Genomic DNA, 70039 nt, shown 5'->3' with positions numbered 1-70039 from the left:
TGGTTGCACTTAGCAATTGCTAACTGGCACCTCTGGGGTGGAGCCCCCAGGAGACAAGCAAAAGACCTTTGGCCACGACCACTATTAAGGTCCCTTCCTCTGCTGCCTCCAAGCCAGAGGAGGAACATAAACCCTGAGACTGCCCCAGAGCTGTGGTGGGCAGCCCAAGGGTGCCAAGCTGCAATTTATAGCCAGCATTCAAGTGGGAGAGAAACCTGCACTTTCAGAACATCAAGAGAAGCGTGACTGCAACTGTCAGAAAATATAGGGGAGCCACATGACCAAGCAAGAGCCTACCAACTAACCAGTATGCCTAAGTACCACCTACTGGATCACATCCCAAAGTTCCAACACCAAAAACACCTTGCTATCATTCCCCTCTGTGAGACCAAAGACAAGTCAGCTACAAATGAAGACGCTGCACAAAGCCTCGGCTCTGTGAAAACATCGAGAAAAAAGGTGTACTCACTGTACTCAATCTACACTGCAGTTACAGGAACACCCACGTGCAGAGATGAGAAAGAACCATTGAAAGAACTCCAGTAACTCAAATGGCCAGAGTGTTATATGTCCTCCAAATGACCACACCAGTTTTTCAACAGGGGTTCTTACTCAGGCTGAGCTAGCTGGAATGACAGAAATGGAATTCAGAATATGGATAGAAATGAAGATCATCAACATTCAGGAGAATGCAAAACCCAATCCAAAAAAACTAAGAATTGCAGAAGCTGAAAGACAAGATAACTGATATAAAAAAGAATCTAATCATTCTGACCGAGCAGAAAAACACACTACAAGAATTTCATAATGCAATCACAAGTATTAACAGCAGAAGAGACCAAGTGGAGGAAAGACTCTCAGAACGTGAAGACTGGCTCTCTGAAATAAGACAGACAAAAATTAAAAAGAATAAAAAATGAACAAAACATCTGAGAGATACGGTATTTTGTAAAGTGGCCAAATCTATGAATTATTGGCATCCCAGAAAGGGATGGAAAGAAAGCAAACAAGTTGGAAAACGTTTTAGTATATCATCCACGAAAACTTCCCCAACCTTGGTAGAGAGGCCAACAGTCACATTCAGGGAAACCAGAGAACCCCTGTAAGATTCTATACAAGAAAATCATCTCCAGGACACATAATAATCAGATTTTCCATGGTCAAAATGAAAGAAAGACTATTAAAGGCAGCTAGACAGGGCAGGTCACCTACAAAGGTCACCCCATCAGGCTAACAGCAGACCTCTCAGCTGAAACCGTACAAGCCAGAAAAGACTGGGGGCCTATATTCAACATTCTTTTTTTTTTTTTTGAGACAGAGTCTCACTTTGTCTCCCAGGCTGGAGTGCAGTGGCACGATCTCAGCTCACTGCAAGCTCCACCTCCCGGGTTCATGCCATTCTCCTGCCTCAGCCTCCTGAGTAGCTGGGACTACAGGCGCCTGCCACCACGCCTGGCTAATTTATTTGTATTTTTAGTAGAGACAGGGTTTCACCATGTTAGCCAGGATGGTCTCAATCTCTTGACCTCGTGATCCAACCACCTCGGCCTCCCAAAGTGCTGGGATTACAGGCGTGAGCCACCATGCCCGGCCTCAACATTCTTAAAGAAAAAACTCTTCAACCAAGAATTTCATACCCAGCCAAACTAAGCTTCCTAAGTGAAGGAGAAATAAGATCCTTTTCAGACAAGCAAATGCTGAGGGAGTTCATTACCACCAGACCTGCCTTACGAGAGATCTTGAAAGGAGCCCTAAATATAGAAAGAAAAGTCTGCTACCAGCCAATACAAAAACACACTTAAATACACAGATCAGTGACACTATAAAGAAACCACACAAACAAGCCAGCATAATAACTACCTAACAACATGACAGGATCAAATCCACACATATCAGTACTAACCTTGAATGTAAACAGGCTACATGCCCCACTTGAAAGGCACACAATGGCAAGCTGCATAAGAAAGCAAGACCTGATGGTATGTTGTCTTCAAGAGACCCATGCAGTGACCTACGCTCACAATAAAGGGATGGAGAAAAATCAACCAAGCAAATGGAAAACAGAAAAGCAGGGGTTACAATCCTAGTTTCTGACAGAATAGATTTAAACCAACAAAGATTTAAACTGACAAGGGTATTACATAGTGGTGTGAACCATGAAAACTTGAGATGAGTCACAGTTAATTTAGAAAGTTTATTTTGCCAAGGTGAGGACACTCATCCATGACACAGCCTCAGGAGGTCCTGACAACATGTGCCCAAGGTGATCAGAGCACAGCTTGGTTTTATACATTTTAGGGAGACATGAGACATCAATTAACATATGTAAGATGAACATTGGTTCAGTCCAGAAAGGCAGGACAACTCGAAGGGAGGGAGCTTCCAGGTCATAGGTAGGTAAGAGACAAGTGGTTGCATTATTTTGAGTATCGGACTAGCCTCTCCAAAAGGAGGCAATCAGATATGCATTTATCTCAGTGAGCAGAGGGGTAACTTTGAATAGAACGGAAGGCAGGTTTGCCCTAAGCAGTGCCCAGCTTGACACTTCCTGTTATTTCTTACTGTCAATCATGTTCACACTCAGCCTTAAACAATTTGCCAATTACACTTTTCAGTTTTCCTGCAGATGTACTGGTTCATGAAGATGTTGTGCTCATGAGTTTCTACTCTAGTAAGTTTTGGGTCTATGTGTGTACCTTTCTTTCTCTGCACTCTTGGGGCAAGGATTTGCCATATGATTGATCGGAGAATTGTTCATTTTAAATTAGAACAGAATTTTTATTCTTTCTTTTATTCTAAAAAACAAAAACAGGATACATGTATAGAACATGTGGGTTTGTTACATGAGTATACGTGTGCCTTGGTGGTTTGCTGCACCTATTGACCTGTCCTCTAAGTTACCTCCCCTCATCCCCCAACCTCCAACAGCCCCTGGTGTGTGTTGTTCCCCCTCTGTGTCCATGTGTTCTCAATGTTCAGCTCTCACTTATGAGTGAGAACATGCGGTGTTTGGTTTTCTGTTCCTGTGTTTGCTGAGGATGATGACTTCCAGTTTCATCCATGTCCCTGCAAAGGACATGATCTCATTCCTTTTTATGTCTACATAGTGTTCTATATATGTCTACATAGTGTTTTATATATGTGTGTGTGTATATATATGTGTGTATATGTGTGTGTGTGTGTGTGTGTGTGTGTGTGTATATATCACATTTTCTTTATCCACTCTATCATTGATGGGCATTTGGGTTGGTTCTACATCTTTGCTGTTGTAAGTAGTGTTGCCATAAACACACGTGTGCATGTGTCTTTATAGTAAAATGATTTATATTCCCTTGGGTATATATGCAATAATGGGATTGCTGGGTCAAATGGTATTTCTGGTTCTAGATCCTTGAAGAATCGCCACACTGTCTTACACAATGGTTGAACTAATTTACATTCCCACCAACAATGTAAAAGTGTTCCTATTTCCCCACATCCTCACCAGCATCTATTGTTTCCTGACTTTTTAATAATCGCCATTCTGACTGGCATGAGATGATATCTCATTGTTTTGATTTGCATTTCTCTGATGATCAGTGATGAATTTTTGTTCATGTGTTTGTTAGATGCATAAATGTCTTCTTTTGAGAAGTGTCTATTCATATCCCTTGCCCACTTTTTGATGAGTTATTTGTTTTTTCTTGTAAATATATTTAAGTTCCTTATAAATTCTGGATATTAGACCTTTGTCAGATGGATAGATTCCAAAAATTTTCTCCCATTCTGTAGGTTGCCTGTTCACTCTGAGGACAGTTTCTTTTGCTGTGCATAAGCTCTTTAGTTTAATTAGATCCCATTTGTCACTTTTTGCTTTTGTTGCAATTGCTGTTGGCATTTTTGCCCTAAAGTTGTTGCCCACGCCTATGTCCTGAGTGATATTCCCTAGGTTTTCTTTTTCTTTTTTCTTTCTTTTTTTTTTTTTTTTTATTTTTAGTAGAGACAGGGTTTCACTATGTTGGCCAGGCTGATCTCGAATGCCTGACCTCGTGATCCACCCACCTTGACCTCCCAGACTGCTGGGATTACAGGCACGAGCCACCATGCCCAGCCTCCCTAGGTTTTCTTCTAGAGTTTTTATGGTTTTGGATTTTACATTTAAATCTTCAACCCATCTTGAGTTAATTTTGGTATAAGGTGTAAGGAAGGGGTCCAGTTTCAGTTTTCTGCATATGGCTGGCTAGTTTTCCTAGCACCATTTACTGAATCAGAGATCCTTTCTTCATTGCTTGTTTTTGTCAGGTTTGTCGAGGATCAGATGTTTTTAGATATGTGGTGGTATTTCTGAGGTCTCTGTTCTGCTCCACTGGTCTATATGTCTGTTTTGGTACGAGTACCATGCTATTTTGGCTGCTGTAGCCTTGTAGTATAGTTTGAAGTCAGGCAGCATGATGCCTCCAGCTTTGTTCTTTTTGCTTGGGATTGTCTTGGCTATATGGGGTCTTCTTTGATTCCATATACTTCTTTTTTTTTTTTTTTTTTTTTGAGATGGGTCTGACTCTGTTGCCCAGGCTGGAGTGTGGTGGCATGATCTCGGCTCACTGCAACTTCCACCTCCTGGGAGCAAGCAATTCTCTTGCCTCAGCCTCCCCAGTAGCAAGGATTACAGGTACACGCCACCATGCTTGGCTAATTTTTGTATTTTTAGTAGAGATGGGGTTTCACCATGTTGGCCTGGCTGGTCTCAAACTCCTAACCTCAAGTGATCTACCCGCCTTGGCCTCCAAAAGTGCTGGGATTACAAGCATGAGCCAGTGTGCCTGGCCAATTCCACATGAAATTTTAAATAGTTTTTGCTAATTCTGTGAAGAATGTCAATGGTAGTTTGATGGGAATAGCACTGAATCTATAAATTACTTTGGGCAGTGTAGACATTTTCGTGATACTGATTCTTCCTGTCCATGAGGATGGAATGTTTTTCCATTTGTTTGTGTCCTGTCTTATTTCCTTGAGTAGTGGTTTGTAGTTCTCCTTGAAGAGGTCCTTCACATCCCTTGTTAGCTGTATTCCTAGGTATTTTATTCTCTTTGTAGTGATTGTGAATGGGAGTTCATTCATGATTTGACTCTCTGCTTGCCTATTGTTGGTGTAACAGAATGCTTGTGATTTTTGCACAGTGATTTTGTATCCTGAGACTTTGCTGAAGTTGCTTATCAGCTCAAAACGTTTTTGGGCTGAGTTGATGGGATTTTCTAAATATAAAATTATGTCATCTGCAAACAGACTTCCTCTCTTCCTATTTGAATACGCTTTATTTCTTTCTCTTGCCTGATTGTCCTGGCAAGAACTTTCAATACTATATTTTGTTGTTTTTTTGTTTTTTTGTTTTTAATCATTATACTTTAAGTTCTAGGGTACATGTGCACAATGTGCAGGTTTGTTACATATGTATAAATGTGCCATGTTGGTGTGCTGCGCCCATTAACTCGTTATTTACATTAGGTATATCTCCTAATGCTATCCCTCCCCCATCCCCCCACCCCATGACAGGCCCCGGTATGTGATGTTCCCCTTCCTGTATCCAAGTGTTCTCATTGTTCAGTTTCCACCTATGAGTGAGAACATGCAGTGTTTGGTTTTCCTTCCTTGTGATAGTTTGCTCAGAATGATGGTTTCCAGCTTCATCCATGTCCCTACAAAGGACATGAACTCATCTTTTTTTGTGGCTGCATAGTATTCCAAGGTGTATATGTGCCACATTTTCTTAATCCAGTCTATCATTGGTGGACATTTGGGTTGGTTCCAAGTCCTTGCTATTGTGAATAGTGCCACAATAAACATACGTGTGCACATGTCTTTATAGCAACATGATTTATAATCCTTTGGGTATATGTCCAGTATTGGGATGGCTGGGTCAAATGGTATTTCTAGTTCTAGATCCTTGAGGAATCGCCACACTGTCTTCCACAATGGTTGAACTAGTTTACAGTCCCACCAACAGTGTAAAAGTGTTCCTGTTTCTCCATATCCTCTCCAGCACCTGTTGTTTCCTGACTTTTTAATGATCACCATTCTAACTGGTGTGAGATGGTATCTCATTGTGGTTTTGATTTGCATTTCTCTGATGGCCAGTGATGATGAGCATTTTTTCATGTGTCTGCTGGCTGCATAAATGTCTTCTTTTGTGAAGTATCTGTTCATATCCTTTGCCCAGTTTTTGATGGGGTTGTTTGATTCTTTCTTGTAAATTTGTTTAAGTTCTTTGTAGATTCTAGATATTAGCCCTTTGTCAGATGGGTAGATTATAGAAATTTTCTCCCATTCTGTAGGTTGCCAGTTCACTCTGATGGTAGTTTCTTTTGCTGTGCAGAAGCTCTTTAGTTTAATTAGATCTCATTTGTCAATTTTGGCTTTTGTTGCCATTGCTTGTTGTGTTTTAGTCATGAAGTCCTTGCCCATGCCTGTGTCTTGAATGGTATTGCCTAGGTTTTCTTCTAGGGTTTTTATGGTTTTAGGTCTAACATTTAAGTCTTTAATCCATCTTGAATTAATTTTTGTATAAGGTGTAAGGAAGGGATCCAGTATGTCTAGCCAGTTTTCCCAGCACCATTTATTAAATAGAGAATCCTTTCCCTATTTCTTGTTTTTGTCAGGTTTGTCAAAGATCAGATGGTTGTAGATGTGTGGTATTATTTATGGGGGCTCTGTTCTGTTCCATTGGTCTATATCTCTGTTTTGGTACCAGTACCATGCTGTTTTGGTTACTGTAGCCTTGTAGTGTAGTTTGAAGTCAGGTAACGTGATGCCTCCAGCTTTGTTCTTTTGGCTTAGGATTGTCTTGGCAATGCAGGCTCTTTTTTGGTTCCATATGAACTTTAAAGTAGTTTTTTCCAATTCTGTGAAGAAAGTCATTGGTAGCTTCATGAGGATGGCATTGAATCTATAAATTACCTTGGGCAGTATGGCCATTTTCTCAATATTGATTCTTCCTATCCATGAGCATGGAATGTTCTTCCATTTGTTTGTGTCCTCTTTTATTTCATTGAGCAGTGGTTTGTAGTTCTCCTTGAAGATGTCCTTCACATTCCTTGTAAGTTGGATTCCTAGGTATTTTATTCTCTTTGAAGCAATTGTGAATGGGAGTTCACTCATGATTTGTCTGTCTGTCTGTTATTGGTGTATAGGAATGCTTGTGATTTTTGCATATTGATTTTATATCCTGAGACTTTGCTGAAGTTGCTTATCAGCTTAAGGAGATTTTGGGCTGAGACAATAGGGTTTTCTAAATATACAATCATGTCATCTGCAAACAGGGACAATTTGACTTCCTCTTTTTCTAATTGAATACCCTTTATTTCTTTCTCTGGACAGAAGTTCTCTGACCAGAACTTCCCACACTATGTTGAATAAGAGTGGTGAGAGAGGGCATCCCCGTCTTGTGCCAGTTTTCAAAGGGAATGCTTCCAGTTTTTGCCCATTCAATATGATATTGACTGTGGGTTTGTCATAAATAGCTCTTATTATTTTGAGATATGTCCCATCAATACCTAGTTTATTGAGAGTTTTTAGCATGAAGGACTGTTGAATTTTGTCGAAGGTCTTTTCTGCATCTATTGAGATTATCATGTGGTTTTTGTCTTTGGTTCTGTTTATATGATGGATTACATTATTGATTTACATATGTTGAACCAGCCTTGCATCCCAGGGATGAAGCCAACTTGATCATGGTGGATAAGCTTTTTGATGTGCTGCTGGATTCGGTTTGCCAGTATTTTATTGAGGATTTTTGCATTGATGTTCATTAGGGATATTGGTCTAAAATTCTCTTTTTTTGTTGTGTCTCTGCCAGGCTTTGGTATCAGGATGATGTTGGCCTCATAAAATGAGTTAGGGAGGATTCTCTCTTTTTCTATTGAGTGGAATAGTTTCAGAAGGAATGGTACCACCTCCTCCTTGTACCTCTGGTAGAATTCGGCTGTGAACCTCTCTCATCCTGGACTTTTTTTGGTTAGTAGGCTATTAATTATTGCCTCAATTTCAGAACCTGTTATTGGTCTATTCAGGGATTCAACTTCTTCCTAGCTTAGTCTTGGGAGGGTGTATGCGTCCAGGAATTTATCCATTTCTTCTAGATTTTCTAGTTTATTTGCTTAGAGGTGTTTATAATATCCTCTGATGGTAGTCTGTATTTCTGTGGGATCAGTAGTGATATCCCCTTTATCATTTTTTATTGCATCTATTTGATTCTTCTCTCTTTTCTTCTTTATTAGTCTTGCTAGTGGTCTACCAATTTTGTTGATCTTTTCGAAACACCAGCTGCTGGATTCATTGATTTTTTGAAGGGTTTTTCGTGTCTCTATCTCCTTCAGTTCTGCTCTGGTCTTAGTTATTTCTTGCCTCCTGCTAGCTTTTGAATGTGCTTACTCTTGCTTCTCTAGTTCTTTTAATTGTGATGTTAGGGTGTCAATTGTAGATCTTTCCTGCTTTTTCTTGTGGGCATTTAGTGCTATATATTTCCCTCTACACACTGCTTTAAATGTGTCCCCGAGATTCTGGTATGCTGTGTCTTTGTTCTCATTGATTTCAAAGAACATCTTTATTTCTGCCTTCATTTCGTTATGTACCCAGTAGTCATTCAGGAGCAGGTTGTTCAGTTTCCATGTAGTTGAGCGGTTTTGAGTGAGTTTCTTAATCCTGAGTTCTAGTTTGATTGCACTGTGGTCTGAGAGACAGTTTGTTATAGTTTCTGTTCTTTGACATTTGCTAAGCAGTGCTTTACTTCCAACTATGTGGTCAATTTTGGAATAAGTGTGATGTGGTGCTGAGAAGAATGTATATTCTGTTGATTTGGGGTGGAGAGTTCTGTAGATATCTATTAGGTCCACTTGGTGCAGAGCTGAGTTCAATTCCTGGATATCCTTGTTAGCTTGCTGTCTCGTTGATCTGTCTAATGTTGACAGTGGGGTGTTAAAGTCTCCCATTATTATTGTGTGGGAGTCTAAGTCTCTTTGTAGGTCTCTAAGGACTTGCTTTATGAATCTGGGTGCTCCTGTGTTAGGTGCATGTATATTTAGGACAGTTAGCTCTTCTTGTTGAATTGATCCCTTTACCATTATGTAATGGCCTTCTTTGTTTCTTTTGACCTTTGTTGGTTTAAAGTCTGTTTTATCAGAGACTAGGATTGCAACCCCTGCTTTTTTGTTGTTTTCCATTTGCTTGGTAGATCTCTCTCCATCCCTTTATTTTGAGTCTATGTGTGTCAATAGGAGTGGTCAGAGAGGTCATCCTTGCCTTATACCAGTTTCCAAAGGGAATGCTTCCAACTTTTGCCCATTCAATATGACATTGGCTGTGGGGTTGTCATAAATAGCTCTTACTTTTTTGAGATATGTTCCATCAATACCTCATTGATCGAGAGTTTTTAACATGAAGGGATGTTGAATTTTATTGAAGGCCTTTACTTCATCTATTGAGTCATGTGGTTTTTGTCTTTGGTTCTCTTTATGTGATGGATTATATTTATTGATTTACGTGTTAAACCAGCCATGCGTCCCAGTAATGAAGCTAACTTGATCGTGGTGAATAAGTTTTTTGATGTGCTGCTGGATTCAGTTTGCCAGCATTTTCTTGAGGATTTTTGCATTGATGTTCTTCAGGGATATTGGCCTGAAGTTTTCTTTTTTTGTTGTGTCTCTGCCAGGTTTTGGTATCAGGATGATGCTAGCCTTATAAAATGAGTTAGGGAGGAGTCCTTCTTTTTCAATTGTTTGGAATAGTCTCAGAAGGAACGGTATCAGCTCCTCTTTGTATTCTGATAAAATTATTTGAATCCATCTGGTCCTGGGCTTGTTTTGGTTGGTGGGCTATTAATTACTGCCTCATTTTCAGAGCTTGTTATTGGTCTATTCAGGGATTTGACTTCCTCTTGGTTTAGTCTTGGTAGGAGTCCAGGAATGATCCTTTTCTTCTAGATTTTCTAGTTTATTTGGATTGAGGTGTTTGTAGTATTCTCTGATGGTAGTTTTTATTTCTGTGGGGTCAGTGGTGATACCCCCTTTATCATTTTTTATTGTGTCTTTTTGATTCTTCTCTCTCTTATTAGTCTAGCTAGTGGTCTCTTTTGTTAATTATTTCAAATAACCAGCTCCTGGGTTTGTTGAATTTTTTTGAAGGGTTTTTTGTGTCTGTGTCTTCTTCAATTCTTATCTCATCTTAGTACTTTCTTGTCTTCTGTTAGCTTTTGGATTAGTTTGCTTTTGCCTCTAGCTTTCTAATGTAGGCATTTAGTACTATAATTTTTCCTCTTAACATTGCTTTAGCTGTGTCCCAGAGATTCTGGTACATTGTCTCTTTGTTCTCATTGGTTTCAAAAAACTTCTTGATTTCTGCTTTAATTTTATTATTTACCTAGCAGTCATTCAGGAGTAGGTTTTTTGATTTCCATGAAATTGTGTGGTTTGGAGTGAGTTTCTTAATCCTGAGTTCTAACTTGATTGCACTGTGGTCTGAGGGACTATTATGATTTCAGTTCATCTGCATTTGCTAAGAATTGTTTTATTTCCAATTGTGTCATTGATTTGAGAATAAGTGCTATGTGGCACCGGAGAAGAATGTATATTCTGTTGATTTGTGGTAGAGAATTCTGTAGACATCTACTAGGTCACTTGATCCAGAGCTGAGTTCAAGTCCTGGATATCCTTGCTAATTTTCTGTCTCATTGATCTAATACTGACAGTGGGGTGTTAAAATCTCATACTGTTATTACATGGGAGTCTAATTCCTTTTGTAGGTCTGTAAGAACTTGTTTTATGAATCTGGGTGCTACTGTATTGGGTGCATATATATTTAGAATAGTTAGCTCTTCCTGTTGAATAGTTCCCTTTACCATTATGCAGTGCTCTTTTTTGTCTTTTTTGATCTTTGTTGGTTTAAAATCTGTTTTGTTAGAGACTAGGATTGCAGTCCCTGCTTTTTTTTTTACTTTACATTTGCTTGGTAAATATTCCTTCATCCCTTTGTATTGAACCTGTGTGTGTCTTTGCACATAAGACGGGTCTCCTGAATACAGCACACTGATGGGTCTTGACTCGTTATCCAGTTTGCCAGTCTGGGTCTTTTAATTGGGGCTTTTAGCCCATTTACATTTAAGGTTATTGTTATTATGTGTGAATTTGATCCTGTCATCATGATGCTGTTTTGTTATTTTGCCCGTTAGTTGATGCAGTTTCTTCTTAGTGTCATTGGTCTTTATATTTTGATGTGTTTTTGCAGTGGCTGGTACCAGTTTTTTCTTTCTGTATTTAGTGCTTCTTTCAGGAGCTCTTGCAGGGCAGGCCTGTTAGTAACGAAATCCCTCAGCATTTGTCTGGAAAGGATTTTATTTCTCCTTCACTTATTAAACTTAGTTTGGCTGGATATGAAATTCTGGGTTGAAAATTCTTTTCTTTAAGAATGTTGAGGCTGGGCACGGTGGCTCATGCCTGTAATCTCAGCACTTTGGGAGACCGAGGCAGATGGATCACCTGAGATCAGGAGCTCAAGACCAGCCTGATCAACATGACGAAACCCCATCTCTACTAAATACAAAAAATTTGCCAGGTGTAGTGGCCATGCCTGTAATCCCTGGTAATCAGGAGGCTGAGGCGGGAGAATCACTTGAACCTGGGAGTCGGAGGTTGCAGTGAGCTGAGATCACATCACTGCACTCCAGCCTGGGTGACAGAGTGAGACTCCATCTTAAAAAAAAAAAAAAAAAATATTGAATATTGGCTCCCTATCTCTTCTGGCTTGTAGTTTCTGCTGAGCTATCTGCTGTTAGTCTAATGGGCTTCCCTTCGTAGGTGACCTGGCCATTCTATCTGGCTGCCCTTAACAGTATTTCCTTCATTTTGACCTTGGAGAATTTGATGATTATGTGTCTTGGGGTTGTTCTTCTTGTGGATTATCTTAATGGTGTTCTCTGTATTTCCTGAATTTGCATGTTGGCCTGTCTTGCTAGGTTGGGGAAGTTCTCCTGGCTAATATCCTGAAGTGTGTTTTCCAGCTTGTTTCCATTCTCCCTGTTCTCCTGGTACTCCAATCAGTCCTTGAGTTTGGTCTTTTTACGAAGTCCCATATTCTTGGAGGCTTTGTTAATTATTTTTCATTCTCTTTTCTCTCTTCTTGTCTGCATGTCTTATTCAGTAAGGTGGTTTTCACACTGTGATATCCTTTCTTCTACTTGGTCAATTCAGCTGTTGATACTTGTGTGTGCTTCACGAAGTTCTCATGCTATGTTTTTCAGCTCCACCAGGTCATTTATGTTCTTCTCTAAACTGGTTCTTTTTTTTTTTTTTTTTTTTTTGAGATAGAGTCTCGCACTGTCGCCTGGGCTGGAGTGCAGTGGCACAATCTTGGCTCACTGCAACCTCCACCTTCCAGGTTCAAGTGATTCTCCTGCCTCAACCTCCCAAGTATCTAGGATTACAGGCACCCACCACCACACTCGGCTAATTTTTTGTATTTTTAGTAGAGACGGGGTTTCACTATGTTGGTCTCGAATGCCTGACCTCATGATCCACCTGCCTCAGCCTCCCAAAGTGTTGGGATTACAGGCGTAAACCACCGCTCCCGGCCTTAAACTGGTTATTCTAGTTAACAATTCTTCTTGTAGCAGGAGGGGCTGCAGACAAAACTCCTCAGACATCGGGTTAAAGAAGGAAGGAGCTTTATTCAGCCAGGAACTTCAGCAGACTTGTGTCTCAAAAGCCGAGCTCCCCAAGTGAGCAATTCCTGTCCTTTTTAAGGGCTCACAACTCTAAAGGGGTCCGCATGAGAGGGTCATGATCCATTGAGCAAGCAGGGGGTACGTGACTGGGGGCTGCATGCACCGGTAATCAGAACGCAACAGAAAAGGACAGAGATTTTCACAACACTTGTCCATACAATGTCTGGAATCTGTAGATAACATAACCGGTTAGGTCAGGGGTCGATCTTTAACCAGGCCCAGGGTGCAGCACCCGGGCTGTCTGCCTGTGGATTTCATTTCTGCTTTTTAATTTTTACTTCTTCTTTCTTTGGAGGCAGAAATTGGGCATAAGACAATATGAGGGGTGGTCTTATTGTCTTATGCCCAATAAGAGGTGGTCCTCCCTTATTCTAACCTTTTATCAAGGTTCTTAGCTTCTTTGCATTGGGTTAGAACATGTTCCTTTAGCTCATTGTAGTGTTTATTACCCATCTTCTGAAGCCTACTTCTGTCAGTTCGTCCTACTGATCCTCCATCCAGTTCTGTGGCCTTGATGGAGAGATGCTGTGATCGTTTGGAGGAGAAGAGGCACTCTGGCCTTTTGGGTTTTTAGCATTTTTTCATTGATTCTTTCTCTTCTTCGTGAGTTTGTCTAGCTTCGGTTTTGAGGCTGCTGGCTCTTGGATGGGGTTTTTGTGTAGGCCTTTGTTGTTGACACTGTCAGTTTCTGCGTGTTTGTTTTTCTTTAAGTAGTCAGGTCCCTCCTCTGTAGGGCTGCCTCAGTTTGCTGGGGGTTCACTTCAGGCCATACTCATCTGATTCACTCCCATGCCTGGAGATGCCACTCAAGGAGGCTGGAGAAGAGCAAAGATGGGCGCCTGCTCCTTCTTCTGGGACGTCTTACCTCAAGGGACACCAACCAGACGCCAGTGGGATCGCTCCTGAATGGGGTGCCTGACAACCCCCGTTGGAGGAAACAGGGAGAAGGACCCGTTTAACGAAGCACTTTGTTCCTTGGTGGAGAGGGTGTGCTTCGCTGGGGGGAAACCCACCCATCAGGGCTGCTGAGATTCCTCAGAACTACCAGGAGGAGGGGCTAAGTCGGCTCCTCCTCAGAGACTGCGGCCACCCCTCCCCTAGGGGCTCGGGCCTAGGGAGATCCAAATTCTGTCCCTGAGCCTCTGGCTGGAGTTATTGGAGACCCTCCAGGGAAGCCCCGCCTAGTGAGGAAGGATGGGTCAGGGTGAGGCCTGAAGAGGCACTCGCTGCAGGCTGCCACAGCCGCCTATTGGGCTGTAGGGACAGGTCTTGGGACCGAGCTGCCCCGCCTCCCTGGCTGAAGCAGGGGAAAGTGCAGCCTGGAGCTTTAGAAATGAGTGCCACCCTTCTCCCGCCCAGGGAGCTTCGCACCTTAGGCAGTTGCAGTCCCTGTGCTGGCTGCTGCCCCTCCCCCAAGGAGCTCAAATGGCTTGGACAGCAGGCAGGCTCCAGTGCTGGTTGCCCCTCCGCCTGGGAGGTGGGTGGGCTTAAGTAGATTCCAGCTGAATGGCTGTAAGAATCCGGGCATTCCAGGGTTGGGCCGCTGGGCCTCCGTGGCATAGGTTTGCGAGTGGGATCTTCCCACCGTGGGTGGCACAGCTCCATGGAAATAGCACAGTTTCCCTGGTTGGGTTGCGCAGTCACTCACCGCCTCCCTCGGCTGGGGTAGGAGGTGCCCCTTGCCCGCATGCTCTCAGATGGGCCCCGGGCACCACACTGTTCTTCCTGCTGTCCGTGGGGCACGCCATGCTTCTAGGCAATTTTGATGAGAGAACCTGAATACTTTGGTTGCTGGTGAAGGATTCACATGCTTATTATGTTTTTTGTTTGTTTTGTTTTGTTTTCAGACGGAGTCTCACCCTGTCGCCCAGACTGAGGTGCAATGGCGTGATCTCGGCTCACTGCAACCTCCACCTCCTGGGTTCAAGCGATTCTCCTGCCTCAGCCTCCCGAGTAGCTGGGATTACAGGCATGCGCCACCAGCCTGGCTAATTTTTTTTATCTTTAGTAGAGATGGGGTTTCACCATGTTGGTCTGGCTGGTCTCGAACTCCTGACCTCATGATCCGCCCGCCTTGGCCTCCCAAAGTGTTGGGATTACAGGCATGAGCCACCACGCCTGGCCTATTTTGCATTTTCTAGAATTTTAGATGAATACAATTGTACAATATTTACTTTTCCCCAGTTAAAATAGCTTTTATTCAAATGTCCTTAGCCTTATCTGGATTATTTTACTTGGACTAGTTAATCTGAGATCCATCCACATTGCTGCATGTGGTTTAAATAGGTAAATCGTATGCTGTTTGAATCCTCTCTCAATAAAGGTGTTACCAAAAACTCCCGTGAGATACCACTGCATTCCCAGTAGAATGACTAAAATGAAATATATAGACAGCTGGGTGCAGTGGCTCAGGCCTGTAATCCCAGCACTTTGGGAGGCCGAGGCAGGCGGATCATGAGATCGGGAGTTCCAGACCAGTCTGGTCAATATGGTGAAACCCCATCACTACTAAAAATACAAAAATTAGCCGGGTGTGGTGGCAGACACCTGTAATCCCAGCTACTCAGGAGGCTGAGGCAGGAGAATCACTTGAAACCAGAAGGCGGAAGTTGCAGTGAGTGGAGATGGTGCCATTGCACTCCAGCCTGGGCGAAAGAGCGAAACTCCATCTCAAAAAAAAAAAAAAAACAGACGAAAACAGGTGTCAGTGAAGATAAGGAGAAATTGGAACCCTCACACCCTGCTGGTGGGATTGCATAACGGTGCAGCCACTCTGGAAAACAATCTGGTCTATCCTTGCAATGGAACCTTATTCACCCATAAGAAGGAATAAAGGGGTGCTGTGGCTGACGCCTGTAATCCCAGCACTTTGGGAGGCCTAGGCAGGTGGATCACTTGAGCTCAGGAGTTGCCAGCCTAGGAAACATGATGAGAGCTCATCTGTACTAAAAATGCAAAAAAAAAAAAAAAAAAAAAGCTGGGCATGGCAGTGTGTGCCTGTAGTCCCAGCTACTTGGGAGGCTGAGGTGGGAAGATCACCTGAGCCTGGGGAGGTCAAGGATGCAGTGAGCCATGATCACACCACTGGACTGCAGCCTGGGTGACAGTGAGACCCTGTCTCTAAAACAAAACAAAAGGAATGAAATGCTGATACATACTACAACATGAATGAACCTTGAAAGTATTTGGCTAAGCGAAAGAAGTCACATACACACACACACACGAACCCCACATATTGCATGATTTTATTTTTATATGAAATGTCCAGAATTGGCAAATAGAGACAGAAAGTAGATTAGTGGTTGCATAGGCTGGGGTAAGGGTGGCTGGGGGAAAAGGAGTTGGCTGCTACAGGATGCAGAATTTCTTTGTGGGGTGATCATCTCAAATTGACTGTGATAGTGGTTGCACAACTCTGTGGATATACTAAAAGCCACAGAATCAGGGCCGGGCGCGGTGGCTCACGCCTGTAATCCCAGCACTTTGGGAGGCCGAGGTGGGCGGATCACAAGGTCAGGAGTTTAAGACCATCCTGGCCAACATGGTGAAACACCACCTCTACTAAAAACACAAAATTAGCCAGGTGTGGTGGCGTGCACCTATCATCCCAGCTACTCAGGAGACTTAGAGGTAGGAGAATCGCTTGAACCTGGGAGGCGGAGGTTGCAGTGAGCCGAGATCACACCATTGCACTCTAGCCTGGGCTGTAACAGAGCGAGACTCTCTCTCAAAAAAAAAAAAAAAAAAAAAGTCACAAAATCATTCTTTTTTTTTTTTTTTTTTTTTTTTCTTGAGATGGAATTTCGCTCTTGTTGCCCAGGCTGGAGTGCAATGGCGGGATCTCGGCTCACCGCAACCTCCACCTCCCAGATTCAAGCAGTTCTCCTGCCTCAGCCTCTGGAGTAGCTGGGATTACAAGCATGCGCCACCACGCCTGGCTCGTTTTTATTTTTGATAGAGACGAGGTTTCTCCATGTTGGTCAGGCTGGTCTCGGTCTCCTGACCTTAGGTGATGTGTCCGCCTCGGCCTCCCAAATTGCTGGAATTACAGGCGTGAGCCACCGCACGCGGCCCAGTAATTCATTTTAAATGGCTAAATTTTATGTGTGTGAATTATAAATGGCTCAGGTACTGAGTTCCTTGCATTGTGTGAATACACCACAGTTTGTCCATGCATTCATTTGTTGATTGGCCATTGGATTGGTTCCGGCTCTCGCCCATTAAAAATCCCAGCACTTTGAGAGGCCAAGGTGGGCCATCCTAGGCAACATAGCAAGACCCCCTGTCTCTACAAAGAAATTCAAAAATTAGCCAGGCCTGGAGGCTTGTGCTTGTGGTCCCAGCTACACAGGAGACTGAGGCGGCGAGATCATTTGAGCCCAGGAGTTTGAAGCTGCAGTAAACCATGATCATGCCACGGTACTCCAGCCTGGACAACCGAGTGACACCCTGCCTCTAAATAAATAAATAAACTGTAAGCCAGGTGGGGTAGCACGTGCCTGTAGTCCCTGCTACTTGGAAGGCTGAGGCAGGAGGATTACTTGAGCACAGGAGTTCAAGTCCAGCCTGGGAAACATGGCAAGACCCTATCTCAAAAAAAAAAAAAAAAAAAAAAAAAAAAAAAGCTGCTGTCATTTATATGTGTCAATATACCTCAGTAAAGCTGAGGAAGAAAAATAAATAAAAAATAAAAAAAACAAGCTTGTATGAACATCCATGCATGAGCTCTAGTATGGACATACGCCTTCCCCCACTCCCAGGTAAATACACAGGGGTGGAAAGTCTAGATCACACGGTAGGTATGTTTAACGTTTTAAGGAACTGATCAACCATGTCCCAAAGCAGCCTCATCAGTCCGCTCCCCCACTGACAGTGTCTGAGGGCTCCACATCCCCACACTCTTGTCAACACTTAACATGATGAGTCTTCTAAGTTAGAAATCTGATAGATACGCCGTAGTACCTCATTGTGATTTTAAGCTTGTATTTCCTTAATGGATAACGATGTTGAACATCTTTTCATGGGCTTATTTGCCATCTGTATAAACTTTTAGGTTCAGGGCAACACGTGCAGGTTTGTTACGCACATAAACGTGTGTCATGGGGCTTCAAAGTGCAGATTATTTCATCGCCCAGGCATTAGGCCTAGTACCCATTAGTCACTTATTCCTGATTCCCTCCATCCTCCGACCCTCCACCCCCCGAGAGGCCCCAGTGTGTGTTGCTCGCCTCTATGTTTCTACGTGTTCTCATCATTTAGCTCCTGTGTATAGGTGAGATCATGTGGTATTTGGTTTTCTGTTCCTGTGTTAGTTTGCTAAGGATAATGGCCTCCAGCTCTATCCATGTCCCTGCAAAGGGCATGATCTCAACCTTTTTTATGGCTGTGTATTATTCCACGGTGTATATAAACCAGTCTGTCATTGATGGGCATTTATGTGGATTCCATGTCTTCACTCTGGTGGATAGTGCTGCAGTGCACATATGCATGCATGTGTCTTTGTAACAACGATTTATATTCCTTTGGGTATATACCAAGTAATGGAGTTGCTGGATCAAATGGTATTTCTGGTTTTAGGTCTTTGAAAAATCACCGCACTACTTTCCACAATGGTTGGAAATTGACACTCCCACCAACAGTGTATAAGCATTCCCTTTTTTTCTGTAACCTTGCCAGCATCTGTTATTTTTTGACTTTTTAATAAGAGACATTCTGACCGCTGTGACATGGCGTCTCATGGTGGTTTGGATTAGCATTTCTCTAATGATCAGTGATGTTGAGCTGTGGTTACACGACTCCAGTGTCCCAGTGGCTGAGCACAAAGTGTAACCCCAACTTGGATTTGATTCACTGTATGTGGGTGACCTTCCGGGGAAGCTGACTCACAGGTGGCAGGGACCTACCTCCTTCACTTCCACTCCGCCCATTGCTCAGTCCAGTCCTGGCTCTGTGAGAGGCACTGGGAAAGGCAGAGGAGAAGTTGGCCAGTCAGATGCAATGAGCATTTCAACCTCACATACTTCACCTGGTAGCTCTTCGGGTGAAAGTTTCCATGTTTTTTCACAGCCCATGTTCCTTCCCCAGCCTGTCTATAATGGAAAGTTCATTGTCAATTTTGGAAATAGATACAGCAAATTTGGGTATCAGGTTATGTTCACACATGATTGGTGCAACTGAAATATAATAACAGATCTCATTCTGTAGTTAATAGTTTGTGTTCAATTACACCAAAAAAGATTGTTGTGTACATAAGAACATAGTATGTGTATTGTGTCTCATGTACACTGTTGAAAAGGTAGCAGCCCACGATTGATGAGATAGTCCAGTGATCTTATGAGATACAAGTTTGTTCTTACGTTCTGTCTCTGACATTGTCTGTACTTAGTTATTGTGTTCATGCTTATTCCTTCATGGTCCAAGTTGGCCGTCCCACCTCCAGGTATCAAACCACATTCCAAACAGCAACCAGGAGGAAACATGAAGCTGACAGGTCATGGGGAATTAGGTTGGCAGCCATTGCTTTTGAATTTAGAGAAGGCCATCCTCCCCAGGCACTTCTTTCTAAGTCTCATTGATCATAACTCAACCATGTGGCCACCATCAGCAGACATCTCTCTGTAGCACCGTGGAACACATGAGAACGTAATTGGGGATGGCCGTTGTTATTTGAACTGTTTTGAAAGATCTGACATAAAGGTCATTGCCTTGTGCACTTCAACAGGGTGTTATTACAAAACTCCCAGGTCTGGGCATGGTGACATACACCTGAAATCTCAGCTATTTGGGAGGCTGAGGTAGGAGGATTGCTTGAGCCCATGAGTTTGAGGCTGAAGTGTGCCTGTGAATAGCCACTGCACTCCAGTGTCTAGGACACAAAGGGAGACCTCACTTTTTTATGGCTGCATAGTATTCCCTGGTAAAGAAATGTACCACATTTTCTTTATCCACTTCACTGTTGATGGACATTTAGGTTGAATCCGTGTCTTTGCTATTGAAGTCACACTTTTTAATCAAGTTACTTAACTTTCCTATGTTCATTTATGTGTTACATACTGAAACATTTTTATTTCTGTGGTTTTAATGCCACCTAATATGATTATCAATATGCATTCTCCACAAATCATTGTGTTATACATGTTAAACGGTTACATATTAAGTGTACAGGTATAATAATGACTAACACATTGTATGAACTAAATAAGTACTTATCACTCTGATTCATCAAATTTCCATTGTTCATCCCATTCATAATTTATTAAGTGGTGTAGTATTTGTTCTTATCAACATTTGCTTTTCTGTCCTATCTAAATATTAATGAAACAGTGGAGGTGGGCTCAGTTTCAGTGCTATCTTGAAATAATCCAAAGTCCGATGGCATGCTTCACTGGTTTCCTTTAGATTCAGTAACTTATTCGACTCACACAATAAAATGAGTTTTAAGTATATCAGCTATCCTTATATTTGTCATGCTACAACAGAGAAAACTCTGGGTCGCCGGGCATGGTGGCTCAGGCCTGTAATCCCAGCACTTTGGGAGGCCAAGGCAGGTGGATTGCCTGAGCTCAGGAGTTCGAGACTAGCCTGGGCAACATAGTGAAACCCCGTCTCTATTAAAGTACAAAAAATTAGCTGGGTATGGCAGCATGCGCCTGTAGTCCCAGCTACTCAGGAGGCTGAGGCAGGAGAATTGCTAGAACCCGGGAGGTGGAGGTTACAGTGAGCCAAGATCACGCCACTGCACTCCAGCCTGGACGACAGAGCAAGATTTTTGTCTCTTAAAACAAAAAGAGAAGAAAACTCTCGGTCATTCACTGATGACACCGAAACCTTACCCTCATAAATCTTCCATGTCGACTGCCCAGAAAACCTAAAAACATGGAATACTATGGAATACTACAAATTAAGAATAAATATCTCATTAGGTACAAATTATCAAGGTAAACCCAAGATGAAATAGGATAAATACACATATCATAGTAAAGAGATTTAATTAATTTAAAAATATACAAAGTTGCAGAGAGAAAAGCAAATGTTTTTTAACCAATTAGAGACAGTCACAGGAGTGATTCCCACTTTTATGAATTGACATGTTGTTGAGGGGAAACTACATCTAATTTTGGACTTTGGTTCATAGCAGGTTCTATATGAACCAACAACTTCATATCCTGGAGAACTACTCGGTGCACAGGATTTTGTTTCCTGCTGGTGCCTTTTTTTTTTTTTTTTTTTTTTTTTTTTTGGTGAGACAGGATCTCACTGTCTTCCAGGCTGGAGTGCAATGGCACCATCTGGGCTCACTGAAGCCTCGACATCCAGGGCTCAAGTGGGAAAATTGCTCCCACCTCAGCCTCCCAAGTAGCTGGGACTACAGGCACGTGCCACCACACCCAGCTCATTTTGTTGTATTTTTTGTAGAGACGGGGTTTTACTACATTTCCCAGGCTGGTCTCAAACTCCTGGACTCAAGTGATCCTCCTGCTTCAGCCTTCCAACATAATTTTGTCTTTCATAGGTTACTCCAAACATTCTATAATGCTAGTAGATTTCAATGAAATCTACCAGTGAACTGAAGACTTAAGTGAAGCGAGGCCTCCAGCCTGCCCATTCCCCTGTACCCAGCCAGGGGTGGTGCCCACCTTGGGAGCAGTGAGGTAGGGCGTGCTGTCCAGCCTGTACCCAGCCGGGGGTGGTGCCCACCTTGGGAACAGTGAGGTAGGGCGTGCTGTCCAGCCTGTACCCAGCCGGGGGTGGTGCCCACCTTGGGAACAGTGAGGTAGGGCGTGCTGTCCAGGCCTGCCTTGCTGCCACTCACCTCCATGTGCTGAGGCGCTGTACACCTGCCGTGGAGCTGCACCTCGCTGCCCAGCAGAAGGGGCTGGCGAGGAGAGCACGTTGAGGGGCCCAGCTGGGCTTAGGGCTACCTCACTTCATGCTCCCTGCCTGAAGGCCACAGCCCACACAGCATGTCCAGCATGTAAGTTTGCTGGATGCTGCTGAGCTTGTTCTTCATGACACGGGTGGAAAACAGCAGTCTGAAGGCACCGCACTCTTCATAACCAGACTCTACTGCTGGTGCCTCAGCTCCACATGGAAGGGCGGGAGAGAGGATGGCAGCCCTGCCCCCACCACCCTCCAGGCCCACCTCAATGCTCACGTGTGATGCTTTCCATGGAACTTCTTCTGGCTCTTCAGCCAGATGGAGGGAATAGAGTTGCCCACGGTCAGGCATCAGAAGGAAATGGTGTTGGTGTCTGGCACCACAAGCTGGTTCCTGTCCACCCACTGGAGCTGAGTCCAGTGGGGTCCCTGTTGGCAGAAGTGCACGGGAAGGCCATAGCCAAGGTGGGGAGCAGAGGCCCATCTGACCCGATGCCCTTCCAAAGCTGCCCTTGCCCACGCCTGCGATCTTGGTTTTTCCTCCTGTGTAGGGAGTGTTGGCCTTTCAAAGACCCCTGCCTAAGTAGATGAGGCTCCCAGAAGCCTCGACATCATGTTCCCCCACGTCAGGCTTTCTCAGAGCTGGACCATGTGTCCCCTCCCCGTCTGCTTCCTCCAACTGGCAGCTCCTGCTGAGAGGTCCGGGGTGCTCCCCCTTGGCCTTGGGGCCTTCAGGTCATAAGGGCATCTGCCAGGGGAGTACCCACCTGCCCGAGGAAGCACACTGAGGCAGGCCCACCAGGAGAAGGCCCAGGACCCAGCTGGGTGCATGAACCAGGACAGGCCTTGGGAGCAGTTTACCAGAAGGGGAAATCCGGCTGCCTGGAGAACTGGGAGCCTCAGAGACGGCTGGGCAGCGATGGCCCACTGGAGTCTGCGCCCCTAGTTCTCCCTCTGTAGAGCTCCAGGGCTTGGTGGGTACCGGGTGAGGATGGCATCCAGGAGGCCCTGCCTCTGCCCCCTTCTGGTGTCCGGGGCTGCTGCAGCCTCTACCCTCAGCCCAACGGTTTTCTCCCCTGGGGGCACCAGGAGCCCAGGAGGAAGATAACCCCTCCCCATGATGACCTTTCTGTCACCCACCCACAGGGACACGCCCCTCCCTGTGATGACTTTGCAGCCACCCACACACAGGGACATGTCCCCTCCCCATGATGACCTTGCTGTCACCTACCCACAGGAATACACCCCTCCCCATGATGACCTTGCTGTCACCCACAGGGATACGTCCCCTCCCTGTGATGACTTTACTGTCACCCACCCACAGGGACAGGCCCCCTCCGGCCCCCTCCCTGTGATGACCTCGCTGTCACCCACCCACAGGGACATATGCCCACCTCTCAGGGGATGATGCCAAGGCACTGGTGGGCACAGTTCGGACAGATGCTGGGAAGAGGCACCTCCCAGAGCTCTGAGCTGCCCTCCCAGGCTTCCCCGGGTGGGGGGCAGAGACCCCAGGAGACAGTGAGAGCCTAGGAAACTGCACCAGGGGCTCTTTCTCAGGACCAGGCAACCACAGTGACTCAGCAGTGCTGTCCACGGCCAGACAATGCCTTCTGAAATGCTGCTGTCCAGGGACCCTCACAGCCCAAGCTCACAGGGGATGAAAACGCCTAACTCCTACCTGGGATGGTCAGGTAGGCGGGGGCAAGCAGGGACTCAGGGCGAGAGTACTGGAGTATGTGGTCAGGAGTAGGGGTCATGGGGACAGCACAGCCAAAAGAATTCTCATCCTATCCCAGGATCCACTGCTCTGGCCTCTGGGCCCCTGGGCTTTCCCCGACTTCCCCCTCCCAGGCTGGCTCCTCCTCACCTCCTTGCCTGCTCCAGTCCAGCGGGCATGGGGGCTCAGCCCATGCGCCATTGGTCCCCAGGTTGTGTGACTGCCCCCCTCCGTGTCCATCCCAGGATGACACTCACTCGCATGTGCACGTCTCTTGGCTTCTCCAAAGCCAAGTCCCACCTCCCCACCCAGGCCATCTACAGTTGAGCAAAGTGCACCCGCCTCTGTTCCAAGCCAGAACCCCTGGGCATTGTCCCCCTGAGTGCTGTCTCACACCCACAGCCATCTGCTGGGAAACCCAAACCCTGCTGGCACTAATCTACAGCCCCTCATAGACACCCTCCCCCGCACTGGGCAGTGGCAGTCATCTGCTGGTGCCCTTAATGCCTGGGTCCATTCACCCCATTGCAGCCACCTGAGCTCTGCTGTAGTCACATCTGCGGGCTCCACCTCACCCAGAGTCAACACCAAAGTCCCCACAGGCCAGCCCTGGCCTCCTCCTTGCTCCTGGAGCCCTCGGAGCCCTGCGCCTCAGTCTCCCCATCTGCAGCATGGGTGTCCCCTCCCACCCCCAGCCTGCTACCCAGGGCCCAGGGCCAGGCATACAGACCCATCTCAGTGGCCCAGCTCCTCCTCCACCCTGAGGCGATTTAGGGAGGTCATACCCCAGACCTCAGTCCCTTACCTGCCTGTGGAGGTCTGGGCTTGCTGGGTAGGAGCAGGCGTCACCTCCGGCCAGTCTATGTGCCTGGAATCTGGTCTCCCCTGTGTCTTAGCCTCATCCTCCCATCTTCCTCACCTCCCGAGGATGGAGCAGCTGCAGGGCAGGAGAGGGTGCGAGTGGGCGGGGGCCCTGAGGCAGCCCACACCCCGGGCAGGAGAGGGTGCGAGTGGGCGGGGGCCCTAAGGCAGCCCACACCCCGGTGCCTGCTGCTTCTCAGCTGGGGGAAGGGACTTTCACCCCAAGGGCTCAGTCTCTGACTCGCCCCAGGAGGACCCTAGGCGCCCTTCACAAGCGGGAATGGAGCCCCTCAGGCAGCACCTCCTGGGGATCCTCTCCTCTCTACCAATGACAAGGAAGTCCTTCAGGGTAGGGTCATGGCAGCCACACCTCCAGAGACCCGTTGGCTGCTCCTGGACCACACAGCTGCTCAGGGAACTTTAACCTCTGGCCCCCTGCACACAGCCCGGCATGACCCCTGCAGGCACTTGCCTGTCACTCGCACACAGAGGGCACGGGACACACAGCCTGGGGGAGCCGCTGCCAGCAGCTGTTGGCCTCAGCGCTCTCTCGAAGGCATTGGCACCAGCAGCCACTGGGACCCCTTCAGAAAGCAGTTCAGGACACCAGCCCTGCCCCAACCTTGACCCAGACACCGCTGGGTGGGTGGCAGCTCAGCCCCAAGGTGTCCCCACTGGTTAAGAGTAAATATTCCTACTGGCCAGAATCAGGCACTGGGATCTCTGTCAGTGAGACAGTCAGCCTGATGCAGGCACCCCAAAACCTGGCACAAGACTCAACACCCCACAGGGAGGCCCCATGGCACCCCCACTTTACAGACACACCAGCAGAGGCCACTGGAGCCCTGAGTGAGGAAGGAGCCGGCCCAGAGCCTGGGGTCTCAGCAGACAGTGCTCAGAACCAGGCATGGGCTGGAAACTCCCTAAAGAGCCGAGGGTCAGTATTTTCAACTTTTGTCAATGCTTCCGTCCCAAGGACGGGGCCCTGTAGTTGCAGCGTGACCGCAGCCTTCCGCAGACAATGTGTAAAGGAACAGGCAAGGCTACACTCCCAGAAAACTTCACTATGGACATGGAAACTTGTAATTGGAAAGTGTCATAAAGTGTTAATCTTCTTTTGATTTTTTTCCTATTGCTTGGGGATGTAAAATTCACTCAGTTCATGGGCAGCACAAAAGCAGGTGGGGACAGGGTGCGCCTGGCTGACCTCTGGCTGACATGGAGTTCGGGGAGAAAATGATGGGATGGGGCAAGCCCAGCCCCCTCACAGTAGAGATTCACCCAGGGGGGTCCCTGTCAGCACCCCCTCCCCATCCCTCGTCTTGGCTTCAGGAGTAGCTCAGGTGGAGAGTGGGGGAACAGAACGGGCCTCAGCAACAAGGATGGAGATGCAGGCCCAGGCAGCCATGTGGACAGATCCACTCAACAATGCACACTGCAGGGGCTGTCAACACCAAGCCAAACAGGCTTGACCAGCCAAGGGCCCCAGAGTGGGGGCTTTCGGGGGTGGGAATGTTCTATACCCTGCGGCTCTTATGATAGCTCCACACAGCGGTAGTTACAGAAAACACACCCTGGGAAAAAGCAAAATACAAACAGGACACCAGGTCTGGCCAGTTGGGTCTCACAGGCCAGTGGAGTGAGGAGGCCCAGGTGGGCTCATAAGAGTGGCTAATAGCAAACTCTACCTGCATGGGGTTTGGAACCCTGTGTCTCCCAGAGGAGGACTCAGGCTGGGAGAAGGAAACTGTCAGAGTCACCATGCGAGCTAGTCAGAGCTGGAGCCATAGAGCAGGTAAACAGTCCTGGGCCCCAACCCTGAAGGCTGAGAAGCTGGGGTGGGGGCACATCTAAGGGCAGATACACACAGGTAGCCCCTGGGCCCCTCCCCCTGCCCAGTGAGCACCTAGCTCCTGAGGGGCCACCAAGGCCTGATAGCAGGGACGCACCAGCAGACCATCACCCCCAGGCCTCTCTGCCAAGGTCAGACAATAATACCCAGTGCAGACAAGGTGGTTCTGCTGGGAAAGCCTCTCCCCAGATCCAGCTGGGCCAGCAATTCTTTAACTTGCCATTCTGCTGACACTGGGCCTAGATCCAAGGGCCCCGCTGCCCACATTGGCCACACCAGTCCTTGGCTCCCTGGCCAGGCCGAATTCTGCCCATCCTGCCTAAGCCAGCTCCACATGCCCAGTTCCCACCAGGATTCTGCCAGCCAGAAGGACCCCCACTCACCCCCTGAAGCATCCACAGGAGCCTGTGTCCCACAGGGACCTACAGCTCATGGCCAGGTCCTGTGGTCAGGGGTTCCCACCCTGATCTCTTCCCTCCAGTGCTGGACATCGTGTCTTGTGGGGACCACCCAGAGCTGGGAGATGCCACCCCCCAGAAGGCAGAAAACTGACTGTTCATGGCAGCCTCAGGCCCAGGCCCTGGTCCAAGGGCAACAGCTGGTTGGTTCCAGTTTGGTGAGGGCAACTGACAACAGGTAAAGCCATCTGTACAAGTATTTCCTTCAAACTGGCCTAGTGAGGGGCTGGGGAGGACCCAGAGTAGCCCCCAGCCCCACCAGTGTAAGCAGGGGTGGGGGAAAAGACCCATGTTCAGCCAAGGGCTGACCCCTGACCTGCCCACCCTCTCAGCCCACTAGGGGCCAGATTAGGGACCCCTGACTTCAGGCAGAGGCAGGCGACAGAGTTACTACCTCCTGTGAGCCCATCCCAGGGCCCCTGGGGACACATGGCAGGGCCGAGTTGGGGGAATGAGGCAGGGGAATGCTGAGTGAAGGATGTGTGGAACTGGGCAGGAATGGGCACTAAGGCCAGGGTCTGGCTCCCCCTGGGGAGGTGGCAGTGGAGCACGGGGCAGCCAAGCCCCCACATCCCCCACTGCCACCTGCCCAGCTGCTAGGCATAAGTGGTACCTATACTCCCCTGGCCGCTCCAGGAATGGTTCTTTTTTGATCAATAGAAAGGGGCCCAGTCCACACCCACATAGGCACAGGAGTCCACACACATCAGAGAACAAAACTGCTGTGCCAGGAAAGGGTGAAAATGTTCCCCTCCGGCTGTGGGTCCCACAGCACCTGCTCCTGCCAGCACCCTCACCCCACAAGGTGCTGACCCAACCAGGGTGCCACATGCCAAGAACAGCCCAAAGGCTATGGCAACCTGGAAGGGCTGTTCAGGACCTGGGCATGTTTCCCAGTCACAGTCTCCCCGACTTTGCTGCTCACTGGCCCTGTGCCTCAGTTTTCCCCACTGTGGCAAAAGGTAATCTCACCCTGAAGGCTAGGGGGTCTGAAAGCAGAGGGCGGAGATATTTCCTGTCCAGGGTCTCTTGCCCAGAGATCACTGTGCATCAGGCCATGGCCAGGCCAGTCTCCTGGGGGGACTGTGTTCCCTGTCCCCTGCTTCTGGAGTCTAGTGGCCAGATCCAGGTCGCTACAGTTAAGAGCCCCCAGTGTATTGGGGGAAGCCCCGGTTGGGGGGCGGGGGCGGATGGAGGTGGCATGATGCTCCATCGAAAGGGCCCTGGGTGGGTCCCAGAGAACAAGCATCAAATTGAGGCCCTTTTCTGAAGTGGCTGCCCAAGGAATTTGAGTTTTGGAGTGAGATGAGAACATGGGGTCAGGGAAGAAAGCATTTTGGTTTTGGAAATGCACAAAGTTCTCTGAAGCTCTCTGAGGTCCAGATGTTTTGCTAGGTATGTGCTTTAAAAGGGCCTAGGAGTGGGGGCGCCCATAAGGGACAATGCAGCCAGGGGCCAAGGTCCAGCCTGCCTGCCTGCCCCCCTGCAGGCGTTCCAGAGTTCCATAGCGAAGTCAGAAAAGAAAAGTAAAAAAGATCTGCAGCCAAGGAGGGCTCACGAGAGCTTACCAGGATTGTCCAGTTTAATCGTCAAAACACCCCTGACATATGGGTCCTTCCTGGCAGGTGAGGAAACTGAGGTTCGAGTAGGGCATCCGGAGCTGGGGCGGGCAGTTGGCAGCCTGTAGCCCCTGAGGTCCTGGCAGATCTTCCCTGGCCCCCAGCCAGACACGCTCCACTCCAGCTCATGCACCTGTCAATCACCTGTCCAGGACTCAGGCTGGCTGGGCCTCCCGTCCTCCCGCCAGCCCCCTTGCTCATCGCTGGGGCCTCCCTGCGAGGCTGTCAGCGGCCGAGGTGGGTGCCCTTGCCGGGGTGGGTAGCCGGCTGTCCCCCGGATCAGTCCCCCTGCAGCAGCCTGCCTGGAACCCGAGCCTGGCCGCGCAGGGAAGGAGCGGCGGCCCCGGAATGGCTCCGCCCAGCTAAGGCCCGGGCAGTGGCTCCCGTGCAAGGTGGGCCTGTGCACCCTGCAGCCCCTGGGCCCTCCTGGAAAATCCTTCGCATCCTGTGGGACCTGGACCGCCAGCGGCCTCCCAACCCTGGGCATCTGCCCCTCGCCTCCGCCTGGCATTGGACTTCTGAGAACCCTGGGCACGAGGGCAGCGTGGGCGCAGGGGAGGCTGTCAGTCCAGGCCGGCGCTGAGAGGACGCGTCCACCCCACCCTCCAAACGCCGTCCTGCTGCTTCAGCCAAAGCCGTCCTGGAGACGGGCCCAGGGACTCCCCGCTGCAGCCTCGAGCTCCGGGGTGGCCCCGCGGCTCCCAGGGGTGGCCCCGCGGCTCCAGGAGTCACACACTCCGCCGCGCCAGCTCGGACCGACCGCAGACTTCGGGAGCAGAAGCAGCGCCGCGCGGGCCCTGACCCCACACCCTGCCCCGGCGCCTCCGCCTGCAGGACCCTCCCCGGGCTCGCTGGATCGTTCCTCCCCCGTCGCTCCCCCGACCGCGCGCGGTGCCGACGGCTCCAAGGCGGCGCCAGCCAAGACGGTCCCGGCCACGCAGCGGCGGGTGCGGCGGGTGCGGCGGGTGCGGCCCGCACCACGGGCCCGGCAGGCGGGGAGGACGCGCTCCCAGTCTCCGGCAGCAGACGGACCCCTCCGACTCCGACTCCGACTCCGGCCGCCTCCTCCCCGCCGAGGTCCCTCCGGGGGCGGCCGCCGCACACTTTCCGGAGCGGGAGCGACTGTGAACCCGAGTCCTCCCCGCGCCCGCCGGTCCCGCAACCCGGCCCTGCGCCCGCCCGGGGACCCACTAGTGCGGCCGAGCGACCCGGCGGGACCCACAGGGCGCCCCCTTCCCGCGTCCTCTCCACCCCCGCGCGCTGGGCCGAGGCGCCGGGTCTGGCGCGGGCTGCGGGACGAGGGTGCGCAGTCGGGAAACAGTCGGTCCTACGAGGCCCTTTGGCCTGGCGGGGGCTCAGCCTGTAACCCCAACAATTTGGGAGACTGAAGCGGGAGGCGCGCCTGGGTCCACGAGTTCAAGCCCCGTTGGGGAAATCCGCCCCGCACCGCCGGCGGGTACCCCGAGTCCAGCGGAGACAAAGGATTTAGAAAGAGACAGAATAAGAGTTAAAAGGCGGGTCCAGGGGACCGGAGCGTCCGAGGCTTGCTCACGGCCCGAGCTCTCGGCCTCCACCCAATTTATTGGTTTACAAGCTCTTTGTGCTTAGGGCAATGGGAGGGGTAAGAAGGGATGAGGAAAAGGATTAAATACTGAAGGAGAACTCGTGAGTCATTCGATAAGGTGTATAGCAGTGGCGGTTTCTGCGAATTTTCCTTGAGTAAAGGCGTGTGTCTAAACTTAAGATCTTTAACTTAAGATCGGGACTGAAATGGGTGGGAGTGGGTTTCAGGAGGAGCCAAGATGTTTGATTATACTCCACTTCAACGGAGTGTTATCTCCCCGAGCACCTGTAGCATGCGGCTGAGCTGTTACACTGTGGGGCATAAAGACATGAAGGCAATAAGGAGACTTTTCTCCTCAGAGGCCGCCCATGGCTCCCCACGGATGTCTCACACAGGGGAGACCAACTCATCTGGTATTCCAGAAACTCTCTTTCCCACATGTGCCCCTCTGTTTGTCTCTATTATATGTATGTATTTTTTTTTTAATTAATAACCGCCATTGCTATTTCCTTCACTGTGTCTGGCTTCTCTCCCAAGGCGCGTCCGCATCTGTAGACTAAAAACAAACAGCATAAACAGACACAAACCAAAATAAAATTTGCGATTGTTTATCTACCTATGGTTTTAATCCACTTTAAAGGATTAGTGTTAGAAAGGCCATCAGCAGCTCCAGTAAGAATATCAGCTCCAGGCAACAGGCTGAGATGAGCCTGAGATGCCTCGAAAAGTTGTTTTTTCAGTTTAGCAATATCTAATGTTAAATTATCTTCTTTTCCTTGTAGTGACGTCTAATCATCTCCCAGTGGTGTTCAGTGGCATTTAAGAGCTAGGAGTAATACAAAAGTCAGAAGTATTCCAATCACATTGCATTTGAATTCTATGCTCCAAGCTCATAATCCGATCTCCCATCCAAATTACTGTTTGACGGAGATCATTCATTTGATTTGCCAATTTTTGTTGTGTTTGGCTTTGGGAATTCCAAAGCTTAGAAGAATTGTTCTGCCAACTATCCACAAAGCCCACAGTTTGAATAGAAGAGTGCAAAGCAACACCAGCAGCAGCAGCTATGACAGCTAAAAGGCCCATGATCACAGCTATTAAAGTAAATATGAATCTCTTTGATCTACTAAGTATTCCTTTTAGTACTTCGGTGATACTCTGTATGGAGGGACAGGCCTCCCAAGGTCTACTGAGGGAAACAGGTATCCAAACTCCTTCTCAGGCCCTAACCACTATCTTTATTAGAGGTAGAATTAATGCAGGTAAAAAGACAACAGCTGAGGCATGATATGGTTTGAGAGTCAGGTAGGATGTTAATTTTTCCCACTGCCAACATAAAAGGAGGTTTAACACAGCTCTGCAATGGGACCGTCCGATTAGAGGTCATGGCTACAACAAATTGAAGTTTTTACCATGGGTCTCTGTTTTATATTCTCCTTTCCAAATCTGAATTGGGGTTTGAGCCATCATTAATTTCCACAATTCTGGATGTTCTGTACTTTTAATTGGGTCAATCATTTTTGGGCTTGGAGGAGCCATACCATTCTCCTCCCACTTAATAGGGTAATTTGTTTCAATTATTCTATGTAATTTTGGTGCATTATCTGGGTAGTCGTTTGCAAAAGTAGTCTCTCTACAATCTTCTCTCTGTCCAGTACAATTTACTGCAAAGTGTCCCCTAGGGGCTTAATCAATGATGATTCCATAGGAATTATTTTGCAGTACAGCAGCACTGTTTGCAATACAATCTTCCGAGGTTAGCACCTCTAGCTTCTCAGACCATTCAATGGCAGGAGGTTCTTATTAGGTTTAAATTTATTAATCCGGCGATGTGTCATAACATAGCCATGCTCAAGGTATTTAATAGTGTCCAAAGATTGAAATGTTCTTCCACTGATTACATGAATAAAGGCTTTTTATCCATTATGTGCAGGAACATAAGCCATCCAACTTTGTGTATCATAATTTAAACATCCCGCTGCCGGCCCCAGGCAGATGGGAGGAAAGCGATAACCAGTAGAAATATTCATTAACATTCCTTCCTCCTCTGGATGAGTAGGACCTCAGTTATCTGTTGGTCCAGGCATCCAGACACTATCATTAACATAAACCTCCACTGGGGTGTCTAACCATGTAACAGGCCTAACCAGTGGTGGGAATGGAATGTAGGCCCAATAAGTTTTTTCTTATATTCAGGGAGAGAAGATGATATTACTCCCAATATCGCAGGGGTTGTACACACTTCCTGCGATATTGTTCCTAATATCCTGAAGGGGAGAGCATAATATTACTCTCAATATCGCAGGGGGTGTACACCTCCTTTGTAATATTGTTCTCCCCCTCCCTGCCTAGCTATTACGATCCACATCGCAGGGGGGTGAGGCCCCCCCGCGATATGGGGAGTAATAGCCACCCCCTCTCCCCCTCTCCCCCCTCCAGCCTTATATAAGGAGGCTGGCCTTATATAAGTGCCCCCCAATGCCATCGCAGGCTTTAATGTATTCACTTAAAGTTTTTTCCTCATTTAGATCTGCCTTTCCCTTAATAGGTCTAATTGCTGCCTGACATTCTGCATTAGCATTTTCATGAGCAAGCAGCTGAAGGATCACTTTCTTGGCATGAGAATCGGAAATAGCCTTTTGAGCTGCATCGTGCAAACAGGCGATACAATCTGGATAAGGCTCCCTTAGACCCTGTTAAACTGTGTTAAAAGAAGGATAAGCAGTAGCAGGGTCGTGAATTTTTCTCCCAGGCTCTTAGGCATAGTTCTGAGCTGATCAACAACCTCATCACCCATTTCCATCTGTTGATTTAGAGTACCCCATGCCTGTCCAATTACAAGCAATTGATCAGACGTGATATTAACGGGACGTTGGGCTTGAGCATTTCTGCCTGATTTGTTGCTTCATCCATCCACCAGGTTTTAAATTGGAGAAATTCAGAGGGGGACAGGGTGGATCGGGCTAATGCCTCCCAATCCACAGGTATTCAACGTCTGTTATAAGCCACACATTGTAACAAGGAACATAAGGAGAATTTGGCCCATATTGTCCAATTGTTTGCTTTCAGTCTTTAATATTTTAAAAGGAAATGGCTCCCAGCATGCTTGAGCAAGTTCTCTGGCCTCCTCAGCTGGCGAAATAATGACCAGAAACTGCCAAGCATTCAAATCCCCCATTTCTTGTGCCTGGCGAATGGATGACTGGATTGCCCCTGTGCCATAATTTGTATTTGGACCGGCTGGCAGCACTCCTCTACCATAATTAACAGGTGGGCAAGCCTGGATCATTCATTCCCTCATCGTAATTGGCTGTTGGACAAGCCTGAAGCTTTCCTTCGCCACAGTTAACAGCAGGGCCTGCAACAATGAGAGCGGCAAGGCCAGTCTCAGGCTCCCCTTCCAAAAATTCCTAAGGCTGTCCTGGGGGTGGCCATTCCAGACCTTCCCCTAAAGGCGCAGTAGGTGGCCCTGTTTCTTTTATAAGTTTTTGGAGATTAGCATACATACCTTCCCGTTTCTCGCCCTTTTTTAAACTAGACTGTCATGGTTCACTTTGCTGATAATTAGACTCCTGATTATTCAACTTTCCTATGTCATCCTGAACTCCTTCTTCTCCTCCTCAGTGTGGAAGGGCTCCAGGGCTGTTTTAATTGCCGATCACACAGACCAAGCAGAGGGGAATATCGTGGCCCTCTTGTGCTGGTTTTAAGTCTGATCCGACCTTGTCCCAACCTTCTACATTCATGATTCCATATTCCGGGAACCAAGGAGAATACTCGTCTACCAGATGGAGCAAAGATGTGAGATTTGGGGTACTCACAATTACCTCACCGCGGCGCAGTAACTGCCGCACAAGGCTTAAGTAATTAGCGAACTTACTCTCAGCCCGACCCACATTTTCCCGAGGTTTCCCCGGAATTCTCCGAGCGCCCACTTACCCTAGAGCTTGAAGTGAAAACCTACTGGGGAGTCCTTTGTCGGTCGTCCTCCGCTTCCCACGCTCTGGTGTTCCTTCACTGGATTATTTGTAGACATTACGGGGAGCCCCGCCTTGGGCACCAGAGACCAGCCTGGGCAACCGAGGGAGACCCCCGGTTCTACCAAAAAAAAAAAAAAATTAGCCAGGTGTGGTTTCGCGCGCCTGTAATCCCAGCTACTCCTTGAGAAATCAGACAAAACCTGGCACAGAGACTGATTTTCTTCTGAAATGCTTTCTCCAAAATATTTCTAAAACAAAAGGGGGAAATTGGAAAGGAAAATATTTTGGGCCCCCCAAATCACTAAGATAAAGGGAAAAGTCAATCTGGGAACTGCTTAGGGCAAACCTGCCTCCCATTCTATTCAAAGTCATCCGCTGCTGGCTGAGAAGAATGCGTATCTTATTGCCTCCTTTGGAAAGGCTCATCAGAAACTCAGAAGAATGCAACCGTTCCTCTCTCACCTGCCTGTGACCTGGAAGCCCCCTCCTGGCTTCGAGTTGACCCACTTTTGCTTCAGGTTGTACCGGATCGAACCAGTGTTCATCTTACATATGTTGATTGATGTCTCCTGTCTCCCTAAAATGTGTAAAACTGTCAGATACAGTCAGTTTCTCTTCCAAGGTTTGGCATGTTAACGTTCTTGTGTTTTGTTGTGGAACCCAACTTTCTTGTTCTCCATGCCTCCTTGCCCTTAGTTACTGTAAACAACCTTCCCCCCCGTCAGTTCTAATCGATTACTCACATCTGTTCCCTTGGTTACCTGCTCTGCACCCATTTCTCCCTTCCAAACCACACGTCCCACCATTGTAACTCACGACTCCCTTCCCCCTTCCTTATTTGGGAAAATATTCACAAATAGCCGACGGGGTCAGTTTGGATCTTGAGGTCCGGCCCCAGCCCATGCCAGAGGTAGGGATTGCGTCAGGAATAAAAACCCCTGCTTTCCTTTGTTCCGTGTGCTCTTGCGATTGTGACTGATGCGAGCAGCACGCTTCTGCAGAGGTAAATTGCATTGCTGAGAAAACTTTCGCTTGAGTGCTGGTTTCACTTTGCGACACCGAGCATTTATCTCCAACAAAACCAAGCTGTGCTCTGACCACCTTGGGCAGCTGTCATCAGGACATCCTGAGGCTGTGTCATGCACAAGCATCCCCAACCTTGGCAAAATAAACTTTCTAAATACTCTTTTCCCCAAATGCTCGAGGAGACTGATTTGAATAATCATAAAACTCCGAGGCTGCACTCCAGCCTGGGCGACAGAGCAAGACTCTGTTTCAAAAAATAAAATAAAATAAAATAAAATAAAATAACTCCGATCTCCCGCACAGCCGACTCTGCGTGAATTACTCTTTCTTTATTGCTATTCCCCCGTCTTGAGAAATCGGCTCTGTCTAGGTAGCGGGCAAGGTGAACCCACTGGGCAGTTGCAGAATTGTCATTATATTGCTTTTAATTTTATATCTATATTATGCACAAATAGCTATAACCCTGTATACAAGGTTAAATGCGAAGGTCCTCCTTGCATGGTCAGATCCCAGCGCAGGAAGGACGCACCCCCTACAAACCGCTAGGCCAAAAGGGTCATTCTGGCCACATCCAGCCTAGTGAGATCGCAATTTCCTGTCACTCTGGGCCTGAGGGGGCGGGGCCTGAAGCCCCATACAATCAGGGGCGCTGGGGTGGGGACCCGTCAATCAGGCGCGCCGCCGGAAAGGAGAGGGCGGCTTCCGGGATCTGGCTGGCGGGCGCTTTGTCTCGCCTTCGCCACCGTAGGCTCTTCCTGTGAGTCTCCGCTGCTACTTCCTGGCTCTGGGAGCCCCGGTGGCTCTGCAGCAGCCTCGGCCACCCTGTGACCTGCGGGTGTTGGGACATCCCTAGCTGACGCCGGGACACCCGGGGAGCCGAGGAATGGTGAGTGGACTGCGCCTGGCTTCCCGAAGTGGGGAAGAGGGCTGGGTGAAACCTGCTGGAACCAGCCATGGGCTGCGGAACCTGCGGACCGAGTCGCGGGGTTCTGTTTCCAAACATTTTACATGAGAGGAAAGCGCGGAGAATACGGCCTCCTAAAGCTCTGAAATCATCTGACACTCTACTGTAAAAAAAAAAAAAATCTTTGTGCCTCTCTTCTTTTCATCTTTCCTAAGTGTACATATTACCAAAATGTCTTTAGGTTGAGGTCCCCCCGTGAAAACTTTACAGGGTGTTGTGTCCTCAGCCACCCTCCTGTCTTTTCCTAGTCCTGGCATTTTAGAACTGTCTGGGGATGACCCAGGATACCCACAGTGGCCATGTCTATTGGAGGGTCTAGTGAGTATCAGCCCCGGGGTCATCTCATCGCCAAGGACAGCCTGAGGTAGGGGGTAGAGTCTCTCAGGGGAGCAGCTGGATGCTCTTGGCCTTAGAGGAATCTCCTGGTATAGTTTCATCTAAAATGGTGACCCCTTAGGGTTATTAAAATTTTAGGACATTAAAATGAATGGACAATACAACGTAATGTCATTAAAGCTAGGTCATTAAAACTGTTCCTCCAGCCGGAGTTTTTATTCCTCGGAGACACATTGATGGTCTGCCAATGGGATGCTGATATTGAGAGGAAAAGGCAGAAATGATTTCTGCTCTCTAGATTGTCTCAGACTTGTGAAGAGAGAAAAACTGTCCCAAAGGACAAGGAAAACCCACCCCAGAGAGGATGTGCAAGAACCTGAATATGAAAATGCACTGAAGGCACACAGGAGGACAAAGAGCAGTGCCAGTGCCTCCTAGGTGGTCACTGAGTGCTTTACTGAACAGGATGGGTGTCCCGAGGGATAGAATGGCCTGCCGTGACACTTAGAAAGGTCTGTGTTGGAGTCAGCACTGCCTCTCCCTGAGTTTGTTACCTTGAAAAGGCTTGTCCGCTTATTTGAGTTTCAGTTTTTCATTGACTGTAAGATACATTTTGTCAGTACAGCTTGAAAGATAAACATACTATTTCCAAAGAGGCAAGGTAAAATGATGTATTTTATTTGCTAAAAATTCGTATTTATTTCTTCCCCAGAGTGAGTGTAGTAAGTTTTAAAGGTCTGTTCTTTTCAAGGGTAATTTCAAATGGAATTGTAGGACTTAGCTTTGTCAATGCTACTGGTGAAATAAAAGTGTGATAGATAAATTGATGATTTACAAAGATTCACCAAAATGTCAGTTTCCCCTCTTGTAGCATGGTGAAGAATTTATGACAGTGGACACATCTGTATCCTCTTATCTGGATATCTGAGGGTTTTTTTTTTTTTTTTTTTTTTTTTTTTTTTTTTTTTTTTTTTTTGGAGACACTGTCTTGCTCTGTAGCCCGGCTGGAGTGCAGTGGCGCCATCTCTGCTTACTGCAACCTCCGCCTCCCGGGTTCAAGTGATTCTCCTGTGTCAGCCTCCCGAGTAACTGGGATTATAGGCACCCACCACCACACCCAGCTAATTTTTGTATTTTTAGTAAACACGGGGTTTTAGGCCTGGCACAGTGGCTCAGGCCTGTAATCCCAGCACTTTGGGAGGCCAAGGTGGGCGGATCACGAGGTCAGGAGTTCCAGAGCAGCCTGGCCAACATGGTGAAACCCTGTCTCTACTAAAAATACAAAAAAAAAAAAGCTGAGCCTGGTGGCAGGCACCTGTAATCCCAGCTACTCGGGAGGCTGAGGCAAGAGAATTGCTTGAACCCGGGAGGTGGAGGTTGCAGTGAGCCAAGATCTTGCCACTGCACCCCAGCCCAAGCGACAATGCAGACTCCGTCTCAAAAAACAAAAAAAAACAAACAACAAAAAGACGGGGTTTTGCCATGTTGGCCAGGCTGGTCTCAACCTCCTGACCTCAGGTGATCGCCCTCCTCAGCCTCCCAAGGTGCTGGGATTACAGGCGTGAGCCACCATGCCCTGCCCACTCTATTTTCTTTTTATTCCCTAAATTTTAATATGTTTGAGTTTGTCTGTTCCTTTATCACTGTTTTCTTACATAAAAGAAATTCTGCCTAATCCTTCGTAAAAAAAAAAAAAAAAAAAATCTTCCTGTGACTTCTGAAAGTGTTCTGGTTTTATCTTTCATATTTGAATATATAATAAGTTGATTATGGTTCATGGAATAGAGAAGAATGCAATGCATTTTCCCAAGTAGATGCCAGCCTGGTTTGCCTCATATTTTAAAGTGCATGTGATTTCTTTTTCTATTCTACAGTGCCTACTCTATCATTCATCAACTTTCCATATAAATGCTGGGTCATTAAGACTTTTTTTTCCCCTTGGTCTGCTTGCTCATCTCTCTGCTAATACTGTGCTGTCCTGAATATTTTCGTTTGAAAATCTTAGAAGTATGTTAGACAAGCCATCACTCTTTTTTTAGATGACTAAAAATCATTAGACATTTGTCATTTTTACTACGTATGAAAAAGTAGTTTTTCTTGCCTAAAAAAACCTGATTTGGGAATTTATGTGATTTCATAGGAATAGCATCTGGAAGTGGTGACATTAATGTCCTTTTTTAAAAACATGTGTCGTATTTCCTCTTATTCCTTTCTGCCTTGACATTGTGCAATAGAAATTTTTAAAATTGTTGTATTAGTATTGTTAAATATCAATTATTGGTTTTATTTACTACTCAATTAAATTTAATAAGCCTACTCTGTCTTGGTGTAATCACATGGAATGGGCTCAACTCCCCAGTTAACAAGTGACAGCACATGTAAAATATTGTCTACCAGGGAAACTCATTGAACACTTAGTGTTCAGACTGTGTTTTGGTGTCTGGTTCCCTAAGCACCACTGCAGTGACACAAAATAATAGACCTTCAGCAGAAAAAGTTTTGGCAAATATATTGCATAAGCCATTTAGATGCAGTGAGTCATTCTTATTACTTGGGTTGGTGGAATCCCTTTCAAAATGTAAGTTACTAATACAAACAAAGATGGAACTTTGTGAGCAGGCATTTTTAAGAATAAGTAGTCTCAGGACTGATAATATTAACTCCCTTATGCACATCAGGTAGGACTTTATTATGACAGATACTAGAAATGTACAAAGTGAAGTTAAAAGGTAACTCCTAGCAGCACATCTTACTCCCTGGATTCTCTAATGAGATGGGTGTTTCTACTTTGCTGTTGCCTTTTTGAATAGTTCAATTCTAGCATTAGTACTGCTGTGTGGGAGGGAGTATGTGTGAACAGAGTAAGAGTTGTGACAATCAAGTCACAGAATAAATGCTTGGAAATTTTAGAATCATGTAAACAGCTTATGGATTGAGTATAGATTCCCAGTGCTGTCAGTCCCACCCATCCTTCTATCCACATGTGTGGGATGTTCTAGGACTCCGTGGCTTTTGAGGATGTGGCTGTGAACTTTACCCAGGAGGAATGGGCTTTGCTAGATTCTTCTCAGAAGATTCTCTGCAGAGAAGTGATGCAGGAAACCTGCAGGAACCTGGCTTCTGTAGGTGAGAATGACAACACATTTCACTTAATTACAGAAGTATTTCCCTATCATCAGTGCTATTTGTGATTTGGAATGTGGCAAGGGAATGATTTGGTGAAGAAATCAGGCATGGGCACTGTGTACAATGAACATACAATGAACATGAAATCTAGTAATGTTTCTATAGTTTGTAATAATTCATGATAATTTTGTGGGTCTGCATTTTAGGAAACAAATGGAAAGACCAGAATATTGAAGATCACTTTGAAAAACTGGGAAAGATATAAGATAATTTGCACTGAGAAGAGGAAATAAAGTCCTCTGAAGGAATCTTAGCTTGTCATGAACTTAAAAACAAGCAATCAAAACAAATAAGAGTCACTTGAAATTTATTTTTTTTTAGAAAAATTTCACCCAAAATGTAATGTACTTCAGTGTAGCAGTCAGTGTTTGGAAAACAGTTTACTTGAAAATAGTACTACAAAATTGTGTATATGAATGTTACTAATTTGGTCATAGCCATGCAGGTGGTAGCTGTGTTTTCAGTAGTAACCCATTTACTTTCAAATAATTCAGTCATGGCAAAAAAAAAAAAAAAAAAAAAAATGCATTTTCCTTGGTATTGGTAGCAGTGTAAGTCCAAGACCTATTAATAAGTAGAAAGTTATTAAACCAACCAATAATAATGTGCTTGTCATTTTTTTTTTTTTTTTTACAGAAATCATATGATACAGAGACTGTGTGAAAGCAAAGAAGGTAGTCAGTATGGACAGTTGTCAGCCAAATTCCAAAGCTTGATCTGAATGAGAGCATTTCTCCTGGATTAAAACAATGTGAATGAAGTATTTGTGGAAAAGTCTTTGTACGTCATTCCCTCCTTAATAGGCACATCCTAGCTCACTCAGGATACAAACCATATGGAGAGAAGCAATATAAATGTGAACAGTGTGGGAAACTCTTCGTTTCTGTTCCAGGTGTTAGAAGACACATGATAATGCACAGTGGAAATCCAGTTATAAATGTACGATATGTGGGAAAGCTTTTTATTTTCTCAATTCAATTGAAAGACATCAGAGAACTCACACAGGAGAAAAACCCTATAAATGTAAACAATGTGGTAAAGCGTTCACTGTTTCCGGTTGTTGTCTAATACATGAACGAACTCACACTAGAGAGAAACCCTACGAATGTAAGGAATGTGGAAAAACATTCAGATTTTCTTGTTCCTTTAAGACGCATGAAAGGACTCACACTGGAGAAAGACCCTATAAATGTACCAAATGTGATAAAGCCTTCAGCTGTTCCACTTCCCTTCGTTACCATGGAAGCATTCATACTGGAGAGAGACCCTATGAATGTAAACAATGTGGCAAAGCCTTTAGTCATTTGAGTTCCCTTTGTAACCATAGAAGTACTCATACTGGAGAGAAAGCCTATGAATGTAAACAATGTGACCAAGCCTTCAGTCGCCTCAGTTCCCTTCACCTCCATGAAAGAATTCATACTGAAGAAAAACCCTATGAATGTCAGAGATGCGGTAAAGCCTACATTCGTTCCAGTCACCTTACTCGCCATGAAAGAAGTCATGATATAGAGGCTGGGTGTAGTGACTCAGCCTATAATCCCAGCACTTTGGGAGGCCAAGGAGTGTGTATTGCTTGAGCCCAGGAGTTTATAACCAGCCCGGATTAAAACAATGTGAAACAACCTGGGCAACATGGTGAAACCCTGTCTCTACAAAAAATAAAATAATGCCAGGCACGGTGGCTCACGCCAGCTACTCGGGAGGCTGAGGCAGGAGAAGGGCGTGAACCCAGGGAGGCGGAGCTTGCAGTGAGCCGAGATCGCACCACTGCACTGCCAGCCTGGGCGACAGAGCGAGACTCCGTCTCAAAAAAAAAAAAAAAAAAAAAAAAAAAAATAAAAAATAATTAGCTGGGCATGGTGGCACATTTCAGTTGTCTTAGTTCTTTTTCAAGGACATAAAAAGCCACAGGGGGTTGGGGGAAAGCCCTGTGCATGCGGATCACGAGGTCAGGAGATCGAGACCATCCTGGCCAACATGGTGAAACCTCGTCTCTACTAAAAATACAAAAATTAGCTGGGTGTGGTAGCATATGGTTGTAATCCCAGCTACTCAGGAGGCTGAGGCAGGAGAATCACTTGAACCCAGGAGGCGGAGGTTTCAGTGAGCCGAGATTGTGCCACTGCACTCCAGCCTGGTGACAGAGTGAGACTCCATCTCAAAATTAAAGAAAATAAAAAAAAAATAAATAAAGCCCCTTGAATGTAAGAAATGTGGTAAAACATTTACTCTTTCCCATTCCCTCATAAACATGAAAAGGCTCACACTGCAGAGAAACCTTAAGAATGTAGGAAATGTGGTCAAGCCTTCAGATTTTCCTGTTTTTGAAGATTTGGGAGGACTCAGAGTGGAGAAAAGCCTTTTGAATTTAAATTTGTGGTAAGGCCTTCAGTTGTGTTAGTTCCATTTGAAGACATCAGCTCATTCCTGAGAAAAACCCTATGAATGTCCAGAATGTGGGAATGTTTCATTTCTCTCATACCCACTCAAGGACATATGAAAATGCACACTGTAGCTGGCTGGACCTTGTAAATACAAGAACGTACACAGGATTAAAACTCTAATAGTTTAGAAACTGCAAGAATATTTTCAGTTTTCACATTTACTTGAAAAGTCATGTGAAAACTCCCACGGGAAAGAAGTTCTATAAGTGAAGCTTTTCTAATTTGGAAAGCCTGATGCAAATTAATTATCGTGCAGTGCTTGAAAAAAATGTATGAAATGTTACACAAGTTACAAGTATATTGTTTTTATCAGTGGCTCATTCTTAAAGAGTCTTGAGTATGCATTTCACCTTGTTTTGCAGGGAAACCTTGAGGTGAGAGTTCTGTAAATGCTCTTTAAGCAGTAGTACTTGAGTTTCATAGATAATGATATTAAGTTTGTTGGTAGAATTTTTGTCTATTCATTTGATAATGTGCTGGATTCATGGTTGAATTTTGATGTTTTTCTAATATGTAGGTAAGTTTAATTTTTTTTTTTCATTTTATTATTATTTTTTTTTTTTTTTGAGATGGAGTCTCACTCTGTTGCCCAGGCTGGAGTGCAGTGGTGCAATCTCGGCTCACTGCAACCTCCACCTCCTGGGTTTAAGCGATTCTCCTGCCTCAGCCTCCCGAGTAGCTGGGACTACAGGTGCCCACCACTACGTCCAGCTAATTCTTTGTATTTTTAGTAGAGACAGGGTTTCGCCATGTTGGCTAGGCTGGTCTTGAACTCCTGGCCTCATGATTTGCCCACCTCGGCCTCCCAACGTGCTGGGATTACAGACATGAGCCACTGCACCCGGTCAGGTAAGTTTCATTTGTATGTATTGTCCTGTGATTAATGGACCAGTGAATAATGATTGTGAATTGTTGGGATTGTCTTACTAGCCTCATTTGGCAAATTTTGATTATCCCTTGTTCATTATACACATTCCACCTTTCTTTATTAAAGGAAAAAACTACTCTTGATGTAAAGATGTTTATTTTTTGCTAATAATGAGTTGGTATTAATTCCTAAGTACATAAAGTTTACCATAGAGTATCATCTCGTGAGTTCTTTGCATCTGTTGCCCTTTATTCTTTATTATTTCTGTCTATTATTTGGATCGTTCACTTTGAATGAAGGAGAGAGGACTGTGATAGGACAATATGTTGTAACCAATCTGAGGGAGGAAGCATTCAATCTCTCAGTCACATATGATAGCGTTGGGCTTTTCATCGATGCCTTTGGTATTGTAGTAGATAGTATTACACCATTATGGTATGATAGTTTATATATTGTATTTTAGAGTATTACAGTCTTACCAGTCAGTGTCACATGATTCAGTTCCCTACCAGCCAACAGACAAACCAATCACATACTCCTGTAGGAACAAAGGAACATCCTCGGCCGGGCACAGTGGATCACGCCTGTAATCCCAGCACTTAGGGAGGCCGAGGCGGGTGAATCACGAGGTCAGGAGATCCAGACCATCCTGGCTAACACGGTGAAACCCCGTCTCTACTAAAAATACAAAAAATTAGCCATGTGTGGTGGTGTGTGCCTGTAGTCCCAGCTTCTAGAGAGGCTGAGGCAGGAGAATGGCATGAACCCGGGAGACGGAGCTTGCAGTGAGCCGAGATCACACCACTGCACTCCAGCAAGGGTGACAGAGCGAGATTCTGTCTCAAAAAAAAAAAAAAAAAAAAAAAAAAAAAAACATCCTCACTTTTTTTTAATGCTATACCACTCTCTGCTCCCAAGTTAATCCCTGTTTGGGCCTGTGGGAGCTTACACCATCCTCCTATATGTAATTAATAACTGATGTCTGGCTTATCTGTTTAGTAATAGATGTTATGTGTTTAACGGTGCCAGTAAACGTAGGGTGCTCATTCCTTCCTCACCAGTGGGGTGCATGAGACGCTATTGAAACAATTGGCAACACAAATGGAATGGACCAGCCCTCATGCAGGACACCTGCTCAACTTGACCTACCTGCTGTCGGCTGATGGTTCCGTAACACATCAGCAGTCACCTGAGTCAGAACCGTGAGCTGACGATGGGCCTTCCCTTTGGTCTGCACAGTGTTTTGTGGTCTTCAGGTGTTGTCATCTTCTCCCACACTAAAATGCTCTCATCTCCTAGACATGAATGTTTAATTGCACCCCAGCATGACATTTGGCCTGTGCTTAGCAGGCAGTTTTGAGGCCCTGGCTTATTAATGCACAAAAGCGCAGCACATAAGCCGACACTTAAGTCCTAATTAGCAAGAATCAGGCTGTATCTCTGTAGTCCCTGCATCTACTCTGGTCACCATCTCTGTATGCTGAGGGCAGCCATGTGAACATTATTAATTATTGTACACTCCAAGACAATAGTTATTATGTAGGCAGAAGTAGTGGCCTTGTTTGTTTCTTGTGCTGCTGCTCCCCTTGCCGCTGTCCCCTACACCCTCCTGATGAGGTGTACATCTATGGTGCCTCATGGTTCAGGCACTGATGAGTAAAGAAAATGGGAAGAAAGAGTTTGATATTAGCCCCTATCGAAGCATATGAAGAAGAGTCTCAGCTGCTTGCATTGAAAAATTCCTAGCCAGTGTGTGGGCTTTTCTTATCACTGCTGCTTATCAGCATGTCAAAAGTCGAATCTTCGGACTGCAAGTCTTGCCGGCCTTAGACATAATGGCCTTACTGCATGTGGAGCTAACCCCAGGAAGATGGAGTGGCAGTCTCTGGAGGATTAGGTGGTCTCCTCCAATGTGGGCTTGATGGGCTCCTGAACTCTTTCCTGTAACCATGCAGAGAGTCTACACTGCCAGCGATCATGTGCCTCAACTCTGTAGATGTAGAAACTCAAAATATTCAAAATATTCTGAAACAGTTTCCATTGAAAGGAAAGAGAAAAGCAGTTAGGTGCCACGCTCCGGTCAAGAGAACTAGTAGATGGCTCACAAGAACACTCTGTCGCTACTGTCTGTGCCTCTGTCACAACAAATATCCTGATCCTTCAGTTTTAAGGGTGCAGGGCCATTTTCCTCCCTTTCTTACTGGTAGTTCTCAAGATAACTGTATGATATGCTGGGAAGGCAATATCCTGATAATCAGGTGACATTGGTCAGAACAGCCCAGGCTCTGTTAGAGTCCCTGCTCGAAACAGAATGGCCTTTAACGCTTGTGTCCAGCAAACCACATCGTGGGAGAAAACCCAAGGTGGGCTGCTTTCTGGGGTCCCTCAGTTGTAGTGCAAGTGAAGCATTTACAGTCAAAACTCCATCCATCTGCTCTGGGTAGCCTTCCTGATCTTGTGGTAGCGGTTCATATTGAATCCTAGACTTCTGTTGTCTTTTGTTTGCTATTTGTAAGTAATAAATTCACTTCATGGAATTTATGTATGAATGTGTTTGGTCTCATTGTACTCAGAAAAGTTGGTAGCCATTGCACAGTGAACCCGCTTCATAATTGGTGAAAACACCTATGGCCCCCTTGTGCCACAGCAAGGAGGTTAATTCAGCCAAACATAAACTTCATGTTCATAAAACCCTGTAGCACAATTATTACCATGTGGGAGGCCTTTAACAATGGTGATGCTGATTTGAAGAACTCTGAAGGAAGAAATTTACACAAATGGGTTGGGTACACGGGAGTCCCTCCTAACTTAAAGCAAACCTTACTCCCCTCTGCCTAAAAAGAGTGGAGAGGCCAGGCACGGTGGCTCAGGCCTGTAATCCGAGCACTCTGGGAGGCCGAGGTGGGCAGATCACAAGGTCAGGGGTTCAAGACCAGCCTGACCAACATGGGGAAGCCACATCTCTACTAAAAATACAAAAATTAGCCGGGCGTGGTGGTGGGCACCTGTAATCCCAGCTACTTGGGAGGCTGAGGCAGGAGAATTGCTTGAACCTGGGAGGCAGAGGTTGAAGTGAGTCAAGACCATGCCACTGCACTCCAGCCTGGGTGACAGGGCAAGACTCCGTCTCAGGGGGAAAAAAAAAAAAGGATAAGAACTGAAACAGGTTTAAAATTTCACCTAATTGGAAATGCAAAGTTTACAAAAATAATATTTAAAATAAAATGCTAAATGAGTGCTCATTGAATTTTATGCCTCCACAAAGTAGGTTGTGAATTAACTTCCACATCTGTTGAAAGCCACCAAAGTTGGGAAGCCTCCGTGTCTGAAATTCACATGTGGCTCAAATAAGAATTATACCTGGGGATACCCCAAAGTTTAAATATGGTATCCCCTGTGATATTATGAGGAATTACTGTACATAAAACAGGTTGTCTTCCTTTAACTCTGAAAATCATATTATCTTGCCTAAATTCTCCAAAACGCATCGCTCTGCAGTATCCTATAGTGGACATAGGTTTCCTGACCAATGAGCACTAAAAGTAAGTGTGTGCGACTCACCTATGTTCTTATCAAAATGGAAATCCCCGAATCCCACCAGTTAGAATAACATGACAGAATGTCAGATTTTTGGAATATATAGGTTTTCTGTAAGGTTATTAGGTATTGATTCCATTTTTAAAATAGATATCAATATATTTAGATTACCTATTTCTCCTATGTTTTAGTATTAATAGATTGTGTCTTTTAATTCATCCAGTTGGTCTAAGTTACCAAGTTTGTGGGTTATGGAGATTGTAATATTCTTTATTATTTTATCATCCATGGGCTCTCTAATATAAAGGCCTCTTTTAATTCTTCTATTATTAGGTTGGTGCCAAAGTAATTGTGGTTTTGGACCATGAATTTTAAATTTTTATAACTAGGCTACAACACATCTTTATTAATCAAAATAGAACCCATTACAATGGACTGGGCACAGTGGCTCACACTGTAATCCCAGCACTTTGGGAGGCTGAGGCGGGTGGATCAGGAGGTCAGGAGTTTGAGACCAGCCTGACCAACATGGTGAAATCCCGTCTCTACTAAAAATACAAAAAGTAGCCAGGTGTAGTGGCATGTGCCTGTAATCCCAGCTACTCAAGAGGCTGAGGCAGGAGAATCTCTTGAACCCAGGAGGCAGAGGTTGCAGTGAGCCGAGATTGCACCTTTGCACTCTGGCCTGGGTGACAGAGTGAGACTCTGTCTTAAAAAAAAAAAAAAAAAAAAAGAAACCATTACATTGAACACATTTTTGCCAATGAGAAATAAACTTGTTTATTCCGTGCTTTCAGGGTTCGATGAACTCTTGGAAAGCGTTTTCTACATCCTGCTGGTTGTGTAAATGTTTTCCCTGCAAAAAGTTGTCAAGATGCTTGAATGGTATTTGGTTGGCGAGAGGTCAGATGAATATGGCAGATGAAGCAAAACTTCATAGCCCAGTTTACTCAACTTTCTTTTTTTTTTTTTTTTTTTTTTTTTTTGAACGGAGTTCGCTGTCAAGATGCTCAGCTCACTGCAAGCTCCGCCTCCCGGGTTCACGCCATTCTCCCGCCTCAGTGGTACAGGTGCCCGCCACCACGGTTTTCTGTATTTTTAGTAGAGACGGGGTTTCAGTTAGCCAGGATAGTCTCGATCTCCTGACCTCGTGATCCACCCGCCTCGGCCTCCCAAAGTGCTGGTGAGACAGGCTTGAGCCACCGCCCCGTTTATTCAACTTTCAAAGCCTGGTTGTATGACATGTGGTCAGGCGTTGTGGAGAACTGGGCCCTTCCTGTTGACCAGTGCCAGCTCCAGGTGCTGCAGTTTTCCATGCATCTCATCGATTAACTCGGCATACTTCTCAGATGTAATGATTTCACCAGGATTCAAAAAGTGTAGTGGATCAGAAGACCGGCAGCTGACCACCAAACAGTGACCATGACCTTTTTTTGGTACAAGTTTGACTTTGGGAAGTGGTTTGGAGCTTCTTCTCAGTCCAACCACTGAGCTGGCTGTTGTATGAAATCCACTTTTTGTGGCATGTCACAATCTGATCAAGAAATGGTTCATTGTTGTTTCATAGAATAAGAGAAGATGACACTTCAAAAGGATGATTTTTAAAATATTTGGTCAGCTCATGAGGCACCCATTTATCAAGCTTTTTCAACTTTCCTATTGGCTTCAAATGCCGGATGACCATAGAATGGTCAACATTCAGTTCTTCGCCAACTTCTCGTGTGGCTGTAAGAGGATCGAATTCAGTGGTTGCTCTCAATTGGTCGTTATCAACGTCCAGTGGCTGCCCACTACGCTCCTCATCTTCAAGGCTCTCGCCTCCTTTGCAAAACTTCTTGAACCTCGGCGCTGTACATTAATTAGCAGTTCCTGGGCCAAATGCTTTGATGATGTGAGTTGTCTCCCCTGCTTTAGGACCCATTTTGAACTCAAATAAGAAAGTCGCTTGAATTTGCTTTTTGTCTGCCATCATTTCCATAGTCTAAAATAAATAAGTAATAAGTCATTAGCAAAAAAAAAAAAGACAAGAAATGCCCATTAAAATAATATATAACATAACCACATTTATTTCAGAGGGTATTCCAGTATCAAACAGCAAATTCCAAGAATGCAAAAACTGCCATTACTTTTGTACTCACCTTATAGTAATTTGTGTGATATCTTTTTTTCTCTGTTAGCCTGGCTGATAGTTACCAATTTTGTTGATCTTTATGAAGAAACAGCTATTGTTCTATTGAGTTCTTCTGTTGATTTTATGTTTTCAGTGCCATTGACTTGTCATCTTGTTTTCATTTATTTTGAGTGAATTTGGTTTATATTGTTCTTTTTTCTTTTTGTTATTTTTTGAGATGGAGTCTCGTTCTGTTGCCCAGGCTGGAGTGCAGTGGCGTGATCTGAGCTCACTCCAAGCTCTGCCTCCTGGGTTCACACCATTCTCCTGCCTCAGCCTCCTGAGTAGCTGGGACTACAGGCGCCCACCACCACGCCCGGCTAATTTTTTTGCATTTTTAGTAGAGACGGGGTTTCACTGTGTTAGCCAGGATGGTCTCGATCTCCTGGCCTCGTGATCCGCCTGCCTCGGCCTCCCAAAGTGCTGGGATTACAGGCATGAGCCACGGCGCCCGGCCATGTTCTTTTTTCTTTAGTGACCTAAAGTAGAAGATTACATCATTGGGTGTGTAATTTTGTTTGTAATGTATGCATTCAACATTGTGAATTTCTAAGCAATACTTCCACTGCATTCCAGAAGTTCTGATATATTTTTATTTTCAGACTGGACACATGGTTCATGCTTATAATCCCACCACTTTGGGAGTCTTAGGCAGGATTGCTTGGTGCTTGGAGCCAAGTGTTAGAGCCTAACCTGGGCAAAATAGAGAGACACTGTCTCTACAAAAATTTTTAAAAATTAGCCAGACATAGTGGTACGCACTTACACTCCTAGCTACTCGTGAGGCTGAGACAGGAGGATTGCTTGAGCCTAGGAGTTCAAGGCTGCAGTGAGATATGGTCATACCACTGCACTTCAGCCTGGGTGATAAAACCCATCTTTTAGATGTGTATGTGTGCCTGTGTGCTTTGTGTATGTGTGTGTGTATATATGTATATTTTTTCATTTTCAATATATTTCAAGTACTATAAAAGTGGAAAGGAACAATTGTTCTGTAATATGACAGTATGAGTTTTAATTCACAGTTGTGATAGCAGAAGGTTAGAAATAATTCAAGTGTCTATTTAGAAAGGATTGGATAAATGACCTCATACACACTTAAAAAATGAGAGGCAGCATTTATTGATATGAAAAAATTTGCAGGATTTGTCAATTGAAAATAATCAAAGTATATTGCAATGTTTACACCATTCTACCTTTCTACAGCTGTTATGGTCATCTGCAGAGGCAGGTGGCCCCCAGCCACAAGTATGAGCCAGATGTTGAGATTAATGATGCTAATTATACATCAAGATAATAGAAAGTGTTTATTACTTCCATAATTGGTCTTTGGGGAGAGCAGGGCAGGACTCTCAAACAGGCGAAAAGTGGCCTGAGAGAGTAAGAAAAGAAACTTAGGTTTTTGTTCTGGTTAGTTTGGGGCCAGGGTGAGAGTTTGTATATGCATGTACCGAAGAAGAGCCTTGTGTAGTAGTTTGCTTTTTCCGCTGGCACCAAAAGAGGAAGCACCCAGTCTTGCTTATCACCTTGTGTAGAAATAGGGCATAGTGGCCGGACACGGTGGCTCCTGCCTGTAATCCCAGCACTTTGGGGGGCTGATGCAGGCAGATCACGAGGTCAGGAGTTCGAGACCAGCCTGACCAACATAGTGGAACCTCATCTCTACTAAAAATACAAAAATTAGCCAGGTATGGTGGCGGGCACTTGTAGTCCCAGCTACTCAGGAGGCTGAGGCGGGAGAATTGCTCGAACCCAGGAGGTGGAGGTTGCAGTGAGCCAAGATCACGCCACTGCACTCCCTCCAGCCTGGGTGACGGAGTGAGACTCCATCTCAAAAAAAACAAAAAACAAAAAACAAAAAAAACAGTGGGACATAGTAGGAAGATCATGAGGTCAGGAGTTCAAGACCAGCCAGGCCAACATGGCGAAACCCCGTCTCTACTAAAAATACAAAAACTGGCCAGGCAAGATGGCTCACACCTATAATCCCAGCCACTTTGGGAGGCCAAGGCGGGTGGATCACGAGGTCAGGAGTTCGAGACCAGCCTGGCCAATATGGTGAAACACCATCTCTACTAAAAATACAAAAATTAGCCAGGCGTAGTGGCAGGCACCTGTAGTCCCAGCTACTCAGGAGGCCAAGGCAGGAGAATAACTTGAACCCAGGAGGTGGAGATTGCAGTGAGTCGAGATCGTGCCACTGCCCTCCAGCATGGATGACAAAGCAAGACTCTGTCTCAAGAAAAAAAAAAAATACAAATATTAGCTGGGCATGGTGGTGCATGCCTGTAATCTCAGCTATTCGGGAGGCTGAGGCAGGAGAATTGCTTGAACCGGGACCCGGGAGGCAGAGGTTGCAGTGAGCCGAGATCATGTCACTGCACTCCAGCGTGGGCTACAGAGCGAGACTCTGTCTCAAAAAAAAAAAAAAATATATATATATATATATATATGTATATACACACACACATATATATACACACATACATATATATATATGTATATATATATGTATGTATATTTGAAGTATTGTCCAATGAGATGTTCCGGAAGACCACATTTAAATACAGAATCTGAATGGGGGCCCATGTCGCACCTGCCATTTTTTTAACTTTGCAGCTGGGCTTTTCTCCTCTCCTCTGCTGGACTCTGCTGTTTCCCACGAGGTGTTGAGAGACTCTGCCCTGAATCCTACAACCAGGAGATGAGCAGCACAGAGTGACACCAGCAGGAGAACATAAAGATGCGGTGACAGTTGTCCTGCAGAGTCCATAGCAGTGCACTCCTACCGCTGGTGCCCCAGCTAAGCCTGAGGGCCAGCATGCCCGAGGATAGTCTGGGAGTGCTGCAGTCAGGGTCCCCACAATGGGCACCCAGCCTGTGCCCTTGCATTCTGCATGATCGTGGCCATTGTCACCTCAGAGCCCCTGGGTACAGAGCAATGCATCCTACCAGAGCCGCATGTGAGGAAGGACCACGTGAGTCCTGGGAAAGAGCTGAGGCCCTGCAGGAGGAGGTGGCCAGGACCGAGACCTGATGCCTGTGTGGAGAATCGTCTGTGGGTGTGAGTGGCACTGTGGGGTCAGTGCCCGGGTTCTGCTGCTCCCCCTCCTCAAAGATCAGGGCCCGAGCAGGGGCTGGCATGTGTGTGGCACCTGGAGCTGCAGGGCCACCGCCCATGTGTGAGACCGTCATGGGGACTTGAACACGGTGTCGTCTGCAGACCCCACCTGTCCATCGGCCCCAATTCCTGGCCAGCTTCTGCCAAGGTGAGAGGGTAGAATTCGGAAGGTGGGTGTAAGCTGAAGCCTATTCCCCAGTGGCTGACATACAGTGGTGACACTCTCTGTGTGGAAAAGAGAGATCAGACTGTTATTGTGTCTATGTAGAAAGACAAAAGACGAAGACATAAGAAACTCCATTTTGGGCTGGGCGCGGTGGCTCAAGCCTGTAATCCCAGCACTTTGGGAGGCCGAGATGGGCGGATCACGAGGTCAGGAGATCGAGACCATGCTGGCTAACACGGTGAAACCCCGTCTCTACTAAAAAATACAAAAAATTAGCCGGGCGAGGTGGCGGGCGCCTGTGGTCCCAGCTACTCGGGAGGCTGAGGCAGGAGAATGGCCTGAACCCAGGAGGCGGAGCTTGCAGTGAGCTGAGATCCGGCCACTGCACTCCAGCCCGGGCGACAGAGCGAGACTCCGTCTCAAAAAAAAAAAAAAAAAGAAACTCCATTTTGATCTGTACTAAGAAAAATTCTTCTGCCTTGAGATGCTGTTAATCTGTAACCCTAGCCCCAGCCCTGTGCTCACAGAAGCATGTGCTGTGTTGACTCAAGGTTTAATGGATTTAGGGCTGTGCAGGACGTGCCTTAGTAAAAATGTGTTTGCAGGCAGTATGCTTGGTAAAAGTCATCGCCATTCTCCAGTCTCGAGTACCCAGGGACACAGTGCACTGCGGAAAGCCTCAGGGACCTCTGCCCAGGAAAGCCTGGGTGTTGTTCGAGGTTTCTCCCCACTGAGGCAGCCTGAGATATGGCCTCGTGGGAAGGGAAAGACCTGTACATCCCCCAGCCTGACACCCGTAAAGGGTCTGTGCTGAGGAGGATTAGTGGAAGAGGAAGGCCTTTTTGCAGTTGATATAAGAGGAAGGCATCTGTCTCCTGCTCATCGCTGGGAATGGAATGTCTCGGGGTAAAACCTGACCATACATTGTATTTACTGAGATAGGAGAAAACCGCCTCACGGCTGGAGGCGAGACATGCTGGCGGCAATACTGCTCTTTACTGCACGGAGATGTTGGTGTAAAGTCAAACATCAATCTGGCCGATGTGCACATCGAGGCACAGCACCTTTCCTTAAACTTATTGATGACACAGAGTCCTTTGCTCACATGTTTTCCTGCTGACCCTCTCCCCACCATTATCCTATAGTCCTGCCACATCCCCCTTGCCGAGATAGTAGAGATAGTGATCAATAAATACTGAGGGAATTCCAGAGACCAGTGCTGGTGTGGGTCCTCCGTATGCTGAGTGCAGGTCCCTGGGCCCACTTTTCTTCCTCTAGACTTTGTCTCTGTGTCTTATTTCTTTTCTCAGTCTCTCGTCTCCACCTTTTGAGAAATACCCACAGGTGTGGAGGGTCAGGCCCCCTTCACTCTGATGCCACCCTTGCCCTCACCTAGCTTTCTCATACCTGGGGTTCTAAGGGGTCTGCCCCAGGGTTGCATGCCCACTGCCAATCAGAGGTGAACACGTCGATGCCTCCTGGATGTGGGGCTACTGGTGGTCAAGGCCTGGCAGTATGTGGAGGGTCTTCTCAGAGGGGCCATGGAGCTAGGGAATAGGATGGGGCGCTAACTCCACCCTGCACAGGAACCGCAGCCCCCAGCCAAGCCGGCCCAAGTATTCCAGGTGCTGTCCACCCTGCATTCACACTGCCAGGCTCCAGGTGGCCTGGCAGAGAGGGGTGGCCTGGTGGGCAGCTGAGAAGCCAGAATGAAGGGGGCATGCACTGCCGTCCGCAGTCTGGCAGGCACGAGCAGGGAGGCTGTGGCCTGGTGAGCCAGGGGGATTGGGGAAGGGCAGGCAGCCCAGTCAGCCTGATTTACCAGTGAATGAGCTGTGGGCGGAGCCGCTCCTGGCTGAGGGCTGGGGTTGGGGCAGTCTGTTAGGACCTCCTGGGCTCCAGGCTGCCAGCTGCCTGCCCAGGGTCTGAATGTCCTACTGTGACCTGTTTCCTCACCTGGCCCAGAGGACAGATAGGGAAGGCTTGTTTTGAGGATTAGGCAGGGTAATCCCAGTCAGCCCTCATTAGCTTGCCCATCCTCCAGGTCTTTTAGATTTCTTTTTTCTCTTCTTTGTTGTGAAACTCTGGAGAATTGTCCTCCAGCCTGTCTTCAGCTGGGGAGGTGGAAAGGCTGGACCTTGCCCTCGGCTTCAGGGCCCCTTCTGGGTGCCCCTTCCTCCTAGGGTTTTTAAAAGCATATACATAGCAACATATCCTGTACCTGAGACAGCTGCAGAGAACCTCCTGCGTGTCCAAACCAGAAAACTTTGTTCCCTGACCCCAGGCCCTCATCACACCCCAAAGCCCAAACACTTTCAGGTGGCCAGCTTCAGACAAGAGTCTGAACTCGATGCTTGTTTTCTGGGGTCTACACAGGCCCGTATGATGGGGCTACCTCCATTCTACCCCTGTGCCTCCCCCAATCCATTAGGAGCCTCAACTCCAGCGATCCCTAACTGGGAGCAAGGTTCCCCAGGCAGGGAATGCAGCCCTCCCCAGGATGCTGGCCTGGCCATGCCCCAGTGGATATCAGTCCTGGAGCAAGAGGTCCAAGGCAGGGAGTTTCACCCCCCATTTCACCAGGTGTGGTGACCTTTCTGGGTTCCTGGCCTTCAAGATGGGATTTTTACACTGTGCCACAGTGGGGGAAACTGAGGCACAGGGCCGGTGAGTAGTAAAGAAAGAAAACCTCTGTGACTAGAAGAAACGTGTCCCTTGCCCAGCACAGTCGCTCCAGGATAGCACCCTTTGGGATGTACTGCTGAGCTGTTCTTGGCACGTGGCATGGCACTGTGGAGGTCAGCAGCTCGTGGAGTTGGGGGTGGGGTGTTGGCAGGAGCAGGTAATTTGGGACCCACCATGGGGAGGAAGGGGACATTGTCCCTTTCCCCACACCTTGGGCACAGCAGGAATTTTCTTCTCTGATGTATGTGGGCACCAATGCCTGTGTGGGTGTGGGTGCGTCCTCCCCTTTTGTTGATGAAGAACCTTCCTGCAGCCGTTGGGGTGGGTACGGGCACCACATGTGCCTGGCAGCAGGGTGGGGCCTGCACAGGCTTGGCTAGTATATGTCCCACGGCCACCTCCCCAGGGGAAGCAGACCCTGTGCCCTTAGTGCCCCTCATACCCAGTCCCTCACATTCTTCACTTGGCATCCCCCTGCCTGATTCTCCCAACTCAGCCCCTGCCAGGTTTCTCCAGGCCCTGTGGGCCGTGGGATGGGATCAAAGGAGGCAATAACTGTGCTGCCTGCCTCTGCCTGAAGTCAGGGATCCCTGGCCGCTACTGGCATCTGGAGGGCAGGGTAGGTGGGGAGGTCAGGGCTCAGCTTTTCCACCCCCAGCCTGCACTGGCTAAGCCACAGGGTGTAACTGGCCTGGAGGCTGATCTGTGTCCTCCATAGTCCCTTGATGCATTATACTGAAGCCAATCCTTGTGCGAATGACATGACCTGTTGTTACTGCCCAGATCAAACCAGAATCAAAGGACTGTTGCACTTGGGCCCAGAGCCCGGGGCTGAGGCTGCCATGACCACCTTGTTCTCTTCCTTCTGTTGCACTTGGGCCCGGAGCCTGGGGCTGAGGCTGCATGGCCACCCTGTTCCCTTCCTTCTGGGGTCCCCAGGAAGCTCCCAGGACTGAATGATCCCCACAAAACACAGTGGCCAGGATGGGAGGGCTGGAGGTCAACTCCCCCCTGCCCCTGCCACCACAACCAAGAGGCCCCATGGAGGTTGGCCCTGAGCCGTGGGTCCCTGTGGCATGCAGGCTCCCACGGATACTTCAGAGGATGAGCATGGGTCCTCCTGGCTGACAGGAGCCTGGTGGGCACTGGGTATGTGGGGCCTGTGTAGGTGGGTTGGACAGCACTGGGCCCAGCCAGGGAGCCAGGGACTGGTGTGGCCAAAGTGGGCAGCAATATGTTGCCTGAACTAAAACTACAGTGCAACCAGCCCAGCTGGTAGGGAGAAGGAGGCCTGCCTAGCAGGACCATCCACCCCGTCCTGGCACCAAGCACAGACTGCCTGCCTGTACTGGACATTGCCTGGTCCAGGAGGCCTAGGCATCATGGTCAGGTGGTGTGTCCCTGGGTTCCAGGCCTTGGTGGTCCCTTGGAAGCTGAGCATCCTCTGGGCAGGAGGAGGGCCCGCGGTCCACTGTTTGCATAGGCCCCTGGGGGTGTGCCCCCACCCCAGCTTCTCAGCCCGCACGGGGATGTGGCCAGGGCTCCTCACCTGCTCTGTGGCTCCAGCTGTGATCAGCTCACTGGTGACTCTGACAGCTTCCTCCCCAAAGCTTGGGTCCTCCTCTGTGGGAATGGGGTGTCCCAGGCCCCCTGCAGGCAGGAACCCACCCCCAGCTCCTCTGGTGGGCCCTCCTGGGCTTTCTTACCTACTGGCTTGTAAGACCCAGTCGGCCAAACTTGGTGTCTTATTTTTATTTTGGCCTTTTTCTTGGTGTGTGTTTTCTGTAACAACAGCTGTGTAGAACCTCTATATGAGTTTTAGGTAGAGAATCTTGTCCACTCAGAGGTCCCCCACCCCAGAGAGCCTCCACTTCGGCCCCCCCGGGCTGGTCCTTCCTGTGCTCCGCTTGGTGTGAATGCTGAGTGTGACCGATCCACACGGCTGCTTGACCCTGCATCTCCTTCCTTCTTGTTGCTGAGGCCAGTTCTGTTCTCTCTTTCTCTACCTGAACTGCACTTGAATCCAAGACGAAGGATGAGAAGTGGTTGCTAAGAAGGACCCTCCTGCAGCGAATCCGCTGTGAGGAGGCTGCGCTGGCCCAGCCTGTCATTTCATTCTCTAAGCTCATTCCAGAGGTCAGCAAGGGGCGGCCCGTCCCTGCCTGCTCTTGTGGCCCGTGAATCAAGAATGGATTTTACATTTCCAAATGGTTGAACAAATTAAAAAAAACACTTCATGACACTGAGAAGTGTCCATGTCCATAAGTAAAGATTTATGGGGGTGCAGTCATGCCCATCTCTTCACAGGTCGTCTGCAGAAGGCTGCTGTCGTGCAGCCATGGCAGAGTTGCATCCTTGAGGCAAAGATCAGTTGGCAAAGCTGAAAATACTGACTCCTGGCTCTTTAGGGAAACAGTTTCCAGTCCCTGGTATAAGGGCTGTGCGGCAGGATCCCAGAATCTTGGTCAGATTGTTCCTCACTCAGGGCCTGCTGTGGCCTTCACTAGTATGTCTGCAAAGTCTGCGTGCTATGGTGCCTCTCATGGGGCGTTGAGCTCTGTCGTGCTAGATTTCAGGGTGTCTGGCTCATGGTCATCTGTCTCACCAACAGAGACCCTGTGGCCAGATTCAAACTAGCAGGAACAGTTGGTCTTCGGCAGCAGGGATACCTTAGAGCTGAGCTGCCACCCACCCTGAGGTGGTCCCCTGACACCCACTGTCTGGGTCAAGGTTGGGGCAGGGCTGGTGTCCTGAACTGCTTTCTGAAGGGGTCCCCGTGGCTGCTGGTGCTCAATGCCTTCGAGAGAACGCTGAGGCCAACAGCTGCTGGCAGCGGCTCCCCTAGGCTGTGTGTACTGTGCCCTCTGTGTGCAAGTGACAGGCGAGTGCCTGCAGGGGTCATGCCGGGCTCTGTGCAGGGGGCCAGAGGTTAAAGTTCTCTGAGCAGCTGTGTGGTCCAGGAGCAACCAAGGGGTCTCTGGAGGTGTGGCTGCCATGATCCTACCCTGAAGGTCTTGCTTGTCATTGATAGAGAGGAGAGGACCCCCAGGAGGTACTGCCCCAGGTGCTCCATTCCCACTTGTGAGGGGCGCCTAGGGTCCTCCTGGGGCGAGTCAGAGACTGAGCCCTTGGGGTGAAAGTCTCTTCCCCCAGCTGAGAAGCAGCAGGCACCGGGGCATGGGCTGCCTCAGGGTCCCCGCCCACACGCATCCTCTCCTGCCCTGCAGCTGCTCCATCCTCGGGAGGTAAGGAAGATGGGAGGATGAGGCTAAGACACAGGGGAGACCAGATTCCAGGCACATAGCCTGGCTGGGGGTGAGGCCGACTTCCCACCCAAGCCCTGCCCTCCACAGACAGGTGAGGGACTGAGGCCTGGGGCATGACCTCCCTGGGGTCAAATCCAGGGTTGGGTCACCTCAGGATGAAAGAGGGGCTGGGCCATCAAGATGGCTCTGGGTCCCTGGCCCTAGGGTCTGCGTGCCAGGCTGGAGGTGGGAGGGAGACACTCATGCTGCAGATGAGGGGAGTGAGGCACAGGGCTCTTTGGATTCCAGGAGCTGTGAGGAGGCCAGGGCTTTGGTATTGAATGCAGGTGAGGGGAGCAATCGCAGGTGTGAGTACAACAGGGCAGGAGGGCTCAGGTGGTTGCCCATCAATGATAGACTGCATAAAGAAAATATGGTACATATACACTATGGAATACTATGCAGCCATAAAAAGGAATGAGATAATGTCCTTTGCAGGGACACGGATAAAGCTGGAAGCCATTATCATAGCAAACTAACGCAGGAACAGAAAACCAAACACTGCATGGTCTCACTTACAAATTGAAGCTGAATGATGAAAACACATGGACACAGGGAGGGGAACAACACACACTGGGGGCTGTCAGGAGATGGGATTCAGGGAAGGAGAGCATTAGGGAAAAGAGCTAATGTATGCTGGGCTTAATAGCTAGGTGATGGGTTGATAGGTGCAGCAAATCACCATGGCACACATTTACATATGTAACAAGCCTACACATCCTGCACATGTATCCTGGAACTTAAAAATTTTTAAATTGTCTGTACATGTCCTTTGCCAACTTTTTAATGGTTTTTTTTTTCTTGTAAATTTGCTTAAATTCCTTATTTAAATTTGCTAAAATTCTTTATTCCTTAGACCTTTGTCAGATGCATAGTTTGCAAAAATTTTCTCCCATTTCATAGGTTGTCTGTTAATAGTTAGCTATTAACTCTGTTATTAGTTGTTAATAGTTAGCTATTAACTCTGTTATTAGTTGTTAATAGTTAGCTATTAACTCTGTTATTAGTTTCTTTCATTGTGCAGAATCTCTTTAGTTTAATGAGATACCATTTGTCAATTTTTGCTTCTGTTGCAATTGCTTTTGGTATCTTTGTTGTGAAATCTTAGCCCGTGCCTATGTCCTGAATGGTATTGCCTAGGTTGTCTTCCAGGATTTTTAGTTTTGGGTTTTACATTTAAGTCTTTAATCTACCTTGAGTTAATTTTTGTATATGGTGTGAGGAAGGGGTCCAGTTTTAATTCTCTGCATATGGCTAGACAGTTATTCCAGGTGTTTGTTTATTTGTTTGTTTGTTTTGAGATGAAGTCTTACTCTGTTGCTCAGGCTGGAGTGCAGTGGCACAATCTCGGCTCACTGCAACCTCTGCCTCCCAGGTTCAAGCAATTCTCCTTCCTCAGCCTCCCAAGTAGCTGGGATTATATGTGCCTGCCACCATGTCTGGCTAATGTTTGTATTTTTAGTAGTGATGGGGGTTTCACCATGTTGGCCAGGCTGGTCTTGAGCTCCTTACCTCAAGCGCTCTGCCCACCTCAGCCTCCCAAAGTGCTGGGATTACAGGCATGAGTCACTGCACCCAGTCCATTGCTGATTTTTGTCAGGTTTGTGCAAGATCAGATAGTTGTAGGCATGCGATCTTATTTCTGGGCCTTCTATTCTGTTCCATTTGTCTGTGTGTCTGTTCTTATACTAGTACCATGCTGTTTTGGTTACTGTAGCCCTGTAGTATAGTTTGAAGTCAGGTTCCACAAGACCTCTAGCTTCGTTCTTTTTGTTTAGGATTGTCTTGGCTATTTTGTCTCTTTTTTTGGTTCAATACAAATTTTATTTTATTTTTTTATTTTTATTTATTTTTTTTTGAGACGGAGTCTCGCGCTGTCACCCAGGCTGGAGTGCAGTGGCCGGATCTCAGCTCACTGCAAGCTCCGCCTCCCGGGTTCACGCCATTCTCCTGCCTCCGCCTCCAGAGTAGCTGGGACTACAGGCGTCCGCCACCTCAGCCAGCTAGTTTTTTGTATTTTTTAGTAGAGACGGGGTTTCACCGTGTTAACCAGGATGGTCTCGATCTCCTGACCTCGTGATCCGCCCGTCTCGGCCTCCCAAAGTGCTGGGATTACAGGCTTGAGCCACCGCGCCCGGCCTCAATACAAATTTTAATACCAAGTCCTGGCAGAGATACAACAACAAAAAAAGAAAACTTGAGGCCAAGATCCTTGATGAACATCCATGCAAAAATCTTCAACAAAATACTGGCAAACTGAATCTAGTAGCACATCAAAAATCTTATTCACCACGATCAAGCAGGCTTCATCCCTAGCATGCAAGCTTGGTTCGACGTACACAAGTCAATAAATGTGATTCATTGCATAAACAGAACTAAAGAAAAAAACCACATGATCATCTCAATAGATGCAGAAAAGGCTTTTGATAAAATTCAACATCTCTTCATGTTAAGAACTCTTAATAAATTAGGTATTGAAGGAACATACCTCAAAATCATAAGAGCCATATATGACCAATCCACAGAAAACATCATACTTAATAAACAAAAGTTGGAAGCATTCCCCTTTAAAATTGACACAAGACAAGGATGCTCTCTCTCACCACTCCTATTTAATATAGTTATTGGAAGTTCTGGTCAGGGCAATCAGGCAAGTGAGAGAAATAAAGGGCATTCAAATAGGAAGAGAAGAGGTCATACTACCCTGTTTGCAGATAACATGATCCTGTATCTAGAAAACCCCATGGTCTCAGCCCAAAAGCTTCTTAAGCTGATAAGCAACTTCAGCAAAGTCTCAGGATACAAAATCAATGACAAAAATGTCTAGTATTTCTATATACCAACAACAGTTAAACTGAGGGCAAAATCATAAATGAACACCATTCACAATTGCCACAAAAAATAAAACACCCAGGAATACAGCTTACTAGGGAGGTGAAAGATCTTTACAAGGAGAACTACAAACCACTGCTAAAGAAACCAGAGATGACACAAACAAATGGAAAAATATTCCATGCTTATGGATAAGAAGAATCAATGTAATTAAAATGGCCACACTGCCCAAAGCAATTTTTGAATTTAATGCTATTCCCATTAAACTAACACTGACATTCTTCACAGAACTGCCTCTGTCCTGATTTTTTATTTTTCTTTTGTCTTACCACAGGTTTACTTTGCCTGAAATCCTACAAAAGATACTATGTCCAGCTGTCTCACTCAGCGAATTCATGAGGCTCATCTAGGCCATGCTCTTCAGTTGTTTTTGTTCCTTTGTATCACTGAGTAGTATTCTGTTGTAATGTTAGACTCGGAACCAACCCAAATGCCTATCAATGGTAGACTGGATAAAGAAAATGTGGCACATATACACCATGGAATACTATGCAGCCATAAAAAAGGATGAGTTCATGACCTTTGCAGGGACATGGATGAAGCTGGAAACCATCATTCTCAGCAAACTAACACAAGAACAGAAAACCAAAGACCACATGTTCTCACTCATAAGTGGGAGTTGAACATTGAGAACACATGGATGCAGGAAGGGGAACATTACACACCAGGGCCTGTCAGGGGATGGGGGGCTAGGGGAGGGATAGCATTAGGAGAAATAAATACCTAATGTAGATGACAGGTTGATGGGTGCAGCAAACCACCATGGCATGTGTATACCTATGTAACAAAAACTGCATGTTCTGCACATGTACCCCAGAACTTAAAGTAAAATTTAAAAATGCAAAAAAAAAAAAAAAAAAAAAAAGAAAAAGAAGAAGCGTTTCTTCTACATATTGGTGATCACACATATACCACATCCATGTGGATTGCCCAATCCCATAGGGCAAATGGAAAAATACATAACCCGACTGCAGACATTTTGAAAGTGATTGTGCCCATACGGGAGATCTAAATTACAACTTATGTTACAGTTGCCGGGCGCGGTGGCTCACGCCTGTAATCCCAGCACTTTGGGAGGCCGAGGCGGGCGGATCACAAGGTCAGGAGATCGAGACCACGGTGAAACCCCGTTTCTACTAAAAATACAAAAAATTAGCCGGGCCCGGTGGCGGGCGCCTGTAGTCCCAGCTACTCAGGAGGCTGAGGCAGGAGAACGGCGTGAACCCGGGAGGCGGAGCTTGCAGTGAGCCGAGATTGCGCCACTGCACTCCAGCCTGGGCGACAGAGCGAGACTCTGTCTCAAAAAAAAAAAAAAAAAAAAAAAAAAAAAAAAAAAAAAAAAAAAAACTTATGTTACAGCTATAGAACTTACATTTAAAATGTTTTTCAATACAATGAGGGAAATAGAAAAAATATAATAATGTGCAAAGAACAAGAAACTTGAAGCTTGACAAGCCATATTTGGAAAAGAGCTAAATATGAAGTAAATAATTGAAAATGTAATTAATATGCTTAATATGCAACATATGGGTTAAATGTTAAATTATTCTGAGCTGGTGAGAACTGGTATATTGAGCAAAATAAATATAGTAGAAGGAGAAAAAATATAAAATACAAACATAATTAAACATAGAAGTGAAATGAGAGGGAATAAAACAAATCTAATTGTTCTTCTAGACTATATTAAAATAATTCAAGTAAGTACTCAAAAAGTTGGTGATAAGTTTTTAAAATTGAACATCAGACATAAATCCTTGAATTCAGAAATGCAATGTGTCAAAAAAAAGAAAAATAAAAAATTACTTAAAAGAAGTAATAGTCAAGGTGCGTAACACCAAAGAGAAGGAAAACACTAAAAATCAGAGGAAAAAAAAAAAGAGATAATTTACCGAGATGACAGCAAAACTTCCACAGCTTGAAGAGAGCCAAAAATAATGAAATAAATATTAACAGACCTGGGAGAAATTGTCATGTAAGCAAGAAGTGAATACTTACCTACCTAACACGCCTTTAACAAAAAAAAACCCAAAAAACTGTGAATTAATACAGTTTCAAAAGAGTAAACACTGAATAATTTGGTTACCAACAGGAACTTAAGAGTGTACTTCAAAAAGAAAGGGGTGTGTGTGTGTGCGTGTAAGCTGAAAAATGATAGAGTAAGAGATATGATTTGGGAGTATCAAATCCTGGTGGGCATTGAACTCAAGAAACTATGTAGGCCAGGTGCAGTGGCTAACACCCGTAATCTCAGCACTTTGGGAGACCAAGGTAGGCAGATCGCTTGAGTCCAGGAGTTTGAGACCAGCCTGGACAAAATGGCGAAACCTTGTCTCTACAAAAAATACAAAAATTAGCCAGATGTGATGGCATGTTCCTGCTGTCCCAGCTACTTGGAAGGTTGAGATGGGAGGATCAGCTGATCCGGGGGAGGTCGAAGCTACAGTGAGCTGAGATCACACCACTGCCCTCCAGCCTGGGTGACAAAGTGAGACCCTGTCTCAAAAATAAAAATAAATAAAAGAAAAAGAAGGTGACATGAAGAAACTAAGAAGAATGAAGAAGACTGCATCAGTGGATTAGATGTAGAAGACTGACTATGCTGTCATAAATTTATATTAAAATCATTAAATAATAATTAGTACAACTTAACGCACATTGATTTGGAAAGCAAAATGATATGGAATTTTTCTGGCGAAAAACATATATAGTTCTTCCCAATATAGACCCCTGTTTATAAGTCTAAACAGAATAATATCCACAGGAGTAGAGAAGTTTATAAAAGAAGTGCTCACAAATAAAGTTCCGGGATCAAGTAGTTTAACAGGGAGATTCTACAGTCTTTTCAAATAACACATAAATCAATGCTTCTAACTCAATTTAAGAATATTGCAATGGAAGTATTACCTCCAAATAGGTTATGAAGATCAAACGGAACATTGGTACTCAAAATTTCCAAATGTTGTACAAAATAGAATAATACAGAAAAATCTCATTTCTGCCTACACACAGATATATGTAAGATAAAATACTAGCACATTCCAATTTATTATTAAAAACAACATATGACAAAATGCAATTTATACCTAGAATTCTAGAGTGATTAAATATTTGGAAGTCAACTGATAAAGTTCATCATTTTTATAGAGATAAATAGAACAGTCCCTTGATCATGTCTGCATATGCAAAAATGTCTAGCAGAATTTAGCATGTGTTGCTGTTAATTTAAAACCATCTACAATAGTAATTGATGGATTTTTTTTTTCAAAGATAGCAAAGTCTTTTTCATACTCATGGAAAACATACTACAGGCTACTTATTTTTAAGCTAACGTCAACATTGTATTTGATTTATCATTTTTTAAAGCTAGGAACAATTTTGCAAAGTGTATATGAAAGAGCAAACATATAAGAATAGCCAAAACGAAACACAGTGAAGGTTTCTGGTTCTGTAAAACATTAAAATACATTATGATCTTAAAGCAGTGCGATGTTGTGCCAAAACTAGGTGAACAGACCAGGGCAGTAGAAAAATCAGAAATATACCAAAATGCATAAGAGATATTATACAATAAAATCCACAGAGCCTTTATTAATACTTTGTGTTTGGCAACCGAACATGCCCATAAAAAGATGAAAATTAATTCACTCTTCACAAGCTATAGTAAGATAAGGAATAAATGAAAGAAAAATCTAAATGATAAAAAAAAAAAATGGGCCCAGCCCAGTGGCTCACACCTGTAATCTCAGCACTTTGGGAGGCTGAGGCGGGAGTATCACGAGGTCAGGAGATCAAGACCATCCTGGCTAACACGGTGAAACCCCGTCTCTACTAAAAATACAAAAAACTACCTGGCCGTGGTGGCGGGCGCCTGTAGTGCCAGTGTCTCTGGAATTGGTGGGTTCTTGGTCTCACTGACTTCAAGAATGAAGCTGCAAACCCTCCCGGTGAGTGTTACAGTTCTTAAAGATGGTGTGTCCAGGGTTTGTTCCTTCTGATGTTCGGACATGTCCAGAGTTTCTTCCTTCTGGTGGCTTCGTGGTTTTGCTGACTTCAGGAGTGAAGCTGTAAACCTTCACGGTGAGTGTTACAGCTCATAAAGGCAGCGGGGACCCAAAGAGTGAGCAGCTGCAAGATTTATTATGAAGAGCAAAAGAACAGAAAGAACAAACCCTCCTCAGGGTGGAAGGGGACCCCAGCGGGTTGTCCCAGCTGGCTCGGGCACCCTGCTTTTATTCCTTTATTTGGCCCCACCCACATCCTGCTGATTGGTTCATTTTACAGAGAGCTGATTGGTCCATTTTACAGAGTGCTGATAGGTCCATTTTAAAGAGCGCTGATTGGTGCATTTACAATCCTTTAGCTAGACACAAAAGTTCTCCAAGTCCCCACCTGACCCAGAAACCCAGACAGCTTCACCTCTCACTAGCTCTTTGGGAGGCTTAGGCAGGAGAATGGCGTGATTCCGGGAGGCGGAGCTTACAGTGAGCTGAGATCCACCCCACGGCACTCCAGCCTGGGCGACAGAGGGAGACTCCGTCTCAAAAAAAAAACAAAAAAGAAAACATAAAAACAGAAGAAAACATTGATAAATACTTCTACAAGCTGTGAGGATAAATCGGGCTTATGACTCAAACCAAGAAATATTAATTTAAAAAATTGATAAAGATACAACATAAAACCAGAATATTGTGCGTGTTAGGAAACGCCATAAGCCAAGTAACAAGGAAAATGCCAAATGGGCATCTCTTTGCAACTTATATAACAGAAAAAGGGAAGCACACAATTTCCGTCTGCTCCAGAAAATAAGAAAGCTCTCAAAACATACCATACAAGGACAAAGGAGGCAACGTATAGAGTCCCTCACTTAAGATGGGACAATTTGGTCGGGCGCGGTGGCTCACGCCTATAATCCCAGCACTTTGGGAGGCCAAGGTGGGTGGATCACCTGAGGTCAGGAGTTCCAGACCAGCCTGGCCAACATGGTGAAACCCTGTCTCTACTAAAAATACAAATTTAGCCAGGCGTCGTGGTGGGTGCCTGTAATCCCAGCTACTCAGGAGGTTGAGGCACGAGAATCGCTTGAATCCGCGGGGCAGAGGTTGCAGTGAGCCGAGATTGCACCACTGCACTCCAGCCTGGGCAACAGAGTGAGATTCAGTCTCAAAAAAAAAAAAAAAAAAAAGGGAGGGGGGATAATTTGAGCTCAAAAAAATAGATATAGACTGCAGTGTATGGAATCTCATTAAATACACAAAAAATAAGGTTAGAAAAAATATCGCTCACATTTTTTTTGTTTGCTGAGGTCACACCGTCATTATTATGACGACTGATAAAAGGGAGAATCAAGCTTTTAGTCTTCCTTTCCTAATAGACTAGTTTTTAATGTAATGGAGAGAGTTCATGAGGAAATGCAATTTTTAATAGAAAAATGAGAACTAATACCTGTAGAGAAAATAACTAGAAAACCACTATTTGGCAACTCTCCCTGAGATAAGTGAAATTAAGAAATACTAATCAATAAATAATGAACAGTTATATGAAAGGAACAGGCAGACATTCCTGGACCCATCGAACAACCTTAAAATAAAGTGGTAAAACCAGACACGTGTATCCAAATGTGCAGTCTGAATTGAAGCATGCCGGAAGCTTAATACAGAGAGTGATTCTGAAAGATTTAGCACCCACCCAAATTAACTTCATTAATAATATTATAAGGCCGGGCGCGGTGGCTCAAGCCTGTAATCCTAGCACTTTGGGAGGCCGAGACAGGCAGATCACGAGGTCAGGAGATCGAGACCATCCTGGCTAACACGGTGAAACCCTGTCTCTACTAAAAAATACAAAAAACTAGCCGGGCGAAGTGGCGGGCGCCTGTAGTCCCAGCTACTCGGGAGGCTGAGGCAGGAGAATGGCGGGAACCCGGGAGGCGGAGCTTGCAGTGAGCCGAGATCGTGCCACTCACTCCAGCCTGGGCGACAGAGCGAGACTCCGTCTCAAAAAAAAAAAAGAGCCTGGGCGACAGAGCGAGACTCCGTCTCAAAAAAAAAAAAAAAAAATAATAATAATAATAATATTATATCGATTGTAAGGTCCTCTGAGCAGGCTGCGCCATGGTCAAGCCATGTATACATGACCCACATGTATTCACCCAGAAGGTCTCCTGGAGCCAGAAAGTCTGGGACAACAGGAAAACCACAAAGGAAGAAAAAGGGCTAGTTTCTGTCTTAACTGATTAGCCAACCTCGCAGCATTCTACCATTGTGACGTGCACTACCCTAACTGATCAGCCTAGTGACACTGTGACCCCTCCCTCTTGTGACAATGTACCTTGTGACATTCTTCCCCTGCCCGCAATAAACGGCCCCTAACTGTAACTTTCCATTGCTGACCCCTCACCTATAAAACTAACTCCAATCCCACGACCCTCCGCTGACCCTCTTTTCGGACTCAGCCCGCTCGCACCCGAGTGAATAAACTAGCCTTGTTGCTCACACTTAACCTGTTTGGGTAGTCTCTTCAATTAGGCGCGAGTTGGCCGGGCGCGGTGGCTCAAGCCTGTAATCCCAGCACTTTGGGAGGCCGAGACGGGCGGATCACGAGGTCAGGAGATCGAGACCATCCTGGCTAACACGGTGAAACCCCGTCTCTACTAAGAAATACAAAAAAAAATAGCCGGGCGAGGTGGCGGGCGCCTGTAGTCCCAGCTACTCGGGAGGCTGAGGCCGGAGAATGGCGTGAACCCGGGAGGCGGAGCTTGCAGTGAGCTGAGATCGCACCACTGCACAGAGCGAGAGACTCCGTCTCAAAAAAAAAAAAAAAAAAAAAAAAAAAAAAAAAAAAAAATTAGGCGCGAGCTTAACATCGATCATAGATTGAAACAATATTTTTTGCTATATTTGGTTAAATAAATCATTGTAATCAATTTCACGTATTTTTTTCTTTTTTATTGCTACTAGAACACACGTGGCTCACATTTTATTTCTATTGGGCATTGCTACCTGAGAGGACGTTCTCTTTTCAAAATTCAGGCTGCCTCTAATCCCACTAGAAACAAGAAAAAAAAAAATTCAGGCTGCCTCCTCAAAAGATTAGAGGTCAGGAAGGCTGTGAAATCTGAAATTTTAGAATAATTGTCATCATAGTGTTTCCAATCATAAATATCACAACTACTACTCATAAATGGACATAATCTTGTGTACAAGGTTGAATGGGAAAGTCCCTCAGGGGCGCCAGGTCTCAGCACTGGGCAGAATCCACGCCTTGGAAAAGGACCGCACGGAAAGAACCGGCCTCACTCCGCGCTTTGTCTGATGGCAGCTCCGGTCACTCAGGGCTGAAGGGGCGGGGCCTAAAGCCCTGTCCAATCGGGCGCTGGGAAGGTGACCGTTCTCTCAAGCGCGCGGCGAAAGGAGGGGGCAACTTCCGGGCCCTGGCGGGGCTTTTGTGTTGGGCAGCGAGACCCTGGCGAGCTCGGTGTGTCTCCGCCGCTCCTTCCCCTTATCCCTGGGAGATCCAAGTGGTTCCGCGGCAGCCTCTGTGGCTCTGGGACCTGCAGGTCCTGGAAGGTCCTTAGGGAAGACCCGAGACACCGGAGAGTGGGAAATGGTGAGTGTCCCCGCCAGTGTCTCGAGGGGGGAAGCGGGAACCGGCAGGAAGCGCTGTGGCGAACCCGGACCTCCCCGCGGTGCCGACCCGAGTTTCCGCTGTCGCCTCGCGGCCTTAGTGGCACAGGATGGGGGGCTGGACCCGCAGCCGGACCCCGGGCCGCCTGGCTTGTCCCTGCCCCGCCGCCTCGGCCCGCCCCGGAACCTCTCTGGGCAGCTCTGCGCCTGCAGACCCGCGTCTCCCTCGGAGCGTGCGGAGCCGACGGGAGGGTCCTCAGGGGAGAGTCCCGACTTGGGGTTCGGGGTTCCTGCGTGGGAGGAGCTGTGGTCGGTGAAGTCTCCAAAACCTCCTTTATCCTGTTAGAAATAAAACTGAGGCGCCGTTAAGATATTAAAGAGTTTATTTGAGCACAGAGTCGTGAGTTAGGAAGCCGCCCAGCGTGGTTTGTGGTTTGGGGAAGGAAGGGCTTTTGTAAGGAACCCAGAAGCAAACCCAATTAAACGGTTGATTGTGCACAGTTGTGTAGTCACCCCACATAGACTGTGCGCCAGGTATCTCCTGGTTATGTCATCAGAGGTTAATTGGTGGGTTCGTGGTTGCTTAAGGCTGTTTTGTTTGCCTTTAAGTTATTAATTTACAAGACAAGCATGAGTTAGTTTTGGTTGGTTGGTTACTCATTCATGTGTGTATGTACATATATATGATGGAGTCTCAGACTCGGGCTCAAGCGATCCTCCCACCTCAGTCTCCCTGGTACCTGTGCTTAATTATTTTAACATAAACTCCACATTTCTAAGTGTATGGCAAGCAGGATCTCACATCAGCGACCGTGTTTCCACAGCCTAACTCTTCTGGGGCTTGTAGTAAAATCCTAAATTTCCAATTCTTTTCCTACATTCAAATGCAACATTATCAAGTATTTGTCTTTTATTGTACGTTTCAGACAGATGCAGTGTTTTTTGTTTTTTTTTTTCAGAGTAGTGAGTCGTTTTGAAAATATTTGTTTTCGCTCGTAAAATATTTCTGAACGTTACATATGAGTGGAAAGCAGTAATAATCACGTGACAATTGTTAAAAAAAAAAAAAAGTCTTTGTGCATCTCCTAGTTTTATCTTTTTTGAGTGTGCACATCTTACCAGATTGTCTTTGGGGTGAAGTTCCCCTTTGGAAACGTTAGAGGGTGATATGTCCTCAGGCACCCTCATATCTTTTCTTGGTCCTCTGTTTAGCGGCCAGATCTCTTGGAGTGTCTAATGAATACCTTATCCTGGGTCATCTCCTCCCAGAGGACAGTTTAAAATATGGGAGTAGAGCCTCTCCAGGCAGCATCTGGGTGCCCTGGAGCTGAGAGACGTCTCCTAGTATACTCTTCGTTTAAAACACAAGTCCCTGGTGCATTAGGATTTTCTTCCTCCAACCCCAGTTTTCATCGTTCCTTGGAGACATGTTGTTAGGCAGCCAATCAGACGCTGGTATTAAGGGGAAAAGCTAGAAATGATTCCTGCCCTCTGGATTTTCTCGGACTTGGAAAAGGAGAAAAACTATCTCAAAGGACAAGGAATCCCCCCTCCCCCAGTGAGGTAGTGCAAGAACCAGAAAAGCACCATCATCAGAGTTATGTAAGAAGGGAGTTGGCTGGACGTGACCCACGCCTGTAATCTCAGCATTTTGGGAGGCCAAGGGGGGTGGATCACTTGAGGTCAGGAGTTGGAGACCAGCCTTGCCAGTGTGGCAAAACACTGACTCTACTAAAAATACAAAAATTAGCCCAGTCTGGGGGTGCATGCCTGTAATCCCAGCTACCTGGGATGCTGAGGCAGGAGAATCTCTTGAGGCCAGGAGGTGGAGGTTGCAATGAGCTGAGATGGTGCCACTGCACTCCAGCCTTTGAGACAGAGCGAGACTCAGTCTCAAAAGAAAAAAAGGGAGTTTATTCTAAAGTATTGCAATGAGGGGAAAAACACCAGGTATAAGAGCTGCAAGCATGTTAAAGTTTAGGCAGAAAAGGGCTTAGAAATTCAGGCACACAGGCCAGGTGCGGTGGCTCACACCTGT

At 46.5% G+C, this 70039-nt stretch overlaps 1 protein-coding gene, 1 long non-coding RNA gene and 2 pseudogenes across 3 annotated transcripts in view; 3 read left to right on the top strand and 1 right to left on the bottom strand.

The window, feature by feature from the left end:
• Window positions 1-26389: 26389 nt before the first annotated feature.
• LOC126959184 (putative uncharacterized protein C1orf229) lies at window positions 26390-29260 on the top strand (annotated as a pseudogene).
• Window positions 29261-35347: 6087 nt separating this feature from the next.
• Window positions 35348-39814, top strand: LOC126943721 (uncharacterized). Its single transcript, XR_007721830.1, has 3 exons — window positions 35348-35588; window positions 39002-39128; window positions 39335-39814. It is a non-coding gene; the product is annotated as an uncharacterized LOC126943721 (long non-coding RNA).
• A 7441-nt stretch (window positions 39815-47255) lies between these two features.
• LOC126959104 (histone-lysine N-methyltransferase SETMAR-like) lies at window positions 47256-48018 on the bottom strand (annotated as a pseudogene).
• A 19624-nt stretch (window positions 48019-67642) lies between these two features.
• ZNF670 (zinc finger protein 670) overlaps window positions 67643-70039 on the top strand; it is a 20275-nt gene continuing 17878 nt past the window's right edge. The window contains exon 1 of one of the 2 annotated variants that reach the window (XM_050771992.1): window positions 67643-67984. In XM_050771992.1, coding sequence (XP_050627949.1) covers window positions 67982-67984 — 3 coding nt within the window. In that variant the 5' untranslated portion in view covers window positions 67643-67981. The remainder of the gene's footprint in view (window positions 67985-70039) is intronic. The other variant, XM_050771983.1, reaches the window with a different exon arrangement.

The sequence above is a fragment of the Macaca thibetana genome, chromosome 1 (assembly GCF_024542745.1).
Source record: "Macaca thibetana thibetana isolate TM-01 chromosome 1, ASM2454274v1, whole genome shotgun sequence".
NCBI classification, from domain to species: Eukaryota; Metazoa; Chordata; class Mammalia; order Primates; family Cercopithecidae; genus Macaca; species Macaca thibetana.
The sequence above is the reverse complement of the archived record's forward strand: the minus strand, read 5'-3'. Positions and strand labels throughout refer to the sequence as shown.